The sequence below is a fragment of the Pyrus communis genome, chromosome 16, assembly GCF_041283825.1.
Source record: "Pyrus communis isolate YQ-2024b chromosome 16, ASM4128382v1, whole genome shotgun sequence".
NCBI lineage: Eukaryota > Viridiplantae > Streptophyta > Magnoliopsida > Rosales > Rosaceae > Pyrus > Pyrus communis.
In genome coordinates, this window is record NC_142580.1 from 18,682,244 (window position 1) to 18,754,332 (window position 72,089).

Below are 72,089 nucleotides of genomic sequence, written 5' to 3' on the forward strand. Positions count from 1 at the left end.
AAGGGTGCGGCTAGGGTTAGGTTAGGAGAGGGAAATAGGGTTTAATTGCACAACATTGGACAAAAGTGCCCCCCCTTGCACGGCAAGGGAAGGGAATTAGGGTTAAGGCACGGCAAGGTTGTGTAATTGGGCTAGGGCCTTGGTTTTGTGTCCTAAAATGTTTACAAGGCCTTCAAAGTGGCTAGAAAATACGGACGTTTAAGTTTAGGAAAGGTTACCAAAACGGGAAACCTAGGGTTAACTTTCCTAATTCAAGTAGGAAACCTTGTTTGAGTAGGAATTCATCGTTTCTTCAAGTCTTCAACTCATTCATTCCTCTTTTGCTCCAAAAGGCTCCAATTTGCATCTTCTTGCACACTTTGGCCTTATAATATGAAAATACACAAAAGTGGCCTTAAACACTAAAATAACTAAGTAAACACAACATAAATGCATGAGAACAAGCTAATTAAGTCGCATGAATATGCTTCTATCAAATTCCCCCACACTTAACTTTTGCTAGTCCTCGAGCAAAACAAAACACTAAGTAAACAAGACGAAACAAAACAAACAAAACAAAACCTAAACCTTCCAACGTTTGCCTCAAGGATTTCCAATGAAACATGACATGTCAAAGATCATTACTCACATAGCTTTTAGTCTTCCTTCCCCTCAAGCACATACTTAATCATAGTCACCATTCACTAGTTCGCATTTAATCAATGAAAACACATTTTGAATGTAGTAACATGCCTTAGAGAACTCCCTCAATTCCTCACTAGTTATGCACTCAATTTTCACTCAGATTTTCTGACTACACACCCTACACTAGTTATATGTGAGAAGATTGATGTAAACATGAAAGACTAATACTCACATACGTTATAACAAAGAAAGCAATTTCTGGAGTAATTAAACGTGTTTATATATGATCTCATGAATGGAATGCTACTACTTAGATGCGAGAACCAGTGACACCATATGCTCATACCAAATTCAAACTCCACAATTGAAATGCATAACACTCAAGATAGAAGTCAAGGGTTGTAACGGGGATTGGGGTGTTGGCTAACAAGGAAAGATAGGGATAAACAAAAGTTCTTTAAGCAATAGCAAGCAAAGTAATGAATTTGAGACTTAGAATTCCCTTAGGATGCAGAAATCAATTTTTAGACAAATAGGGGAGATTCAAACAACTCTTAGGGCCTAATTCACTGTTTTGGGCCCTTACTTCAACAACCAATACTTTTCAACTATTTTCAACTTTTTTTTTTTTTTTTTTTTTTCTATCCGTGCCTATGGCACATAACTCATATCAATAATCCTTCCCCCACACTTATTTTCTGCAACACATTAATCAAAATGAATTCATTCATGCTTACTATGCTTCAAGAACAAGGGTATAGATGATCCTAATCTAGGCTAGGTTAGGATGATATGGGTTAACAAAGAACATGGGCTAACATAGCTCAATGGGGTTAAACTTAAACACAAAATGAGTGAAGGGCACATGGCTGTCTGGCTTTGATGGTGGTCACTACACAACTTCATCTTGAATATGTGTTATGCAAATCAATGACATGCTTTGAATGAAATGGGCATGAGTTCTAGCATTTGGAACTAAGTGATGAAACGCCTTCTAAGTAGTAACCAAGCAAAGAATAATGAGATCATGCAACGACTTTAGAAAACAATAATGCACAGAATTTAACTCTCCAAATAACGTTTAGGCTCAAGTCTAACAGGGATGTAGCGTTTGTTAAGTTCCTTCCTTCAAGCATGTTACAAAAACTAATTTTTTCTTTTGTGATTACACGTGAATTCGTAAACTATAACTACAAACAAGCATAAACCAAAGAGTATATCAAACGTCCATCCATGTTTGTAACTTCTTTTAACCATCATGCAATTAAAAACCAAATCCTCATCATTGTGTTGGAAGGTGACCTACGACACAAACAAACACACAAAACAACTCTTTTTGGGTTTTTCAAAACAATTTTTCAAATTTTTATGGTATTTTCGGATTTTTAAGTCAACATACTCTAAAACACTCTAAAATAGCTTAAAAACACTTAAAAACAGTGGGAAACAAGTTTAGACATGTTAGGAGGTAAAACCCTACGAATTTCATGCAAAAATATCTCAAAACAGAATGTTACCCTCCCCACACTTAAATCAAACATTGTCCTCAATGTTTCAAGCTGAAAATCACACCAAACAGAAATAAACACAAAAATAGCAACTAAACACACTAAACATGGCAGAATGTAAATAACAAAGAGAAGAGGTTAGAGACGCAAATCTGGTTATGGAGTGTAGATTCCATCTTCTCCTTGGTGATTGCATGGGTTGCCTCCCACGAAGCGCTTTCTTTTACGTCTTGCAGCCGGACGTCGTTATGCTCATTCCCCATTGGAGTCCACGGCATGCAATGGGATCTCCTCCACAACATGCTCAACAAAGTTCTCGTAGTAGGGTTTCAATCTATGGCCATTCACCTTGAATTCTTGTCCAGTTTTCAAACTTTGTATTTGGACTGCACCATGCACAAAAACATTAGTGATAACAAATGGACCAACCCACTTAGAACGTAACTTACCGGGGAATAATCGAAGACGGGAATTGAATAGCAACACTTTCTGCCCGATTGAGAAGGTTTTGCCTCGAATCATCTTGTCATGGACGGCCTTGGTCTTCTCCTTGTAAATCCGGGCATTCTCATACGCTTCATGCCTAATCTCTTCAAGTTCGCTCAATTGTAGCTTCCTATGGTTTCCAGCCGCGTCCACATCCATATTGAAGGTCTTGACCGCCCAATGTGCCTTATGCTCAAGCTCTACGGATAGATGGCACGGCTTGCCCTAGACTAGCCGAAATGGGGACATACCAATGGGTGTTTTGTAAGCTGTTCGATAGGCCCACAGTGCATCCTCCAAACGCAAGCTCCAATCCTTTCTATTCGGCCCAACAATCTTTTCCAAGATTTGCTTGATTTCTCGATTTGAAACTTCGGCTTGGCCACTGGTTTGGGGGTGATAAGGTGTGGAAACCTTATGCAACACGTTGTACTTCTTGAGCAACGCCGCAATGGTGCGGTTACAAAAATGAGACCCTCCATCGCTTATGAGTACTCGAGGCATCCCAAATCTAGAGAAAATGTTAGATTTTACAAAATCTGCAACAACTCTAGAATCGTTAGTTCGGGTGGCTTTAGCTTCCACCCACTTTGACACATAATCAACGGCAAGTAAAATGTACGTAAAACCAAAAGACATAGGGAACGGACCCATAAAATCAATACCCCAAACATCAAAGATTTCAACAACAAGGATTGGGGTTTGTGGCATTTGGTCTCTTTGGCCTAAACTTCCGGTCTTTTGACATCTAACACATGTTAAGCAAAAAGCCCTAGCATCTCTAAACAATGTAGGCCAATAGAAACCACTTTCAAGAACCTTAAACGCTGTGCGTTGTGTGCCAAAGTGTCCACCACATGCATATGTATGGCAAAAACTCAAAATGGAATTAAATTCAGATTCATGAACACAACGACGCACAATCTGATCCGGGCCTATTTTCCACAAATAAGGGTCGTCCCACACATAAAAACGTGCATCCTTTTTTAATTTATCACGTTGAGCCTTGCTTAAGGTGTTAGGAACTTGCTTAGACACCAAAAAATTAACCAAATCGGCATACCAAGGGGTACTTACCTCAACGGACAGAAGTTGTTCATCCGGAAATGTTTCCGAAATTGGCAATGCTTCCTCATGCACCATTCGACTTAGGTGGTCAGCCACCACGTTCTCCACGCCCTTCTTATCCCGAATCTCAATGTCAAACTCTTGTAGAAGCAACATCCATCGAATTAGTCTCGGCTTGGCCTCCTTTTTCGTGAGCAAATACTTGAGAGCTGCATGATCAGTAAAAATAATAACTTTAGTACCAAGTAAGTATGACCGAAACTTATCTAATGCAAATACTACAACAAGTAATTCTTTTTCAGTAGTGGAATAATTTAATTGAGCATCATTTAGTGTCCTAGATGCATAATAAATAACATGGGGTTGTTTGTTCTTTCGCTGCCCCAAAACAGCACCAATCGCATAGTCCGAAGCATCGCACATCAACTCGAATGGAAGGCTCCAATCTGGAGGTGTGATAATGGGAGCCGAAGTGAGGGTTTCCTTGAGGTGGTTGAATGCTTTCTCACATGCCTCGTTGAACTCGAAAACCACCTCCTTTTGAAGCAATCAGCATAGTGGCTGCGCAATCTTGGAGAAATCCTTTATGAAGCGCCTATAAAAACCTGCATGACCAAGAAACGAACGAACCTCTCTAACCGAAGTTGGAGAGGGTAAGTGACGAACAAGGTCTACCTTAGATTTATCTACTTCAATGCCTTTTTCAGAAATAATATGTCCTAGAACAATACCTTGCTTAACCATGAAGTGACATTTCTCCCAATTTAACACAAGATTTGTTTCAACACAACGGTTCAAAATCACACTAAGATTATTCAAACAACCATCAAATGAATTACCAAAAACACTGAAATCATCCATAAAAACCTCAATAATTTTCTCAACATAATCTGAAAATATGCTCATCATGCATCTTTGAAATGTGGTAGGTGCATTACATAGACCAAATGGCATGCGACGATAAGCAAATGTACCAAAGGGGCATGTAAAAGTAGTCTTTTCTTGATCATCCGGGGCAATAACAATTTGATTATAACCAGAATATCCATCAAGAAAACAATAAAATGAATGACCTGCTAACCTTTCCAACATTTGATCTAGGAACGGCAATGGGAAGTGGTCCTTCCTCGTGGTGGCATTTATCTTCCTATAATCAGTGCATACGTGCCAACCAGTTTGGATTCGAGTGGGTACCAGCTCATTGTCCGCATTTTCTACCACCGTCACTCCAGATTTCTTCGGCACACATTGGATAGGTGACACCCACTTACTATCCGAGATTGGATAGATGACTCCACAATCAAGGAGTTTGATTATCTCCTTCTTCACTACTTCCATCATCAGAGGGTTAAGACGGCGTTGAGCCTCTTAGTTGGTTTAGCCCCCTCCTCAAGAAATATGTGATGCATACATGTGGCGGGACTAATACCTTTGATATCGGCCAACGTCCAACCTAGGGCAGATTTGAACTCCTTCAAAACACGCACTAGTTTCCCTTCTTCTTGTGCCGTGAGTGATGAAGAAATAATGGCCGGTAATGTCTCCTCTTCCCCCAAGAAAATGTACTTCAAATGGCCCGGTAGTGGTTTGAGATCAAGGGTAGGTGCCTGAACTATGGATGGAAGCAACTTATTAGTCGAAATGGGAATTGACTCAAAGTTAAAAAATTTACCCTCGTGCCTAGGCAGTGACTCTAGGGCAGCAACCAACTCCATACATTCCTCACTAGGGTGCACGGCATGCATTGGAATGTGTGTGCCGTGGCCTAGCATCAATCCCCCTTGCTTGGTTTTGAGCTCCATGCTTCTTGTAATGACGTTTTCAAGCGCATCGGCATTCAAATCTTCCATATATCCCTGCGCCAAAGAGTCAATTACATCAATGGAGAAACATGAATGATCCTCACTAGGATACTTAATAGAATCAGAAAGACTAAAATTAACAACTTCCCCATCAAATTCCATGGACAAAGTTCCATTAAACACATCAATCTTTGTCCGAGCCGTCTTCATGAATGGCCGGCCAAGTAGGATTGGCAACGTTGGGGCATGGTCAGATTCATCCATCTCGAGCACATAGAAGTCCGCCGGAAAGATTAAATGATTTACCTGCACTAACACATCTTCCAAAACTCCCTTGGGATAGGCGTTAGATCTATCGGCCAATTGTATGATTACACCATCATTTTTCAATACTCCTAGGTTCATAGATGCATAAATTGAATATGGCATAACATTTATAGAGGCACCTAAGTCTAGCATGGCAGATTCAAATTTAGTATTTCCAATGACACAAGGAATGGTAAAACTACCCGGATCTTTGCATTTGGGGGGTAGTTTGCGTTGCAAGATGGCGGAGACATTTTCACCTACCTTTACCACTTCTTTGGTCGACATCCTCTTCCTTGTGGTGCAAAGCTCCTTGAGAAACTTGGCGTACCTCGGGACTTGCTTGATTGCATCCAAAAGGGGTATGTTTACTTGAACTTTCCGGAATGTCTCAAGGATGTCCTTCTCAGCTTCTTCTTTCTTCGCTTGCATGAACCTACTAGGAAAAGGCACATTCGAAGGAACAACATTAGTAGGAACTAAATTTGACACATTTTTACCTTTATTGGCCGAATTGGACACTTTTGGGTCAACACAAGCTTGCGGCAAAGGTGTTTCCACCTTTGCCGGGGGTTGTCTTGATTCCTCCTCTTCAAGTCTTCGTTTTTCATCCTCTTCGGGGCTTGATGGTGATGGTGTAGGACCTGCCCCGACTTCTTTTCCACTTCTCAAGAGTATGGCCTTTGCACTTTCGAAGCCTCCCTTGGGGTTTGGAATGGTAGAGCTAGGGAGTTGGCCTTGCTCACGAAACTTTCCTACAAAATCTGTAATCTGCCCAATTTGTTTCTCCAATTGCTCCACCCTCTTATCTTGGTTTTGCATGGCTTTGGCTTGATTTTCTTGCCCCTGAGACAAATTCGTTAGTAACTTAAGAAGTGTATCATTATCTAAAGTGTTACCTGAACTTGTTTGGGCAGATTGTGGAGGTGCTTGTGTAGGAACGTATGGCTTGTTGTAGAAGCCCGGGGGTTGTTGCCTAAAGCCTCCTTGTTGTGGTGGTTGTTGGGGCTCCCTCCATTTGAAGTTAGGGTGGTCTCTCCAACCTGGATTATAAGTGTTCGAGTACGGATCGTTCCTTGGTTGGTTTTGGCCCTGAAATCCAATTGCGTTGGCGCTTTCCCATCCACCATTTTCTATGAGTTGTGGGCACTTCTCAGAAGCATGTCCTTGGATAGAACACACTCCGCATACAATCGGTCCTTGCACCCTCATTCCTTCGGCCATCTGAGACACAATGGAAGTAAGATTAGCTAATTGTGAATGAATGTCAGGTGTGGAACTTACCTCATGTACTTGCTGCCTGATGCGAGATTTATACGCACACAAATTAAACCCTCTTTTCGTCAAATTGTAGTATATGTATAAGTAGGGATCGTTCTAGACCGGGGATTAGGAGGGATTGTTAACCACTTGAATTTGACTCAAAAACGTAAAATAACAATATGAAACACTATACTAGACTCAAAGAATGCAAAACTAAACTTTAAAACACTAAAACAAACCAAAAGACTCAAAACAGCACCAAAACACTCAAAACTGCCTAAAAATCACTTTCTGGGCAGTTTTGAGCACCTTGAGTACTTTGGACGAATTTGAGAAACAAAATGAATCAAAACACTTATAAACACACACTAAATGTATTTCTAACTAATCTAACACTTTAAAAGAAATGGGAGATTGATTTTGAATGAAACTTGAAATAAAAACAGAAACTTGGAAACAAACAGATTGTAAATTAAAGCATAAGGAAATGAAGTAAACACAAGATGAATGAATCAACAACTAATAAAATAAGAGAGTACCAATGAAGATGAAGCTAGAGATTCGATTTCACCATTGCTAAGCCAAGTCCATGCTTGTTAAGTCAAATTATACTCATCCCTCTACTTATTTCTTGGGTTTGTTTCACTTAGATATGATCAGCCATATGATGTGTGGATTTGATCAAATGTCTCTAATTATGAGCCTAATTGTGATGTGCAACTTTGGTTCCTAATCAAGACTATGTAGTGCATAAGAAACTTTCACAAAACCAAAGGGAACACTCGGCAGGATGTTTGCAAAACATTCCCTTCATTCATTCACATATCCACCAAGATTATGCATGATGTGTGCTTTAATCTTGGCTAAACAACCTGTGGTTAATTCAAATGATGATCAAGCACTAAAATTAACACACTAAGTCACAATTAAATCGGAGAATGAAGCAAGAAATAGATAGATTAAATGAGAATTCCGAATTAACTACATGACAAACTTTGCAAGGCTACATCGAATCCCTAGAGGAGGATTAGTTACAATTCATGTTTGCAAAGGATTTAACATAAAAATATAAAACATGAATGAACATAGAATTAATAAGAAGAAAGAACCCTTGAAGCAAAACTGATGTAGAATCAAAGAAACACCTAAACATTCCAACAACTCAAACTTGAATTGTATGAACGTTTAGGCCCTCTTATCTTCCTTTTCGTCGTAGCACAAGGTCTAAGGGATGTTGTTGGTGTGTTGAATGGATTAGGGAATTATGGAAATGGAAGGATGATGTTTGGATTGTAAGGGAGAGTCACGGCACAAAGGGGGGTTTTTGGTCTACATTTCTGCAATGGATGAAGTGTATGAATGGAATGGATGGACTTTGTGAAGGGCACGGCCCCAAGGGACCAATTTCTGTTGTGAAATGAATTGTGTATGAATGAGAATGAATGAATGAGTATTTATAGGTGAAATGGGGGGAACATGACAGCTAGGTTGCATGTGCTAATGTTTGTGTGTGCATGTGAAATCTGGAATTGCATGTGTGTTGACAGAAATGAAAGGGAATGCACGGTTTTGAGAGGATTTCTGGATGTGTGTTGAATGTGAAAGCATGTGCAATGAATGTGTGGTGCAATGATGAAGGAATAATCTGAAAATGCAAGGTGAAATGAAGTGGAATGACAATGGCATGTGGAATGGCTGGAAAGTGTATGAAACTCACGGCAATGATGGTGATTTTCTGGTGGTGAATGGTAATGCAATGTGTTTGCATGTGAATTAAAGCTATGTGAATGATTAAGGTGAATGTGCATGAGTGCATGTGAAATCTGCCAAGATGCATGTGTTATGAAGTGGATTTTCTGATTGCATGTGGAATGAATGATTTCTTGGTGAGGGGATGCATGTGTTGATTAAAGGGGAAATGACAATCTGAAATGGGTTAGCATGTGGGTGGAAATGCATGTGGGTGAATGTTTAAAGTGCATGTGCAATGTTTTAAAGGATGGAATGATGGAGGAACAAGTGCATGTGAATGCATGGTGATAGCATGTGCACGGTTTTGGTTGGAATGATGGCAGATTGTGAAAACATGTGAATGCATGTGTTTGATGAATGATAAGTGGTGAATGATAAGTGATGAATGATAAGTGGTGAATGATATGATAAGTGATAAGTGGTGAATGATAAGTGATGAATGATAAGTGGTGAATGATATGATAAGTGATTATGATAAGTAATGGGAGCATGTGTATGGTTTTGGGAGAAAGGTGGAGATCCACGGCATAAGGGAATTGGAAAGGTTTAAACGTCCTAAAACTAAAGGGAACAAAGTTCCAACACTTTGGTCTTCAATTTCGTCCAACATTTTGGCGCCAAGCATAAGCTATCCATCCTTAGCCCAAAAGTGCTCCAAAAGTCTCCAAAATGCATCTTTTTGCTCCTTTAGCCCTTTGGACCTACAAACACACGAAAATAGCTTAAAGGACTAAAATAACTAAAGAAACATAACGTAAATGCACGAGAACAAGCCATTTAAGTCGCATGAATATGCTCCTATCACTGCCGTGGGGGTCCTCTTTGGCCTACTCCTTCGTATTGTTGAGCATTCAACGCTCGGTTAGCAATCAAAACCTTAGCATCCCTGGGTGTCTTGTCCACCAATGCTCCACCCGCTGAGGCATCGAGCATTTGACGTTCGATTGGTAGGAGCCCCTCGTAGAAGTACTGAAGAAATAACTCCTCCTTCATCTGATGCTGTGGACACGAAGCAACAAGAGATTTAAAACGTTCATAATACGTAGGAAAGGACTCACCTTCTTCTTGTTGGATCCCACTTATCCTTTTACGCAAAAGGATGATGCGAGAAGTTGGGAAAAACTTCTCCAGAAAAGCCCTCTTCATGCTCTCCCATGATGTGATGGTTCCGGGAGCTAAGTCGTACAACCAATCCTTGGCTTTGTCCATCAAAGAGAATGAAAAAGCCTTCATCTTCAATTGATGGGAGTCATGCTTGAGCATACCACCTCGAATTCTTTCAGGTGCTTGTTCGGATCCTCCATGGACAACCCATGGTACTTCGGAATATGGTGAAGCAAGCTTGACTTCAACTCAAACTCGTCGGTCTTCCCTTCAGCAGGTGGGGGATATTGGATACACAAGGGTGTGGCATTATCCAATCCTGAGGCCGAAAGCTCCTTGAGTGTCCGGGTGTCCACGGCCATGACTTGTGGTTCTTCAAAGATCCTTGCCGTGGGTTCCTCAAATATACCTGCCGTGGCCTCTTCTTCTTCAAGGTCAGATTCCGGACGTTGTGGACTTGGTTCGTGTGGCTTCCTTTTCTATCTCAAAGTCCTCTCAAAATCGCTGTCAAAGTCCGAGATATACTCACGAATCGGTTGAGAACTCCGAGTCATACACTAGTACCTAAAACAAGGAAAACAAAACAAGGTCAGAACCTTTCACAAAAACTAAATTAAATAGAAAGTAACAATCCAAGGGATTAGCAAAGTTGCTAATCCCCGGCAACGGCGCCAAAAATTTGATGCGAACTAATTAAGCACACAAATTAAAACCCTCTCTTGACAATTGTAGTAAAGATGCAAGTAGGGATCGTTCTAGACCAGGGATTAGGAGGGATTACTAAATCACTTGGAAACTGACTCAAAAACGTAAAACAAACGTTAAAAACACTAAACTAGACTCAAAGAATGCAAAACTAAACAATAAAACACTAAAACAAATCAAAAGACTCAAAGAATACAAAACACTTATAAACACAAACTAAGACACTTTCTAACTAAATTAGACACTAAAGTAAAAGGGGGATTGAGGTTTTGACGAAATTAAACTAAATGCACAGATTGTAATTTAAAGGCAGAATGTAAATATGAATGTGATGAAAATATGGATGAATGCTAGCAAGAAGGTTCTTCTCCACACATGTCACACTTGCATACAATTTGATTTTCAGTTGGTCTTTCGATGAATTATGAAACTCAACACCCCGGGTTAATTAGGTCCGCTTAAATTAACCGTCAAGTTTTCCTTAAGTTAATGAATTGGATGGGTTAGCGCAACGCAATTCAAAACATTCTCCAAAAGTCCTTTACGTGATAAGCACAATAAATATACAATCAAAGATCATTAAGCATCATGAAAACTATAAGTGTCGACGAGGCATTCGTTACTATGATGAGCATGAAACTAGTGCCAAGAATTCATTTAACGCGATTGTTTATAAGCAACCTCCACTACTTGTGAATATAAGTTCATAACTATTAGGTGAAACTCACTTATATTCTAGCGTCATATTCATGCATGAAAATTAAGTGTGCACTCTCAATCAACATACATAAATAAGTTATCGATCAAGTAGTTAAACAAATTGAATTCACCATTCATGAAATTCCAACCAAAAGTAATCAATTCATATTGCAAGCATAAACATGGTTTCGAATCACCCCCTAGCTAAATAGGGGTTTAGCCTCTCATGTTCACAAAAAGAGAAATACAATTGAATTTAAACATAAAGCACAAAGGATTGATTACACCTAGAACGCACAACGAATCCACTTGAATTTCTGCGCATCGAAGCTCCTCCTTCCTCTTCTCCTTGCTGCGGCAGTGAGGTTAAATGGTGTTTTTGGATGATATTTTGGGTTTAGGATGGATTTAGGGAAGAAAGGTGGTGCGGCAAGGTTGGTGGATGGTGTATGGAGGTGTGGAATGGAGTGGGATGGCAGGACAGGTTGGAAAGTGGCTGGAATGGGTGGTTTTTGGGTGATGGTGGCTGCGGCACTAATGGGAATTAATTAGGTTTTTAGGTGGCTGCCTGATATCAAATGGAGAATGGAGCATATAATAATATAGTGGCTGCGGCTTATATTAGGGTGAATGATAGAATAAGAATGAATGGGAAGTCACGGCTTAAATTGATAACTAGGGTGGATGATCCTAAGTAAAAATGGCTGAATGAAAAATAATATATAAATAATAGTGAATAAGGTGTGGCTGATAAGAATAATGGGATTATTAAGGTGAATGGCTGATTAGAATAATGGGCTATGGTGGCTGCTGCAAGATTCAATTTTTTGTCTTTTAAGGTGAATGATTAATGGGAACTTGCGGCTAAGTTGTAAAATGTAGGGTTTTCTGAAATTTAAAACCTAATTTATTTTTATTAACTACAATTCACCTAAAGGCTGCTAGAATTTAGGAAATAAAATCAGAAATTAAAGAAGGAATAATTAAAGGGTGCGGCTAGGGTTAGGTTAGGAGAGGGAAATAGGGTTTAATTGCACAACATTGGACAAAAGTGCCCCCCCCTTGCACAACAAGGGAAGGGAATTAGGGTTAAGGCACGGCAAGGTTGTGTAATTGGGCTAGGGCCTTGGTTTTGTGTCCTAAAATGTTTACAAGGCCTTCAAAGTGGCTAGAAAATACGGACGTTTAAGTTTAGGAAAGGTTACCAAAACGGGAAACCTAGGGTTAACTTTCCTAATTCAAGTAGGAAACCTTGTTTGAGTAGGAATTCATCGTTTCTTCAAGTCTTCAACTCATTCATTCCTCTTTTGCTCCAAAAGGCTCCAATTTGCATCTTCTTGCACACTTTGGCCTTATAATCTGAAAATACACAAAAGTGGCCTTAAACACTAAAATAACTAAGTAAACACAACATAAATGCATGAGAACAAGCTAATTAAGTCGCATGAATATGCTCCTATCAGTTGGGTCCAAAAACACCCCAACCGTAGCTGGGTGCGTGCACCGGGGAAGAAAAACTGGCGCCACCACTTCAGGCGGCTGTGTTTTGGGACAACAATGCTCGAGGCAAGTCCATGGGTCAACAGAGACCTCAAATATAAACGGAGGTTTTGAAAAAAATCCAATTGTTCTAACAAAACCCTAGAAATTTGAATCGGGTTTATAGAAAAATTCCGATGAATCTCGATCCAATTTCGTTGTGAGACAACTGTGGGTCGTCAACGACATTAACGAAACATTCAGGGTGGTGGTTGCAGACCATGCTTGTGGTTGATGTGGACACGAACACCATTAATGGTGTCAGGTTTTTCTAGGTTGTGAAGGTTGGAGCTTCTGGTTCCATGGCTTAATGGTTCTTGGCTAGGCGTGGGGAGCCTAGTGACATGGGGTCAGGGCAGGAGTCAATGGCTCTGGCTTCGGTTTGGGGCAACTCAACCTGCAGGCTGCAGGCCTGGGCAAGGTCGGGGGTTCGAGGAACCTTAACGGCCGATTCTTGCTTCCTTTTTTTTTTTTTTTTTTTTTTTTTTTTTTTGTCAATTCAATTCATATGCAATTCAATTCAATAGTTTAATGCATGTACATATATTTGATGCAATTCGTGGCAAATATCAAATTCACATATTTTAGAATCTAAAATTCGAAAAACGTAAAGTTGGGTCATGCATTATGGTGAATGTTCATGTTATCAGGGCTGCAAAAATATCGAGATAAAAACCGTTGTTTTGAAAAAGCCTGATTGCATGATGATATGGATGAATTGGTTTTATGCATAAAATTTCCTCGTCAAATTCCTAAGTGCAGTGGTAGGAGTGTGTTGATAACATGTTGTAGCCTATTTTATCTGGCAAAGGTAAAAGGACCGGCGACAAGGAGAAGAGAGATTGAGAGAGATGTGTTTGTAGAATTGTAAGGGAATGTGTGTGTTATCCTAGTGCCTTTATTTATAGTAGTCAATGAGAGAAGAAATTCCTTCATCCTCAAGGAATACAAGTTGAAATAAGAAAGGATAACTAGAATCAAATCTAATCTAGGATTTACACAATCACACTTTAACTAGGAAAGTTTACAACAGTTTTCAAATTTTAGTTTTAAGTTTTCAATTTTTTGCAAATTATAGGGTCGTTTGATAAGTTTTTACTTTTTATTTTTTGCAAACTAAAAATAAAATAATTATGAACTGAATCTAAATTAAACTGAAAATGAAATAGATATCAAACTGATTTTTCACTATTCACTAGCCACATTAACAAAAGGGTAAACTGCAGGTTGACCCCCTAAACTATTACCTTAGTTGAAAGTGACCCCCTAAACTATTTTTTTGGTAAATTAACCCCTTGAACTGTTTAAAATAAGCCAATTAACCCCTTGTTGTTAGATTTTATCCACTATTCCATCAAATTCAAGGGCAAAATAATCTTTTTATCATCAATTTTTACTTGTTAGTTATAACCATTAATAAAATAATGACATGTGGACAAGGAATAATTCAAAAACTTATAGCATAATAAAAAAAACATAAAGAAACCAAACGTTTGCATAACATACAATTTAACATTGTTATTACACATTATTATGTGCCCACATGTCAAAATTTATTGGTGGTTATAAGTGACATGTAAGAATTGATGATGAAAAGACTACTTTACCCTTGAATTTGACATAATTGTAGACGGAATCTAACGACAAGGGGTTCATTGACTTATTTCAAATAGTTCAGGAGATTAATTTATCAAAAAAATAGTTCAGGAAGGCAATTTTAATTGAACTAATAATTCAGAGGTCAAATGACAATTTACCTTAACAAAAACTGTTTAAAATGCTTTTACATGATGTCACCTTCTTCCCACCACGTACCGCGCCAATCCACACACTTTCCAACCCGCGAGCAAACACCATCCCCTAAGAGCAACTCTAGTGTTGGAGCCCTCCGCCCAAGCTATTCACTATTCAATCCACCTGATGAACAGTAACTGCCCTTAATGAACAGTGATCGCCTTTTGCATCTCCACCGTTACACTTCAATAGCTTTGGCAATAGACAATAAAATATTAGTATTTTTTTTATTTATAAAATAATACAAAATAATTTTAATTGTAATTTCAAATAAGATTTTTAATTGTTCTCGTTGCGCCACGTGTCATTATCCGAAGTATTATTAAATAATACAAAATAATTTTATTTGTAATTTCGGATAAGATTTTTAATCGTACTCGTTACGCCGCGTGTCATTATCCGAAAATACAATTATTGGTGATGGATCTCTGATAAGATTATTAACCAATCACGTCGCGCCACGTGTCATAATCTGTTTACAATCTTTGAGGATAGATTTCCATCAGATTTTTAACGGATGATGGCATGCCACTTGGCATTATCTACAACCTAATCATTTCTGAATCCTCCATATAATCCACCTTCCATCCTCACAAATCTCACACCAATTTTCTCAAGATCTTTATCATTATTCATAGTTTCTACTTCCTTCTTCACAAAAATCTGTATCATTATTCATAGTTTCTGCTTCTTTCTTACAATGTCTTCTTCTTCCTCAAGGATGATGTGGGAACTCGATCAGGAAGAGGAAGAATTGTTTAACCAATCAGAAGGAATGTTCAATCACCAGGTGGCAAAAAATGAGAGGGAAGAGGATGAGGAGCGTAGAAGGAGAGATGACGAACTAAGAATGGGCAGAGCCTCACATTCCCGTTGAGTCATCCAAGTTGTGGCTCAAATCTGTAGGCCCAGTCATTCTGGAAACCTTGATAGAAACAGGCAACGACGAGGTATAAAACTCTTAGAAGGTTATTTTGTCCCTAATAGTGCATTCCCTAATACGTACTTTAGACGTCGTTTTAGAATGGAACGACATTTGTTCAACAAAATCATGATTGCTGTTTGCAACCATGATTCTTACTTTGTGCAAAAGAAAGATGCTTTTGGTGCTATGGGTCTCCTTCCTCAGCAAAAAATTACTACTGCCTTGTGGATGCTTGCATATGGAGCATCTGCAGACCAAGTGGATGAGATAACGAGGATGGGGAAATCAACCATTCTTGAGTCCCTGATGAGGTTTTGCAGAGCAATCAAATCTATCTACACCGCAGAGTACCTCCGGAAACCTATAAACATGGACTTGGAACGGCTTCTGAAGAAGGCCAAGATGCGTGGTTTTCCTGGGATGATTGGAAGCATTGATTGTATGCACTGGACGTGGAAAAACTGTCCAAGTGCATGGCAAGGCGCTTATGGGGACAGAAAAGGAGCAAAAAGTATCATTTTGGAGGCGGTAACATCTTTTGATACATGGATTTGGCACAACTTTTTAGGGGTTCCGGGAGCTCAAAATGACATCAACATCCTTGCCCAATCCTCAATGTTCAACGATGTCTTGCAAGGAAAGGCACCAAAAGTCACGTATGAGGTCAACGGACGTATATACGACGGGCTATACTACCTAGCTAACGGCATTTACCTGCGGTGGTCAACATTTGTCAAAATAGTGCCACATCCGCGAAGTGCAAAGGAAAAACACTTTGCAAGCTGTCAAGAGGGGTGCAGGAAGGATGTGGAGCGTTGTTTCGGTATCCTCCAAGCTCGCTGGGCGATCGTCAAGGGTATTGCCAAATTGTTTGATGTAGAGTCGCTTCAATCCATCATGATGACGTGCATCATTCTTCACAACATGATTGTGGAAGATGAGTAAGATTATGAAGCTGTTGATGAATATGAGCCAGACACGATGAACAATTCAAGAACACGTATATATTGTGCTCATGACGCCACCGATGAGCCCGTGCAACATGAGCCGTTACAAAGGGATGAACGTTACAATGAAAGGCTCATTCAACGATATACTGCATTTCAAATGCCAGACATGCACAATGCCCGACAAATTGACTTGATAAAGCACCAGTGGGCATTAAAACAAGCTGAAGATAATTAAGTTCATTTAGTGTGTTTTTTTGAATTTGGTATGTTTATGTTATTTTATTTGGTGTGTTTTATTTTTTGGTATGTTTATGTAATTTTATTTGGTGTGTTTCATTATTTGGCATGTTTATGTAATTTTTTTTGTGAGTTTTTTATTATTCGGTATGCTTATGTAATTTTATTTGGTGTGTTTTTGTCATTTCAATAAATATTCTCTTAGTATAAATAACTTACCAAATTCATTTGAATAAATATTCAATAAATTGGAAACAACATAAAGTACTATATGCCATAAATAATAAATTACAACCCAAAGTGATTGGAAAATTATAGGCTCCGATTACAAAAACTACTCTATTCATCATCACTTAACCAATTTGTGGTGCTAGGATGATCTTCTCTTGTGGTGCTAGGACCATCTTGGCTTGCTCTTGCTTCTCTTGCACGCCTCCTTCGCACCATGTCCGCTTTCTCTGACTTCCAAAAAAATTTAGAATTTGGAGACTTCCCTTCTAAAGGCATGTTCATAATCTCACGATCTCGTTGAGCCCGTCTTTCTTCTCTAACATGTTCCCTTTCTTGCCTAAGTAGCTTTCTTTCTCTCTCATTAGCCTGAAATTCTCTCTCAATAGCTGCAGCTTTTGCGTCCTCTCTAGCCTTATCAGCCTCATATTTCGCCATTTCCCTCACCAAAATCAATTCACCTTGGCGAGTAAGTTCTTCCATGAACTTTGCATAATCATTCTTGGAAGCTCCTTGAGGCCTAATTGGATAACGGGTCGAACCCGACGCTTGTTCAGGGAGGGGTATTTCGGGCACTTCTTCTGCATCATCTTCATGAACATGAAAGACATGATCGGGTGTAGAGTGTAGAGGGGTGCTGTTCATGAAAACTTCTGGACCGACAGGCACAACTCTAAATTTAGGACAATCTTTGACAATATTCCAACATTCCCAATTGTTGAATGATTTATTTTTGCTTTTGGTTTTGGCAGCGTATCAAGCTTGTGCTTAAAGTTCCTACACAATGCGGGAGAAGAAATAATTATAATGAAAATAGGTAACAAATAAATAATACAAACAAATAATTATAATGTAAGTAGGTAACAAATAAATAATACAAACAAATAATTATAATGTAAATTTGGGTATAGTACAAACAAACAAATAATATATTGTTACCTGATCCGATTAATTTTCCCCACTTCGAATATTGCTACTAGTTTGTGCCAAGGCGTCTCTCCACATACTAAACGATTGGCTAAGTAATTTCCAACGACTGAACATTGATTCTTTGGTTCTTTTCCCACCAATTTTCTCAAGATAATTGGTATGAATAAGACTCCACATTTCTCGCAACTGCATCTCATTACCCCATAAGCGAACTATGAGTAACTTCAACCCAGCTAGTACACAACGCAACATCTTCAAGAAGCGACCAATTCGTACCTACATCAGTAGTCATTTTGTTGAAAAAAAATGGATTGAAACTTTAAGAGAAAGAAAGGAATGTGATTGAAAGTAGTTGAGAAAATATGAAATTGTGGTGTAAGGTAGATGATAATGAGAAGGTATTTATAGAAAAGTAAAAACAATTTTTTTAAAAAAAAATTCAAATTTTTTTTCGAAGTTTTTATGTAACAGCCCGTCCCGAGAATTTTTAAAACGTACGCGTGAAAAGACAGTTTTGCCCCTAGTGCGTTTCCTTTACGTTTTGTGGTTGTTTTTGGGTTCCTTGTTGGCATGTTTTGGGCCACACACCCTAACCTGCACCCACATCCTTTCCCTTGCCCTGTACCCCCTATCTCGTGCCCAGTTCCCTTCCCAGTTCTCCCTCCATTGTACGGACACACACACAAACACACCAAACCTCCACGGATCGAAGAGACCAAGCACATATTCATGCTCGTGAGGCTCGTAGGAGTCCAACCATAACCATTTCAGGTAAGAATACCTTCGTTTTCACGTCGAACTCACGATGCCGGATTTTGGTACTGTTCATGCACACGTAATTTCTCATGTTTTTGGGAATTTCAAGCTTGTAGGAAGCTTGGTGAGGTCCCTAGGAGGCTCGGGGTGGTTCGTTTGAAGGTTTTGGACGTCGGGATAGTGAGTTTCGAGTTTGGCCAGAGTTGGGGTGATTTTCCAGGTGAGATTTCGTGGATTTTAGCACTTGAAAGTAGTATGATTGTGTTCCTCTCATTGTAAGCTTCATTTTGGTACCAATTTTGTGAAATTTGGTTGAAAAACGAAAAAGATAGGACGATTTGAAAATTTCCCGGTTTTCCGGCACCGGCGACGGCGCCGGAGCCTCGCCGGAGAAGACGACGGAATATTCCGTCAAATCTGACGGAATATTCCTGACGCCGTTGACGGAATCTGTTAGGGATAACGGAATATTCCTGACGGCGTCAACTGATGTCGTCAGCGTGCCAGGCTCGTGCCTGCGCGTGGCCGGCGCGTGGGGGCGCGTGCGGTGGTGAGAAATTATTTTAAAAATATGGGGATGTTCCTAAGGTTGAGTAGATCACGTTGGTGTATTCATACACCCCATTTGAGCATTGTATGAGAAGTTATTTCTAAAGGTTGGTTATGTGCTTTAAAATTAACGTTTTTGTAGTTGTTTCGCATATAGGTGATACCTATCCCGAGGACGAGCGTGGTCACTCGAGGCAGGGGGGTTACGACCCTTCCACATACCAGTGAGTGGGCTTTTGGTTTTCCGTATATACCTATATACTTATATTTTCCCAGAAAATGATTTGAATTGTTTATTCGTCATATGCCATATATTATATTGCCGTTGGTTATGCATGGTTACTGCATTTATATATGTGTGTGTGTATTGGTGCTGCGGGCGCACAGGTAAATGCCAGGTGAGTGGTGATTTATATTTACGTTCAGTAGTGATTTTAGATGCATAGAGAGCTCATAACCTGCACCCCCGGTGTTAGTGCTCCCGCCTAGAGTAAGGCACAGTCCTTCACGTGATGTTCACCTCCTGCACCACACGCTCAGCTTGGATCCAAGTTAGGTGCACAGTCCTGTCGTACAGACCACTTTAGGTGGTTCCGACTCGTAGATGACCCGCGACTATTCGCCCAGCCTTCACATGATCGTAGCACTTTAGCGTATATATATGTTACACCCAGGCCTGTCGTACAGACCACTTTAGGTGGTTCCGACTCATGTGCTGGTTTAGTTACTGAGATTGAGATTTAAGCTCTAGATTCAGCTGTACAAGTCACATTAGGTGACTCCGGCTGCCAAATTATATGACAGTGATATAATTATACCTGAGCACTTACATTTCATTTTGAGGTTTTGGCATAGCATATTCTTAAGCATGATTGGCATATATATATATATCTATTTTCTGGGAAGTATACAGGTTTTACGGCGAGGGGTTAGAACTTATTTATTAAATGGTTTTCAAAAAGCTTTGTTTTTGCCCACTCACGCTTTTGTTTTGCGCCCCTCCAGGTTCTAGTTGACAAGCAGGTTTGGTGGTTTCCCAGAGGATTTTCCCGGCATTTCTGACAGACGATCACCAGCGTAGGGCCACCTTCGGGTGTACTATTGTTGCGTCTTTTTCTTTTGGACTGCTTTAGGTTTTATGCTCTGAACTTAGCGTCACACTTACGCTTGCATTTGTTATTACTTTATGTAAAACCAGTTTTTATTTATTTGTATTACTATTTCTATTATTATTTTATTAGCTTCCGCACTGTGCACATGGTTACGTCATTTCCAAGTGACGGCCAGAATGCCCTGATCTAGGTCAGGGTGTGTCATTTTACAAATTTTTACAATTTTTTTTAAATTTTTATTCAACTAATTAATCTCTGCCGTTGGATATAAAAAAAATTTGAATTCGAACACTCCAGATTGTGCCACGTGTCACAACAATAACTTTTCTTTATTTTAAAACTATTTTTTCTTTTATTTATTTATTTATAAAGCGTATTAATATCCACCGTTGATCTCAGATCGAACGGTGGATATTAAATAGGACTTTTTTTTATTTTTTTTACCGTTGAGATCGAACGGTCCAAGTTAAAGAGCCGTTGAGATTGAACGGACCATGGTAAGCCGCGTGGCTCCCAACGGTAACTGAAAAAGTTACTGATTTTTCTGATTTTGTGTCAGCGACGCGCCCCCACGTGCGAGTGGGGTGCACGCGCTTGACAGAAAAAAATATAAAAAGGCCTGACGCTAGACTGATATCAGCACTGGCGTCACATTCACTCGGGCTCTCAAGCTAGCAATTTTTCCCGGGCCCAAAACTCGAGCCTCCACCTCCACTCGGGCTCCTTCACGCTGGAGCCGGTCCAGAGGGCCTCGGGCCCCTTTACTCTGGCCTGTCCCCCGAGCACCCACCTACGGTGGAGTTGCTCTAAGTAGTCCTCCACCTTCCAAAAACACAGTCTCTCTCTCTCTCTCTCTCTCCCCCTAATTACACAGTTCCAAGTTCCAACAGTCCGCCAAATGGCCCGACTCCTCACTCAAACTCTCCATCTCCGTCAATCGCTCCTTCGCCGCCCGCTCCTCCCACCCTCCCTCACCCAAGCCCACCGCGCCCGCTCCTCCCGATCCGGCAAGGCCGAGTTAATCGAGATCGAGCTCGACCCCTCCACCTCGTCGTCGCCAAGTGATTCAGAGAAATTAATGCTCAAGAAACTGGACGACATCGTTCAGACCATCGTCGTCCAGAGGGCCACGCCCGATTGGCTCCCCTTTGTCCCCGGCTCCTCGTTCTGGGTCCCACCTCGACGCGCCCCGTTGAAAGTGACCGACTTGGTTGGCAAATTGGCTGACCAGCTCACGGATGAAGAAACCCTCTCTGTGGCCACTGATCGTGGATGGCCTTGCTCCCAATTTTTCATCAATGGCGGTATGGGCAATTTCTTTTTCTTTGTTTTATGCATGTAGGAAGTGTGTTTAGTTTTTGGTGGAATTGCTGGTTATTATAAGGAATTGAACTGGGTTTTCAGTTCTAAGTATGTGTGTGATTTTTTTTATTTTTGTAGTTGCAAATTGTTATTAATTAGTTTTTGTTTGATGGGGTGGTGGAATTGCTTTTTTTACAAGGAATCGAAGTGGGTTTTTAGCTTTTGTGTATTAAAAAATGTTTTTAGCTTGTTTTTCTTTTTATCAATTGAAATGGCCTTTTAGTTTTGTTTTGTGGCAATTAGTGGGACCTTTTGTGTTTGGATACCTTCAAGGGCTTCAATTGTAGCTTCATTGGTGAACATATTTGGGACATGATGGAGATGCTAAATGTTTCCGATATCCGTCATGAAATGTCTAATTGATTATGGAAAGTTGACCTGGAAGAAAATGAAATGACATCTATGCTTTTGAATGGATGAGATGAGTGCTGTTTGCTTATTTTATCATCTTCCATGCTAGTTTTAAATGCAACGGACCAATATATAAACAAATGATTATTTGAGTTTCATGTTTTAGCTCTTAATAAATATTTTGGGTATGATCAGGTACTGGATCTGCAGAAACAAGGGAAGTGGATAGGGAGGCAGAAGGATCAACAGAAATAGAGGTGGAGGTGGAGGTGGAGGTAAAGGTTTTGACTGATTCACAGAAGCCCTCTCGCTGTGAGGATGATTAAGGTTTTCTCATCTCTCTATCAGCCTGTTTGCTTGGGTGAGTTCCCTTACTTATGACAACCACTGATGCTCCTTTGCACGCATATCATGACCAAAATAGTGTTGTCATTGCCCCTTAGGATATGGATTTAACTTATCTCTGTTTAGGTTTAGGCTGTTAGTTTCGACCTTGGTGGTAAACCCGCTTGTTTGTATTGATATTTTGTAATTAATATCTTCAGCAATTCTGTTTGTGTTCTGTTGCTGTATAGTTTGAAATAATAACACCCAACAACAGAAGGGAATGAAATATTAAATGTTGAGCATGTTGTATATGCATCCACGCAGTCACAACTTTATCCCCCAGATAAATGATCTTTATTTATAGAGTCTTATCGTGTATTCAGGTGTATGAACTTGTGGCTTCTCTCTATCTTCTTTTCTAGTTTTGAATTTCTGTTTCTACGTGCTTTGCTACAACGTTCTGAGTTTGGATGATGGTGTGTGCGTCTGTGAACGGCTCTTTTAAACCTTGCCAAGGTTGAGACTAGACCAAGCTCGCTTGGCTTTGCTAAGTATCTCAAAGCTTCGAGAGAAGAAAATTTTGGGCTGTAAAGAACCTAGCAAGCTAAGGGAAAACTACACCTATGCCCATCACACTTTGTCTGGTGTCACTTTGCCACCTGAGAAAAACTTCTTTTGTGCCCCCTTGAAATTGAAAAAGTTGCAATTTGAGGCTTACAGTCAGTTTTGCCCTATTTCATATTAGATTTTGTCATATGCCAAGCGCATCACCCTTTTGTGAGGGTACTTCTATGACTCATTATCTTCTCTTTCACCCATCTTGTTTCTTTTCTCTCTGCGCTTTCCTTTCTCTCTTCTTTGTCTCTCGTCTCTGAACAAACACTTGGATTAGATCCAAATCTTTGTTGTGGGTATGAAAGTTGGTTTGCAGAACCTTCCCCCCCTCTCTCTCTCTCTCTCTCTCTCTCTCTCTCTTTTCGCACCTCTGAAACTTTCTTCCCAATAAAATTTAACCCCAAACCGCAAGTTTCCTTTCAAGATCTGCATATGTTTTCTCCATTCTCTCATATCTCTTTTTGATTTAAGGGCTTGCATGTTTCTGCTTTGTTCAGGGATGATGCGCATCAACTCAAAAATTCTTCGTTTATCACTTGCTAGATGAAATTTCCATACATGCGTTTGTCATCATCTTTACAGTTTCAGGTCTTTATTAGAAATGGATTACACTCATGTGTATCAACTGAATAATGGCCCCTGAGTTGGAAATCAGTCATCCTGGTTTATGTATTGTGGACAGAGGATCAATCTTCTACCTTGTGCTTGTGATTCAGAGTATGCAAAAGTGAAGAAGCCATCTTTTAGCACCATATTGGACACGCGTGGCCAGACGGGACACAATGGTGTGTTCGGGTTTGGGTTCTGGAGATGATGGAAGTGTCATATGAAATTAGCGTAGTAAAATGGAGTGGACGGGATGTTGAAGATTCTTGTTCTCTTGTATAAATAGCATTTATTTTGTGTCGTAGCCAGATTTCATAAAACCAAAATTTTGAACTCTCTGATTAAGTTAGTCTCAGTTCAACTAAAGTCAAACTTATCAATGGTTAAAATTGTTGGTAAGTTTGAGAACTCTACTAATTATTCAGGACCGCTTAATAGCCATTTCGTTTTTAATTTTTAGTTTTTTCCTTTTTATTAGAAATAAAGAGGAAATACAAAGAAGAAAGAGGAGGGAGGTGGGAAGGATGCGAGAACACAATTTTAAGTAGGTTTTATTTTCTATTTTTTTATTTTCAATTTTTGAACACATAATAAGAGCCTAAATGGCAAGCGGAGTACCAAGGTGCTCAAGCTCAAACAACAATAAAGTCATATCTCACTAAGCATTCTAAAAATCTCATTTGGCACTCCAAACTTTCTATAATTAGAAAGAAAAATACACTTACAAGGAGTGTATAATGAGATTTTAGAGTGTTAATAATAGTTTCATTCTCTAAGAGATGCTATTGTTTCTCAATTTGAATTTAGACCGCACAAGAGAGAGAGAGAGAGAGTGATTAAATTTGAAAAGTAATTAAAATTCAGTAATTGGAAGAGCTACATCATAGTTTGGTGTTTATCGAGCTTTTCCCTAACATCACGTTCCTCCATAAACACCAAAATCATCGGAGTTCAACGAGGGTCAGATTACGTAATAGGAACTATACTTTGAGCTTCTCTTCTTATCAATCTATACTTCTCACAATTGTATTTTTCTTTCTGATTATAGAAAGTTTGGAGTGCGGGATGAGATTTTTGGAGTGTCAATAACAATTCATTTTTTTTTTTTTTTTTGTCAATATAATCGATAAGTATGTGGCAAGACATGATTTGTTGGTTTTTAATTCTTTAAATGTAACTTTACACTAGGAATAAGTCTTTCAATTATAATTTGTCAACCATGCGACTTTACAAAAATCTCTTGAAAAACCTAGCAAAGCTTACACCCAAACCAACCTCTACTCATTCCGGCTGACTTGTCACCTCCTTATTGGCGGAACTACAAAAACTCCACGTCATAAACTCATATTCAATTAACAATAAAGAGAAAATTTCATCCACATCGTCGCCTCGACAGGATCTAATTGTTAGACAGCAAATCGCGAGGGAGTGCGAAGCAGATCAGACTTTCCTTGGAAATGGCGGAAGAACCCAAAACGTTGTCGTCCAGCTTGCAACCTTCTTCTACACCGAATTCCCCCGAAGAAACTCTGAAGAAATCGCAGGTTCATAAATCTCAATCCGAATTTCCCAATTTCTGCAAACAATTTTCAATCCTAGGGTTCTTTCCTTCAATTGAAAATGAAAAGCATGCAAATTGGTGTTTAAAAGCTTCAATCCAATAAGGGTTTTTGATTTCTTATCCTATTTCGAATTAATGCCGCCTATCAATTTTGGCTTTCCAGCTTTCGTTTTTCCTCTTACTTGATTTCTTCTTTAAGCTATTTATTCAGTGTGTGTGTGTATGTGTGTATCATTAACAAATTGTTTGGATTGCAATTATTTTCTTTGGTAGCTAGGACATTATAAAAATATGTTTCTCGGGGAGGGATGGGGGTTTAGTAAATAGATTGAAGTTAAAAAACTCTGGGTTTTCAACCGAATTATGAAGAAAATTTAAAATGCTGTGGATGGGGGATTTTCTGCTTTTAATGACAATATTCACGGATCACCGTGAACGATTATCATTGTTAGCTTTTTGTTTTTGTTTATTCCTTATGTGCTTAATAGTAAGATTTTTTGGGTTATTGTCCGTATAGGAAATTGGAGTTCTTCTGAATTTTTTTGTTTTTTTTTTTTTTTTGTTTTGTTTTGGTATAAATTTATTGAGATTATGCATTTTTGTCACCGTCATGTTAATTAGTAGAAATAATTTCTTGGTCTTTTCTTGATTGGCCTGTATCGACTTTCATTCTAACCTTATTTTGTGCTTGCAAGAAAACGGAGCTCTGGGTGTTTTAAACGTGCCTTTCCTTTTGTCGTTGAGTGGTTATGCATAGGCGAGTGAGGAAAATGCACGGACTTCGTAATTCTTATTGATGTTTTATTTTTCTGAACATTAAACAATTGAGTAAACCTTCTTTATTTCAAAAATTCTCTATATCCAAGCTAATTTAGTATTTTAAAGAATGGATGGATGGTGGAAAGATGAAAACACACATTTCCGGAGAGCATCTTATGTTTGTAGTTGAAGGACTGGTATTATGGAGCATAATTCATAGTTGTGGAGGCAGAAACAAGTGTATAATTATATAGCAAGGCAACTATAATTTGTATTGCTATCTAAAAATACATTATCGTGAAAATATGATAACCCTTTGATAATTTGATATCAGTAGTGTGGTTGATGGATAGGGTTTTTTTAAGCTTTCTTCTCATCCTTTCGTGACCTGTTTGTTTTTCCTTTTGAAGATAATCCTTTGGTTACTCATTGAAGCAAATATATCTTTCTTTAATATGTGTTCGATAATTGTACAATAGCCATATCAATGTGGAAGCTTCTTTTTTCTGCATTTTCCATTGAAAAGGAAAAGTAATGCAGACTAATGCTTCTAAAGTTTTTAGTAGTTTAAAGAAATAGTATGTGCATGCTCTTTGTGATGGCATTAATGCGGTGGCTTTGGCTATGTTCCAATTCACTTTTTGACTTCTTTTTCAGGTTCCAGCACTCTCTGGGCTTCCATCTTTCCCAAATGGTGATTTTCTGATGTTACCAGTCATGTATCCTCTTCTTGTTCCTGGGTTAAATCCTTCGCAAGATCAGGAGCAAATGAACCGTGGAGCAGGCATTTATGCTGTTCCTGTTCACCCATTTATGGGGCCAGTTACAGGAGCTCCATTAAACACTCTTATTCCTCTTACCTACAACATACCCACGTAAGTATGTCAATGGTACTCAAGTTAATTTCACCGTGACACAATCTTCTAATTCTAAACCATCATAATGATGTTTAACCATGATTTTAACATAGTAAAAATTCACTTTCCTACCTAGCATGATAGGTTATAGTAAGGAGCCTTATGCTGATTATCCTTATTTTCTTACCATGAATGTATGGGTCCCTCAGAGCTAGAGCAAGTCCAGAGGTTGGCACTGTAGGGGAGCAGCAAGGCCAAGAGGGACAACAACAACAACAACAACAACGTCAACAGCCTGGACCTCAGAGACAAGTTGTTGTTAGGAGATTTCAGATTGCATTTCAGCTTGATGTGTTGCTTATTATAAAGCTTGCAGCTGTAATATTCCTGTTCAACCAAGATGGATCTAGACAAAGGCTGGTTCTCCTTGTGATTTTCGCTTCAATTGTCTATTTGTAAGTAACTGAACTTATAAACATTTTTAATATGAGGAGATTTATGTTATCTCGCTACTAATATAATATGTGACTTTTGTGATTTTTTTAATTAAGAAAAAAGCTAAAGTTGGGTTCTTCTGTAATTGACTTTCTTTTGACCAAAAATACTATTGGAAATTTCATGGATGGAAGCTGGATTTCGATGATTTGATGATGTTGGATGTTGCAGATATCAAACTGGCTCGCTCACACCATTAGTACGATGGCTTTCTCAAGGCATGCATAGGGCAGCTGTGCCTCCCCATCCGCCCAGGGCAGCCAGGGCCGGGAATGTTCCTCCTAATGCAAGGCAGGGGGTTGACAATGCTGCTTTGGCAGGTAATTTTGTTTGTTGTATGCTGAGTGTGACATGTGCTTTGGATGACACTTTCACATATTGCAGTTCACAATGAAGATGCATATTACTCTCTGGATAACAATTTTGTTTGTCGTATGCTGGTGTTTTCGTATGGAAAGGTGTTTTAAATTAGGTTTAGTTTAGCCTCAACCCTTTCTGAGGGTTGGTGGAGGTGGATATTGGTGGGGCTTTAGACCAAACTTAACAGTAAAAGAAAGCATGAGGGCCTGTTTGATTACCATTTGGTTTTTGCTTTTAATTTTTGTCTTAGTGATAGAGGGGAAATACATAAGGGAAAGGCACACAAAAATGAAAACTAAAAGCCAAAAACCAAAATCTTTTTAAGTTGTTTTCACTTTCAAGATTTTGTTCTCGCTTGTTCCTTATTCTTCTACATCTCTCCCACCAACCTTCTTCGCCTCCCACTTCCCCTATGTATTTCTTATCTCAATCACAAAAAGTGAAAACCAAAAACCAAAAGCAAAAAGCAAAATGATTACCAAACGAATCCTAAGATTTTCTTTTTGGTTACAAGATGGGTTGAACCTAGGATCTATCCTCAATCCCACCTGATGCCACTTGATTTTCGAGGTTCTTGGGTTGGTCATTGAATACATGGTTGTAATCCTATTTGTTTGACAAGATTGTAGTGCATTCCCTCAAATAATAAAAAAATTAAACAAATAAAATATAAATGAAAAATTATATTGTGGACTTTTGTGCATGATGCATCCCTGTAACATCATTGGTAGGCGTACGCATATCTAGTTTGAACTTTGAAGGACTCTACTATTCTTCCTGAATACCGATGAACCATATCACTCTTTGCTGTTTATTTAGGTCATATTTTGCTTATCTTTACTAACAGTACAAAATGTGTCATACAATTTATGGCAGATGGACAGCCTGGGGCTGGGAACGATATTCGGCCTGCAGATGAAGGAAATCCAGCAGCAGAGAATGAGAATGCCCCGGCAGCTGATGAAGCCAATGGTGGTCACCAGTGGTGGGGAATTGTTAAAGAGATTCAGATGATCGTTTTCGGTTTCATCACTTCACTTCTTCCAGGTTTTCATAATATGGATTAGATATTTACGTTATAAGACGCTGGCGAGAATGCCTTTTAAGAGAAGCACAAATGAGATGTGAGTATAACTTATAATTCTCTCTGTATTTGGTGGTGCTGCATCCCCAATTGGGTGAGGGGTGGGGGTGCTTTTGAGTTTCCCTTCCAACACTTACGGTTTACCTCTCTAGTTGCTTAATCTTTCGTCTGACTAGTAGTCCTCTTGTATTTTGATACATTGATTTTTACTAATTACATAGTTTCTGTTTCGTGCTCATTGAATTTACTAACGAAATACGCCAATCTGAAACGCAACTACAGGAATGCTGAAGCGAAATATTCTCCCAGCGCTTTCCAACGAATTTTGAAACTAACAAATGCCAAAACAAGAGGAAATTGTAGCAATGACCCTTCAACTTTAACTCAATTGGAGTAATGGTCGCTTAACTAAAAATTCATGATAATTGGTCCCTTCACTCATCAAAACGTGTAACTATGTTCTTTTTCGTCACTTCTAAAAAGGAGCAAGGCAGCGTTATATGCCACTACTAGGCTGTAGGGCTTGGCACATAATTCCCTTAAACTTGTTGAACTATCAAATCACTAAAGCATCATCCCAATATGCTGAGTAACCGGATTGTGTAGCAAAATTCATTGACATTGCACTCCTTATAATACATTTGGATTCAAAGGTTATTACAGAAATTCATATGTACACGTCTGTCATAGCGACGGCCAAAACTGGATAGCGTAAGAGAAGAGAAGTGAACGAACTGAATTTATTTTGCACTAAATGAATAGATAAATACAAAACCTATATACAGGTTACAGTAAATAACACACACCTCACATCTCTGACAAAAGGTTGCTGATCTTCCGAAGCTCTGTTAGAGCTGCCATGGCCGTAACTTGTCCTTTGCCGACTAAAGTGTTTTTTGACAAGTTCTCCAACGACCCAACCTGAACACCCTGATCTTGCTGCAAAACAGACTCAATAACCTGCCAGATATGGTTAGTTAAGAGTCAATGATGCAGATATAAAAGATGATATGGTTAGAAGTGTCGTTCGGAGCAACTCTTTTTTTAAACCCTAAAAGTACACTTGGAAGTTGGAACCAACTTAGAAGAAAAACTATGGTCGCATGGAATGTTGTATAACCATTAGTGTCAACAATCAATCCTATAGATTATGTTTAGTTCATGGTTATTGCCCCAATCTAACCCCCTATTACCATTTTTCATTGGCCTCCTCCCTCTTTAACAATCATTTTGTTCATTCCTATATTAGCTAGAACAGAGAATATTATAGCACTTTACTGCCTACAAGAAGCATTAAGTTCGAGGATGAAGAAAAAAACAATTTGTAGTTTACGTCCTAGATAAAGCACAACAAGAAATGTACCTGAATATTTTCAATCATAGACTGCCCAAGATTCCTTAAAGTACCCGTCACATGCTGGTCAACAGCTTCTCCATTGTGGCTAACTAAAGAACTGCAGGACCCCTCAGCTACAGAAGAGCTTGTTGCGTTCTGATTACCTTCACAATGGGAAGACTTCATAGCCTCAATGGCATTGTGTCCTTTCTCGGATGTCTCTTCACCAGCTGCATTCCATCCAAACTTCCAAAGTTTCTGGAATTTACCAGAAAGAAGTTTCCGTTCCTTTCCTGGCACTGAATTTCCGGGAGAATGATTGCTGCATTCAGACGTTTGGGAGACACCCTTTGGATGATCAGAAACCAGAAGAGGTGGCTCCTTCGACGCACCCTGCGAGTTATCATCATTTTCGTCAAAAGACAAATTTGATGCAACACTACTTTTTTCTGATTCAAGTTCATGACCATTAGCCCCAGTACGAAGACTAGTAGGATCTGACAAAACAGATGAATTTTCTTCGCTGGCTGGATCTCCATTCAAACATCTTTTCTCAGTGGCAGAATTAAGGTCCTTATTGAAACCATCTTCTCTGTTGACCTCTTCTTCTGAAGAGAGTTTGTTTTCATGAGAACCCAATGTCTCAATATCTTCTTCTGAGCTGAGTTCTCGAGAAAGGTCTTGCAGCAACCTTCGTCTAACAGAAAACCTGGGGTTCTTTTTGCCATTCTCTGATTTTGATGGAGATGGATCAGATTCTGTTCTGGATAGGCTCAACTTTACTTTTTCTGTCCATCGCTTTTTCTGGCTTGGAACCTGTTTTTTCAAATCATCTTGCCTTATTTCTTCTTCCCTGTGCAGAACTCTCCACTTCTCTTCCCAGTAGCTTTCAGGCACTAGATTTATTGGTGCTTTTGGAGATACGGAATCAACTGAAAGGCTATGACCTCTTACAGTCATTGATTTACTATGTTCATAGGGCCCAAAATATGGAAGTAATGAGGGTGAGCTATTGTTCTTCAAAGCAAGATCCTGCAAAGACTTTGCCTTTTGTATCAGTTTCTTCAAATCTATATTCTCGGGAAAATTTAACAATCTCTGAAGACATGCAGTAGCATTCTCAGTGGCAAGTAGGGAAGATCTCAAATAAAGTAACATTGAAACTGCCATGGCTGACATATATGCTCCTCGAGGTGAAGTAAGGATGGCAAAGCTGGATGCTGCATCATCTTCAGAACATTTGTATAATTTACCATTATCAGATGCAAATATTTCATCCCAAATTATCAATAGATTTGCAAGTGAAAATTCACGTCCAAATAAAACCCTTAACCAGCGGAGTGCAAAATACTGGGGTTCAACACCAAGCTCAACAAGGTGGCTGTGTAGAGACGAATCAACAAGGGACAGCAAATGATACAACGCAGCAGATGCTTCAATAACAGGAGGTAAATTAGTATGAGAACCAACAGCAGGGGAGGGATAGAAGAATTCTGCCATAGAAACTGATCCATGGGCCCCCCTCATTAGAGCATCAAACATATAGTACGCATCATGTTCCATAAATCTCTCAGAGAAAACAATACCCAGTTCACCTTCAGCACCATAAGCATCACTAAGCATCACAATGGTCTGTATCTCGGGATCAAGCTCATCAAGACTCTTAACATTCAATGCAGTTCCATCTAAGCCATTCTCATCTTCCATAGAGTCAGGAAACTTTTTGAACTCAAAGTTGTATGTAAGATCACTTTCATGAAATGATAGACCATCAAATTTATCAGTGAAGTGATCTTCATGTAGCTTTCGCACTTGAGATAGCCGCTCCACATCAAAATGAAGAACATACAATAAAGGAGCCAAGAGTTCATGCATTCCTATAGTGAAAACAGAAAAAGGAAAGAAAAACAGTTAAAATCCCAGCATCTTAGGTCACTGAAATTGTAAAATAATATTAAGAAAGCTCTACTTGCTGCCGCAGAAGTCAAAACTCAGAAAAGAACAGACTGGCTAACTATCTGATTATCAAGAATCTCTCCCTACAAATCTTTCTGAGAGTATAAATTAAAATAAATAAACCTCAGTATTAGTCATTTTGTGGAGACCATTAGTATTTGATTTATTTTCTATCAGGATAAGGTGTATAATAACTAAAACATACATTATGCATTATAATATGAGATTGCAGGACCCATGCCATTCAAGCCTTTATACCAACCTAGCAGGTTCTAAGCGATGCAGTGTGGGAAGTTGTGTAGTGCTACAAGAAACTTCGTAATAAGGAGAAATGCCGCAAGCCTGCAACATTGGTCCACCTATTCCTAATTGCATAACACGGCGAGACAAAGTGCTCTAAATGCCAAGCTCATAAGAATTAATCACTTTGAATATAAAGTAAAGTTAAATCACGAAACCACATTCAAGAGTCCCGCAGATAACCAAATATATATGTAAAAAGAAAATTAATGCGGCATTGTAGTATACCTTGTCTATAACCACATTCTGGATATCTAAGACACCACAATAACAAGATTCTTCTCAACATGCCTTGGCATCCTGGTGTTTGAAAATAGCTTCCATGTTCTGGGTATAAACGTGATAAATCCTGATCAACCATTTTCTCCAGCTCGGCACTCCGGAAAAAGCGACCCCATGTGCTATCTACAGGTGAGATCACAATGGTGCAAATAGTTGATCATTAGTTGTTTACTTATTTTAGACTGTAATATCTCCAGGGGAAAGTTGTTTCCCTTTACAAAAGACAGTTCACTTTCAATTTCAAATAAGTGATAGTTTTGGTCATTTCAACACAATAGGTACATATAGAAAGCTAAAAGTGATAAGTGAAACAAGCATTGCAGAGAAACTAATATAAATCAAGCTCAAGAAAATTGTAGTACAGGGTGCACATTGGCAAAATAACTGGTTAACATGCCCGCGCACATGTTTATCTGCAGTGTTTCTAAAGAGCTCCTACAGTTCACGTATGCGGATCCATAGACTTTACCTGGGTTTTGTGACAGCGGATTGTCTAAGGCCAGATCAGGGAAATTACTCCCATCCTTTTGGGGATGTGGATCAACCAGAAGGCGCCTTCTCAATCCAGCATATCTAAAAATGTACACAAGGTAAACTTAGCACAAGAAAACACAAACAAAAAATTACCATCAAATTCTTGACTTTCAAATTCAGTGATCTTAGTACACAATTCACTTCAAAGCTCAGACCAATCAGTTAAAGTAATGCACTGCATGTACCCAATACAAGCAAAAAAATTCAAGAGGCCACCTTTTGAATCATAAAGATATACTACGTACGTAACAAGGTTTTCCTGTTTCCAAGCTCTTAAGCAACACATTACAAAAATCCACGGACCATTAACGCAACCGGGAACCTTATCTTATAAACCCTTTAGAAGTTTTTAATTTTCCAAGATTACCATTAACACCAACTTATCATATGCCTATGTGTTGATGAGAAAAAAAAAAAAAAAAGAATCAATAGGACAATCGTCAGCCAAATACGATTATCCTAGCAAAATCCATGCATAAAATCATTAACTCACAGAAACTTAAAACAACATTGAAGCAAATATATGCAGAAAACCATAAAGAGAAGCCAAAATCACCCTCTTCTACAATCAGCTGTGACCCGACGAAGATCATCAATGGAGGACGAAGAAGACGAAGAAGAAGAAGAGGGCAAAATCCCAAGATTAATACGCCATTGGACGCCTCTAAGCTCCTTGAATCGAGGATTATCAGCCTCAGATATCTCAGGTACATCAGGGGAGCTCGAAGACGACGATTCGGGCAATGCCTGCTCAATTGGAGCTGGCGACATGGCTGTCTCGCAATTCTCCAAAAACCCAATTGCCAATTGGGCTGAAAACGATCGAAGTGTAAGCTAAGAAAAATAAAGGAACGATTTTTGGCACAGTTTCTGGAGATTTGTGGGCAGAAAAAGATGAACAGGGCATGAATGGAATTGGGTTTTCTAATGGGCCAATAGATAACTATCAGAGTATGAAATTTGGAATAGAAAGATGAAGAAATTGCCAGAGAGAAGAAGAGAGAGAAGGCGTGATGGGAGAAAAAGGGCAGAAGCTATAGAGGACAGGACTTGCTTGTGAGTTGGGAGATGAGAATCAGACTCTTGTATTCAAGAGAAAAAGAAACAATTTTTTAGCATTATTTTTTGCACATTTATTCCTTCAATTCACCAACCCAATCCGGAGAGAGAATAACAAGTTTGTTTCTTGAGAGAGAGAGAGAAAAAAGAAAAAGAAAAAGAGAAGTGCTTTATTATTATTTTTTTTTTCAAAGGTTTACTTTATTTATGAAATAACAGATTACAACAGAAAAGGCCCAAAAACGAAATACACATAAACAAAAACATAGACCTCCCTAGTAACCCAACAGCCCAAAACATAGTTTTGAGACCGAAACAGAAAGAAAACCAAAGCAAACCCTAACAGCTTCCAACCGCCAACCCGCTTGCTGGACGAAGATCCCCTGCACACATCTGAAATCAAACTAACCAGGGCCTCAAAGTGGGATGAAAACTGAGCCACAATAGGACCCCAAAATCCTCCACTGAAGAGAAGTGCTTGTTTGACCTCCAACCCTTTCGATTTAATGTTAGGAAGCTGCGGTGGGTTGTCGTCTACTCACTCCTCTTCTATTATTGGATTACAACGAAAAAGAAAAAAAGAATTTACTTCTCAAATACCTTTTTAATATCAGACCGTCAAATTGAATGAATTGAAAAATATTAAATAACAAAAAAATAATAAAAAGTATGTGAAAAGTAAAAAGAGATGTGCGAATATCATACATTTAAAATCAATTGTTAAACGTTGGAAGAAAAACTTTATTAGACAATAGCGAATTGATTTTAACAGGTTTTGCTTACACATTACTTATCATCATTTTGATGGTGAGGTGGCAGCAAGCCTGTATAAACTGGAAAATGATTCTCTCCGGATTCCTTTCTCATAATCCACCAAATCAGTGAATCCGTACCATTGAAATTTGATCCAACAACTATAAATAAGGGCCCACTTTAAAAGTTATAATAATTTCAGTCGTTGGATCAAATTTCAATAGCATGGATCCACTGATTTGGTGGATTAGGAGGAAGAGATCCGGAGAGAATCTCTTTCTGTATAAACTCTCTTGTGAGCACACCTCATTCACATTCATCACAAAAAGGGTGACAAGACAAAAAGACAATACAAATACAAGAGACAATATATAACAACATTTAGACAATAAAGTATTCCTCTACTGGAGAATGTTAAAGTTTCACCATTAAAGCAATTAGCAATATCAAGAATATATTAATTTCTTAAAAGTACATGCAAGGTGCCTTATTTCTCTGATGTGAGATTCATACTCTCAACACGCTCCTCATATGTTGGGACACACAAATTTGGTGACATAAAGCACGTGTGGCTATTGGGCTTCACACAAAAGACGAACCTGCTCTAGTACTAATGGGCTTCACATAAGAAACTACTTAAACATCTGCAGAAAATTAGGGTTTCCTTCAACCTAATAGAAGGACATGAATACCCATGAAAAGAATAACAAAGGTATGGGGATATGTAGATGTCACTTTGGAGAACCGTATGAAATATATTGCAAATTTTATGTAAATGTCACTTTCAAGGACCATAATAGTTGTATGAAATATATTACGAACATTGGCAATAAAATGTTTAAAGTAATAAAAAATCTCAGATTTGCGTTTCATAGGATAAATCCATAAATAACGGGAAAATCATCCATAAAAACCACATAACAATGAAAACCATTGATATAAGTAATCGGAGATATCCACACATCAGAATGAATAATGTAAAATAAAGAACCACAAATATTATTATGAGAATAAAAGGGTAATTGAGTGGACTTCCTAATGGCACTTACAAAAAGCTTTGTCAACTTTGACATTGGAACCTAAACTAGAACAAATACGAGACATGACGGGTGACGATGGATGACCAAGATGTTGGTGCCATATTGCGGAAGAGATGGCATAAGCTTGAGGAACAATAGAGATGGAGGAAGACAAAGTTAAAGGATAAAGGCCATCTTTACAGGGTCCTGAAAAAGTAATACCCTGGTAAGTAAGTCATAAATTTGATAAAAGTGAGGCGCAAAAACAAAGAAGACTAAATTATCTTGGGTTAAACGAGCAATAGATAGAAGATTTTTACACAGATCAAGAGGAAAAAAGGCATTGGGAAGGTGGAGATTAGAAGAACGAAGACAAATAGGGATGTTACCGGTATGGGTAATGTTTATATTATTGCCATTAGCCAAACATACATTAGAAGGACCTGCATAGGGCTGCATATAAGGAACCAAAGACGACTGACTCGTCATGTGATGGGTGACACCAGTGTCGGGATACCAAATTAGTTCAGGTTGCTGTGCAAACTTGGCTCCAGCGAAGGGTAGGGCCTGATTCAGGTCCACTGTAGCGATGCGGGCAAGTCTGCTGGGTGTGATAGGAGGTGTTGCAATTATAATGCCATTGTGAACCGAGAAGACCTGCAGGAACTTTGTGTTTATTTTAAAAACCTAGTTATCGTTTTAATCAGAAACGTATCTCTCCTATTTTTATGGATGACCACTTCTTTTCTACCAAACAGATTTTGTTTTGAAGACAAAAGAAAAGACCTAATCTTTCTCAACTAGGTGATCACTTCCAGATTTTTTGGCATGATTCTAAGGCCACAGTTTCCTCAACTTCTTCAACGTTAAACTTTGGTTCTTCTATTATAAATATGAGGGTCATTCATTAGTCGAATAAGAAGCAAAAAAAAAAAAAAAAAAAAAAAAAAAAAAAAAAAAAACAAAACAAAACAAAAAAAAGATGAAGGTGTAAAGAAGCTATAAACACTAAGCATTCTGAGTATCTATAGGGTGTTAGTATTCGGATCTTCCGCGGTGCAAGAGAGGGTCTAGACAGAAGGATTCTAGGCTATTTTATCCTGGGGACGACGTGATATTTGTGAATTGCTTGCACACGTTGGGCAAAGATGTGAAACGTCTTAAAGAAAGCGACCGTGTCCGCGACTCAACCGTTCTCCATTCTTTTGTTCTTTGTTCTTTGGTAATATTAATGTTCTTATTTTATAGTGCAGCAACAAGACCAGGGGTAGCTTGAGGCCTGGGAGCACGTCAAGTGGGCTGAGGCTGCTGTGGCAAGAAGGTTGGCCAAACAGCAGCAACGGGCTGTGGACTAAGCTAAAGTGGCTGATAGACTAAGATTGGGCAAGCAACAAGATAAGGTTGGAACTGATGAGGTTGTTGCTGGGCAGATTGCAGCCAATGTCTTTGACCACCACCACAAGAATTTGGGCCACGCCAGCCACCACGACGACTTCCTCCATCATGGTTGCTGCCGCCACCGCAACCACTAGCAGACCGAGAATGGGAAAAAGACGATGGATTGACCATGATGAGGGCTTAACATTGTGAATTTCGGAAGTTCTTTTGGGATTTTGTTGCTTAAAGATGAGAATTTTGGAACATAACTCGATGGAGGAGGGAAGAGCACCATTGATTAGTGTTTTGGTAAGCATCTTATAATCAGGTCCAAGGCCATGAATAGTCCACATAACAAGATCTTTATAAAAAAAAATAGGTGCACCGATTTCAGCAAGTTGATCAACAATTTGACTTCTTGGATATAGACAGTGGTCTTCAAGCGTTTGGATAAATCCATGAGTAGCTTCATTACAATAAAGGTCTGAGAAAAGAGAGTATGAAGACAATCCTATAAAGCCTTGGATGTATCAGAACCAACTGTGAGATGAAGTAAGGATTCAGAGATCGTACGAGATGAAGTAAGGATTCAGAGATCGTACTCATGAGATAGATAATCACCAGTTGATCATGTCGGTACCAACGAAGGTACTCGAGATTAGGGACTTGAGTAGGAGGGAAAGGATCAACTTCTATCCAGCATAATAACTACCAAAGCTTTGTGTTCCACAAAATGTAGCAAATTAGGATAGCATATTTGTTATGATTGAAAAACCCATGCTCGTTCTCTCTCCATGCTTTCTACTCTGTGTTCAATACTAATGATTAGGACCAATACTGAAAACTTAGACCAACCGGTTGGTTTAGTGAATTTTCAACTTTTATTGGAATCTAAATATTTTTGAGTTAAAATATTCATAAAAATAAATTATGATAATCTACATAAATTTTATTTTAAAAAAAAGTTACCGAAATAAAATTTAGCCTAAATTCATTTTTTAATAATCTTGGGCTAGAATTTTAACCCAAAACTATTGGAGTAGAAAAATTATTTATAGGTAAAAACCTAATTTTTTGGATTAAAAATTTTAGGTTTTAACCCAAATGATTAGAGATGATTAAGAGAGATAAGAGAGAAAATAAGAGAAGAAAAGAAAAGAAATTGGGCCAAAGTAAGTAACATGGCCCAAATAAAATATTAATCAATAAGTAAAGAAAATGACCATCTTAAAAAAAACTCCACTTATAGTATAATTAATCAACTAAAAATAGCTATAAAGCTCAAACAAATTAATCATAATATTTAACAAATAGTTATTAAATAAATATTTTTAAGAATCAAGTCTTCACACATATTCTTAAGTCTCAACACATAGTCACAAAGGGCTAATGATTTATTTGATGTGATATAAAATAGCACTCAAATTAAACTCTCTTATTGACAATTGTAGTAAAGATGTAAGTACAGATCGTTTTAGGCCGGGGATTAGGAGGGATTGCTAATCTACTTAAAACTGACTCAAAAACACAAAACTAGGCTTAAAACACTTAACTAGACTCAAAGAACTCAAAACAAACTAAGAGACTCAAAACAACACAAAATAATCAAATAGACTCAAACTAGACACTAAAGGTTGATTTGGACGAAAATTGATTTTAACTTGACTCAAAACACTTAAAAACACAAGTTTGGACAGATTCTAACTAATTTGACACAACAAAGCAAAGGGGATTGAGTTTTTGACAAATTTAAAACTTAAACAAACAAATTGTAGAAACTAAGTAAAGGGATACGAATTTGGGTGAATTGATGGGTGATTGGCTAACTAGAGGGTTCTTCTCCACACATGACACACTTGCATACAAATTGATTTCCAGTTGCTTTTCCAATAAACCATGAACCTCAACGCCCCAGATTAACCGTGAACAGCACTAATTAATCCTCAGATTTTCCTTAAGTCATTGAATTGGATGGACAACGCATTGGCAACCAAATTATTCTTCAATAATTCCCTACATGAACAGCATAATAGAGATACAATCAAAGATCATTAAGCTTTGTGAAAATCATAAGCATTGACAAGGCATTCGTAACTATGAACAGCATGATACTCCTGCCAGAAATTTACTTAACACGATTGTGACTAGTAACCTCGACTACTTATGAATATAAGTTCATAACAATTAGGTGAAACTCCCTTATATTCTAACATCAAATTCATGCATGCAAACTAAGTAGGCCTCCTTAATCAACATACAAGAATAAGTTCTAAATCAAACAGTTAAGCAAATTGCATTCACGATTTATGAAATCACAACTAGAAGTAATCAATTCATATTGCAAATATGTTCATGGCTTTGAATTCTCCTCTAACTAAAACGAGTTTAGCTCCTCATTTTCACAATTAAACAAAGAAAACTTAAATTAAACATTGAAAACAAAAGTTTGAATACACCTAGAAACGCTCCAACAATCCAATAAGTCTTGAATGGCAGGTACGACTCCAAGCTATCCTCTCATTCCTTGCAAAGATGCGGCACAAGGGTGGTTGTGGTTGAAATTGGGTTATTGTGTATTATGGATGGGTTGTGTCAAAATTGTGGTGAATGATGGCTGAATGGTTGTATGGTCGGTTAGGGATTTGCGGCAGAAACATATCTATATAAAGGGAGAAAAGGCAAGGCATTAATTAAATGTTTTGGGAAAGATTTGGACTCCAAATCCTCAAGGAAGAAGGCTAATTAAATCAGAATCCAAGAGGAAAAGGGAAAGAAAGGGTGCGGCAGATCCTAGAGAGAAAGGGAAAGGGATTTGCTGTAAGGAAATGAGTATTTTAGAAGGGAAAAAGTGCGGCATTCCTCTTGGAATAGGATTAGGCCTTCTAGAACATATATTTAAGTGTCATAAATTAATTAGGGATCCTCTTGGCAGCTGGAACATAAGTATGAAAAGATTAGGATTGACTAAGTCAAAATAAGGTAGTTTGACTCATGTTTCCTTCTTTGTAGCTGTTGTCTTCCAAGTCTTAAATTAATTTCTTCAACTCTTTAGCATATTCCTAGCCCTTCTTGAACTTCAATTTCGTCAATCCATCTTGCTCTATGCATGTGTTATCCATTCCAAGCCCAAAACTGCTCTAAAATGCTCCAAAATGCTCTTTCTTGCCTCTTTAGCCCTTTGGTCCTACAAACACACGAAATGGCCTACAAACACACGAAAATAGCTTAAATTAGTATAATAAATAGAAACTAACTCACTAAATGTATGGAAATAGGCTAACAAAGTCACATAAATATGCTCCTATCATTATGCAACAAAAAGCGATGGACTTGGATAAACTGGATCCATGATATAAAATAAAATAAAAAAATTAAAGTCTCACAAGGGATACAAATTAAGAAATGACGACTGAAGGAAATGTATCCGACACCTTGGTAATGAAACACTCTATCACTTCTACCACTGCTGCAGCTGCCACCGCAACACCACTACACCACTACACACATGTTAAGGTGATTTTACCTAACCTAGCCATTAGTTTGCTAATTGTACTCCCCAATTCGAAGTGGGAAATGCATCAATCAAGCAATATGATCAGACTTTGAGATAAATAGAAACCTTATAGAGAAGAGCTCACCAATACCAAAACCGATGGCAGGGGTTGGACTTGAAACGGCCCTAAAATGTTGGATCTTATCTAATGTTAAATATAATTAAACCCAAAATCTTATTGTGTTTTATTTTACTGAAAATTTGATATTACCCCTTAAAACTATATTTTCCTCTACTAAAACCCATCTCCTTTTGTTTTCTTGAATAAAGCTCATTGACTAACCTTCAATTAAACAAATTCTTTAATTAAGTTTGACTTTTCAAATTGTGTATTTTTCGAATGCCTAAACTACCCCTATTAATACTTGGATGGGGTTTTTGGATCAGTTACTTGTTATATCCATTTAATTAATTTTATATATTTTACAAAATAATTCATGTCATTCATTGTATATTCAATGTATTAACTTTCAAATTGTTATAACGTGCTAATTGAAAAATAATAATACTAATTTCATAATTTTGTGCATTACATATATAAGTTAATTTACCTACCAACACAACAATAAACCTAAAACAGCTACGACTAATATTCCAATCCCTAATACACAAAACAAAAGCTATATGTTCCGCACAATTCTTACCTACAAAATAGTCTAATTTACCTATTACATCAAACCAAAATTTAAAGGGTCTAGTTTACTTTCAAAATGGTCTAATTTACCTACATGATTTATGTGCATTAGATTAAAAGTTTATTTAATTGCCTACAAGCACAAACCCACAACATTCGAACATCATCTAATATCACTAATTTTTTTTTTTTTTTGGAATAGGTAAATTAATTTAAATGTAGGTAAATTAGTATAATATTAATAAGTAGGTAAATTAATTTAAATGTAGGTAAATTAGTATAATATTTTATAAGTAGGTAAATTAATTTAAATGTTGGTAAATTAGTATAATATTTATATGTAGGTAATTACATGATTCAAAATGCAGGTTTATTAGTATAATATTTTATAAGTAGGTAAATTAATTTGTATGTAAGTAATTACATAATTCAAACAATATTATTTTTTCCGTACAAGATTGTCTTTCTCTTTTAAATTTGGTAAATTAATTTATATATGTTGCTAATATTTATGATACAAGAAAGGTAAAATATCTATATGGATTTAATTGCTCATCATAATTAGGATGAGTAATAACATTTATTGACCAAATTAGGATTCTATGGCATAAGTTGTAATTGTATTGTAATAGTTGGTCATATATTTGTCTACATGGTAGGGTATTTGAAATTTGGGTTTTATTTGAATGTTTAAATTTAGATGGTTTTTATTTGAAAAATAGGAGTTTCAAGCGTCTATATCTAAAGAACCCAAAATACTTACAAGCCATCCAATTGTCGTGGGCAAGATGACGATGGCCACAAAGGGTAATTAGGATCTGCAGATATCAGCCATGTTACCATTGTAACGTTTGCATCTCACCCTACGTTAGGGATGATTGGATCGACCTTTCTCCTTCCCTTACAGATTGTCTCATTCGATATCCCTCATTTAATATAACTAGAGCAATGCAACTATTATATTGAAGGAATGTCGTAACAGCATCTTGCTGCATTGGTGATGGAAATAAATTTGTTGCAATGAATTACAATTCATAAACAAACGTTTCCTGATGTGGTAAAATGGTTTTACCAAGTTTTCTTCCTTATAGGTAATAGATCATCTATTATATATAATATGGACTGAATTTGTTTCCTTCATAAACAATTTCTGAAATTCTTTTTCTATTTCTCTCATAATTTCAGTCAACGATGCTAAGCAAAATGAAAACAAGCCCATCAGATTAAGGAAGTCCAATCCTACTCATTGTTCCTTATTGTAGATAGTGTTGTAAGTACATTTTCCACATGTATGTAAATAGTATGGCATATCATATATACATTTAAAACTTTCTACATGTTTTGTACAGTTTGAAAACCCGCAGCACCACGCAGACACTCTTGTTAGTTACATCCTATAGCCATATATATCAAATTTCAGAAAGCATACCACCACAAAATCACTACTTTTACCTTTCCAGATGCAACCCTAGTAATCATAATTTACAACTTCATGTTTTTCTCTAAGGACATATGGGCCTCCCTTGCATTTTGAGGTTCATCACTACGAAATTTGCTCTGAAAATATCCAATGCCAGGGGTCTTGGGCATCTTTTAAATCCTGGTTGTTGATATATTTCTTATGGTATTATATTAAACAATTAATTGTCAAAGACTCAAAATACAAGATAAAATTATTACAACAAAATAAAAATCAACATACCTGGAAATCTTGATCACTATTTATAGGGGATTCCTTATTGTGAGATTCACACCTCAAACTTCTAGTCGTGTGTGACTTTGATGCATTGTTAATCTGATTAGCCAAACTGATACTCATCATCAAAACAAAATATCAGAATCACCAATATGTAAAAATATTGTTGAATTCAATTTAAAGTACCTATAAACTCGCAATTTCGATATGCGACGTAGCCTCATGCAGTACTTGCAGGTCCCACTTCACAAATTTGAGTGCTAAATATGTCTCCCTCTTACAAGTTTAATCAACGAAATTTTCTCTCACAACCAAAACTATTGACACAAAATATTTTGTAAGTGAACTAAAAAGCATATAGAATGATTTGTAAACCCAACACACAACATAGGATACATACCGGCAACAGAACAACACATCTGGATACATGTGATGGTTTCCCGCAATTCTTGACTAGTGTTTTTTCAAACAATTCGATGTTGCTTTTGCCCAATTGTAGTCTTCCATTGTTCGAACATCTTGACACTGCGAAGTTATGTTCCAAGAGATGATACTACAACTATTACAAAATAATAAAGAAGCAAACGCATTAGGCATACAAATCCTCGCGATTGTTGTGTTTTTCCTTTTTACTACATTAATCATGGCATATTCAATATTTTGCCTAGTACCTTTTTCAACTACTTTAAAATTTCTTTTAGTGAAACCTTCCTCACTTTTTGAACACTGTTCATTAAGATTGATATCCCCACCAAGGGCAATCTAAGCAACTCCTCAAAATCGGACCCTGTGAAAATTTCACACCTATCACCAAATTTGAATTCGGTTGTCTCAGCATTGAAATAATTAATTATTCTAATTATATCTACATAAGTCTTACTACACATAACTTAGCGCATCATAAGCTTTGAAAAGACCCCAAAATGGTGTTCCCTTTATAATTTTTCGATGTTCATCCTGAATTTTCAATTTCAAACCATTAAAAACATTCAAAAAGGAACAAATGCAGCTAGGTAATGCATTTTTCCAAACGGTTTCCTGTTGACTTCCATTTATAAATCTGCAATGAAAATAACAAAACAACCATTTACAAATCTGCAATGAAAATAACAAAACAAGCGACAACATATCAAGCAGTGTGTGAAACCTCGTTCCTAAATTTCACTATTTTAAACTACGTATTTGTATTAACGAGATTTTATATTATTTTTGGGAATTTATATTAATTTTATTAAATTTAGAGTTTAATTAAACTAATTACGAAGTTTGAATTTTATTCAATAATCGTTAAAAATCCGTAGAGCTTACAAGGTCACACTAAGTATAAATGGATAGAGCTCTATCCTAGGAGCGCGTAGGCGAAAACTATTCGCGAATCGGAGTTGAAACCAAGAAATTAGAGACATTTTAGTTGTTTAAAAAAATAAATAAAAATTAGAAGATGCCAGATGGCAGCGGGAGAGAGGGAGAAAATGAGAGATGCGGGAGAGAAAAGGAGGGAGAGTGACCAATCAGGGGGAAGGAAAAGGAGAGAAGGCAGAGAGGATCCCCTTGACCAGCACGACCTGTTTTCCCAACCCGTTTTCGCGACTGTTCTGACATGATTTCCATCGGTTTTTCCATCGAAACGTCACCATCCACCACCTGCAACTTACTTAGCGACCTCCCATCTTCCATCTCCACCCAAACCTAAGGGTTTTTTGCCTCAGCTTCACAAAGAATAGCACCGGAGTGCTTGGGAGGTTCTCGACGAAGATTCGCCGATCCTGCAGGCAGCACCACTAACCACCACCCATAATCGACTCTCCTTGAACCCAGGAACAAGGCCCAGACAAGTTTGGGAGCGGCGGAGCATCGGGGAAGACGAATTAAGAACACCCATTTCTAGGGATTTTGGTGGTTCATTGCGTTTTCAAGCCACTCCCCGTCGAATTGGACCTCGGCCCAGGTATAAAAATTACTTATTTCTTAATGATCTTCATTTTGGTGTAATTTGAGAATTTTGGACTTAGGAATCATTTTGGTGGCGCGTGGCCCGAGGAATCATTTGATCATTTTAGGCTACATTTGATACCGCTGTTCCATATTTGACACTCGATTAGTGAAATTATGTAATTTGAACCTAGTTTCATTAAGGAATACCACTTGACCATTGTAGTGAATGATGATCCGACCATTGGATTGTCACCAAACTTTAGTATGTTCTTATACGTAGTATTTAAGAACTTTAGGAACTTATAGATCGGAAATCCGATGGACGGATCTTCTTGATTGGATCACTAGGATTGACTTTGGTCAAGATCTTCTGAAGCGTTCTTCAGTACTAAAAGTAGCAATACTAGAGACCTAGTAAAGCCTAATGGGCCTATCGTAGTTAGCGAGTTATCCCAGGTGATGTGCACCTTGATTTACATGCAAGTGGCACCTTATTGTGTTATACATGTTTATTAAACTTCTAGATGATACGAATAAATTGTACGATTGCTAATATAGATATGCAAGTGTAGACATGTAAACTTCGTTGCATACAAATGATGCATCACAAAGCTCCACTTGGCATATGACTCATCACAAATAGACAAGTCATCAAAGACATGTGGCACCAATCAAGCAAAGGAAGTACAAAACCTTCCCAAAAGTTGGCAAAATGGAAAAAATCTCCTTAAAATCGGCAAAGGGCCCAAATTGCTCCCAAAACCAGAAAGAAAGCTAAAACATCATCACAATACAAGCAAGAATTAAAGATTGCTCACAAAATAGGCAACAAGCATTATAGATTTTGGCCAAGCAAGGGAAAGTGGCTGAAATTAAGATAGAAAACATGCCTAAATTCTCCCATGGACGAATCAAGACACAAATCAAAGCCAAATCCATATAAGGGCAAGCTTTGAGAAGTCTATAAATACAAGGTCCTCAGACAAGCATAAAGGTCGTCAATTTTTTACATTCAAAGGCTGAAATTCTCACATTGAGAAGAACTTCTGCCAAATCTTCGATTCAAGATCCAGTCACCAAAACCCTTGAATCAACAAAATCCCACATGAACATCACCTTTGTCACAAATCATACGCAAACCTAGAAGTGAAGACTATCCACGCATTGTTTCAAGCTCAAAACTTGAAACAATCGTTCAATTGTCCGTCCAAGATCAAGTCATCGCAATCCTTGGATCAACAACTTACGCATCTACTTCAAATTTAAAGACTAAATCAGAGGAAAATTGTAAACATAGATTGTAATGATAAAAGCATATTTATGCAACTTTGTTATCTTATTTCTTTGCATTTATTTCGTTAATTTCCATTTATTTTGGTAATATATGTTATTTTCATATTATTGTAGGTCTGGTTGGTAAAGATGACAATATATAGTTAAATGGAGCAATTTGGAGCAGTTTTGGACTTGGTTGGATAGCATGCGTGGATAGCATTTGGGTTGGACGTTTTTGGTGTTTAAATGGTGTTAGACATGTGCTAAACTCTGGAGAAATTAAAGTTGAGGCTTGGAAGACAAAGAATTACACAAGAAAAAGGAATCCTAGTGGGAGGAGCATTATTTTATCCTATCTTATCCAAACCTTATCCTATTTTATCTTATGTCCAGCAACAAGAAGCAATCCTAATCATATTCCAACACTTTCTACCTGATTTTTAGAGTCCTAAAATAATTCAAAAACGCCAAAACCCTTTCCTCCTTGGATTCAACCATTTTCCCATATATATATGAACTTCCTGCAACGATTTAGAGGGTGCCATGCCTACCATTCATCCATTGAAGTTGCTGGAATGTTCAGTGTTCTTTCTATCTTTGTTTTAAGTTTCAATGTTTATTTTAGATTGCTTTCCAGTTATGATGAACATGTGTAACGGATAGGAGCATATTCATGCGACTTAAATGGCTTGTTCTCGTGCATTTACGTTATGTTTCTTTAGTTATTTTAGTACTTTAAGCTATTTTCGTGTGTTTGTAGGTCCAAAGGGCTAAAGGAGCAAAAAGATGCATTTTGGAGACTTTTGGAGCACTTTTGGGCTAAGGATGGATAGCTTATGCTTGGAGCCAAAGTGTTGGACGAAATTGAAGACCTAATTGAAGACCAAAGTGTTGGAACCTTGTTCCCTTTAGTTTTAGGACATTTAAACCTTTCCTTTATCCTTAGCCGTGCATAACATTCCAACATTTCAATCACTTATCACACACCACATATCACTTATCACATATCATTCACTACTTATCATTCACCACTTATCACTAAACCAACTTTGCACATACATTCATCATAACCATGCCGTGCATCCCCTTTACATTTCAGCATATTCACATGCATTTCATCCTTTAAAACAACCCACATGCACTTTAATCATTCAATCACACATCACCCATTCCCCTTTGCCGTGCAAAACATGCACATCCAACACACCATTCACCCTAGTTCTAATCAGCCAACACATGCATTTACTCATTCAATCAAGAACTCCACATGCACAAACCTCTCATTGTCGTGGCTACCCATCCCAATTCCCCTTCTTTCCAACATAATTCACATGCATTTCAGATTGCATTCCCATTCTTTAATTCAACACAACCATGCACTCCACATGCATTTCCAACCTAATCACTCACCCACACAATCTGCCATCACTCACCACAAACAAGTCACATGCATTCATCAATATATCCTAGCTGTCAAAGCACATGCACACTCAACCTAATCATTCACATAGCTTTAATTCACATGCAAACACATTGCATTACCATTCACCACAGAAAAACACCATCATTGCCGAGCCTAATTCCCTTTGCATCCATTCCACATGCATTCACTTCATCATTGCAGCCACATTTCCACCCACATCTATTTAATTCACATGCTTTCACATGCATTTTCAGCCATGCACATTCACCTTGCATTTTCAGAAAATCCACTTCCTTTGCACATGCATTCATCATCATCACTCTAGTTTTAATTCACATGCATTTCAGATTGCATTCCATTCATTCCACCCTTTAATCACATGCATTCCATCTTTGTTCCAGCAACCCACATGCACAATCCACTCCACAAACATCCCATGCCGTGCACATTCATTTTCACATGCATCTTGGCAGATTTCACATGCACACACATGCATTTTCAGCACCAACAACACTCATTGCCATGCACATTCACTCACCATACCATTCCAGCATTAGCACATGCAACCTAGCTGTCATGTTCCCCCCATTTCACCTATAAATACTCATTCATTCACACTCATTCATACACATTCATTTCACAACAGAAATTGGTCCCTTGGGGCCGTGCCTTTCACAAAGTCCATCCATTCCATTCATAAACACTCATCCATTGCAGAAATGTAAACCATCAAACTCCCTTGTGCCGTGCTCTCCCTTAGAATCCAAACACCATTCTTCCATTTCCACCACTCCTCTTCCATATCTCCACCACTCCCCAAACCATTCACACCATCAAACTCACCTTAGACCTTGTGCCACAACGAAGAGGAAGAGAAGAGTGCCTAAACGTTCATACAATTCAAGTTTGAGTTGTTGGAATGTTTAGGTGTTTCTTTGATTTCAATGTTTAATTTCAATGCTCTTTGTTTTGTACGAATGAGGAATGGATGATAAGAGGGCCTAAACGTTCATACAATTCAAGTTTGAGTTGTTGGAATGTTTAGGTGTTTCTTTGATTCTCTTTGTTTTGTACCATGAGGAACTAAACCCCCCTTGGTTAGGGGGTGATTCGAATATATGTTTATGCTTGCATTTTGATTTGAATACTTCTAATTGCGTTTCATAAGTTGTGGATTCAATTCGTTTAACTGTTTGATTGATAACTTATTTATGTATTTTCATTGAGAGTGCACACTTAATTTTCATGCATGAATATGACGCTAGAATATAAGTGAGTTTCACCTAATCGTTATGAACTTATATTCACAAGTAGTGGAGGTTGCTTATAAACAATCGCGTTAAATGAATTCTTGGCATAAGTTTCATGCAATCCATAGTAACGAATGCCTCGTCAACACTTATAATTTTCATAGAGCGTAATGATTCTTGCTTGTACCTCTTCTATGCATTCATGTTGAGGACTTGTGGGGAATGTTTTGAATTGTCGCATGCATCATCCAATTCAATAACGTTAGGAAGATTTGAAGGTTAATTAGTGCATCACGGTTAACTTGGGGTGTTGAGTATCATAGTTTATTGAAATGCAATTGGAAATCATTTTATTATGCAAGTATAACATGTATGGAGATGAACCCCTTAGCCATTCTATCATCCATTCATTCCATTCCATCAAATTCGTTTTACAATCTGTTTAGTTTATTAACTTGTTTTGTTATTTCAATTTTCGTATAAATCTAAATCCCCCTTTACTTTAATGTTCAATTTAGTTAGAAATCAATTTAGTTTGTGCTTTTAAGTGTTTTGATTCATTTTATTTCCCAATTTCGTCCAGATTCACCAAAGTGCTCAAAACTGCCCAGAAAGTGATTTTAAGGCAGTTTTGAGTGTTTTGGGTGATGTTTGAGTCTTTTGGTTTGTTTTAATGTTTTAAGTGTTTAGCTTTGCATTCTTTGAGTCTAGTATAGTGTTTCATATTGTTATTTTACGTTTTTGAGTCAAATCCAAGTGGTTAACAATCCCTCCTAATCCCCGGTCCAGAACGATCCCTACTTATACATATACTACAATTTGACGAAAAGAGGGTTTAATTTGTGTGCGTATAATTCACGCATCAAATTTTGGCGCCGTTGCCGGGGATTAGAAAATTTGCTAATCCCTTGGATTGTTTTATTTTTGTTTGTTTTTATTTTTCCAGATTCTTAATTTTGTTTTGTTTCTTGTTTTAGGTACTAGTTCATGACTCGGAGTTCTCATCCGATTTGTGAACATATCCTGGAGTGATTGGGTTCTTCGTCCGGCTGCAAGACGTAAAAGAAAGCGCTACTTGGGAGGCAACCCAATGCGCTGAATAAAACAAAGCATGTTCATAAAAAAAAAATAAAATAAAATAAAAAAAAAAAAAAAAGATACTAAACATGGAGAAAGGTGGAGCTTCACAAAGGTTGTTTACGTGAAGCCCCACTACGAGGTGTCGAAGCGGAAGGCATCGAAGCGGAAGGCATCGGAGCTAGAGCATTCCAGGCCTCAATACTTGGCCAAGCGCTGGATGAGCCAGGAAAAAGGTGCCTCTGGAGGAAAGACGAAAACCTTTGACGGTCACTGTGAATCCGACCTTCAGACTCTTGCAGCTCATCAAGCTTCCTCTTCATGCCCGTCGAATAGTTGTTTGCAAGCACATGCAAACTTCTATTCTCGTACTTAAGCTGCTGGATCTCTTGCTTAAGACTTTCCACTTCTGCCATCAATGATTCCACCTGACGGGAGCGGGCAAGCAGGCGTTGGCCCATGTTGGACACAGAACTTGCACACTGACCACTAAGTGCGAGGGACTCTTGAACGGCCAACTCATCGGACCGTCCTGACAGCAGCCTACTATCTTTTGGAGTGAGGAGGTTCCTAGCTACTATTGTAGCTGTTGTGGCGTCCTGCATCACGGAGTCTTCACCTGTAAGAAGACCGTTAGAAGATAAGAAAGAAGGGTGCCATACGTTACCTTGACGCGGCGCGCCCGTATCACTGCTAAGGCTCAATTCCAAGCTAAGGTTCGATGAGTTTGCCATTTTTCAAAAGTGTTCAAAGAGAAGGGATGAAGTTAAATTTCAAAGGGCCGGAGTCGATTTTCAAGAATGGGAAGTCTTCAGAGTGTGTTTGTTGGCGGTGATCGATACCTCTATAAGAAGCCAAGGCGACGCGTCCTCCGATTCAAAAAGCCGGAATTTCCGGCGAAATTTAGGTGACGCTTTCTCGGCTTTTCAGAAAACGCGTTCAACTTTGTCAAAAGATTTCTGACAAAGCTGAAAACACGTGGAGGCCATCATCGCAACTACACGTCTTTAGCCGACAAGCGCAAAGTTCGGCGACGCTTTCTCTGCTTTTCAGAAAACGCGTGCAGCTTTGTCAAAAGGAGCCGCATCCGCACTACCACGTGTCGTTCAGAAAGCAAAGGGGCGTCGTTCAGAAATCGAAGGGGCGCCTGCTCAGAAATCGAAGAGGCGTCGTTCTGATATCGAAGAGACATTTGTCGACAAGGGTAAAAGAATAGTACCACCATTTGATATTATCTCTATATATGTCGACCTTCGTCTTTTATGGCAAGGCAAACCTGAAGAACCATGCCCAACTCTCTCTCACCTCTGAGGGCGCACTCCCAGCAAAGCCTTTCGAAATACTCAATTCTTTCTTCTTCCCCAAAGATGATACCAGATGCCTGGAGTACAGATGACCCAGGAGGAAACGGCGGATTGAAGTATGCTGATTCATTCATCGCTTCTTCAAAAGCAAAGGTATCTCATATCATCAAGGTCAAAAGCAAAAGTATCTCATATCATGCTCTTTCCCTGTCTTTTTCTTTGTCCTTGTTCTTACTCGCATGGCAAAGTAAAAGAAGCAATCAGCCGGCACTTGGAGTCAGTCTTCCGATCTGGAGCCAACTGCCTAGAATCTATTCCTGATTGCTTACCTAGCGTTGCTCTCGAGTAATCATCTTCAACGGTTGATACACTTCCAGAGAAGGGACCACTTCTGCAAAGGGGAGCGAGTAAGGCAAGTGAAAATGATACATTGAAGCATGTGGAGACAAACTTAGGCTAAGTTATCCTCCAACCCTTTTCAATACGAATTGGAAAGATTGAACAAAGAAACAGACCAAAGGGGTAAGCTCAGACCTTCGGGGAAGACCAAAAGAATCCTCTAGCCCAGTAGCACAAAGGAAAATCAACAAGTGGAGGAGACCAAAAGAATCCTGCTGCCCAGTTCAACAGTAGCACAAAGGAAAATCAATGATGGGCGGAAACCAGTTCAAGAGTAAGCCTGTGGAGTCACTATGATCAAAGCCTCAATGCAATTACCAAGGAGAAGAGGGAATTTACACTCCATAACCAGATTTGCGTCCCTAAACTCTTCTCTTTGTTAATTACATTCTGCCATGTTTAGTATGTTTAAATGCTTTTTGTGTGTTTACTTATGCTTTGTTTAAATCTATGCTTAAAACATTGAGGACAATGTTTGATTTAAGTGTGGGGGGGTAACTAATGTTGTTAATGCAAATTCGTGGGATTTTATCACCCATTACTTCAAATGTTGTTCCTTGTTGTTTTAAGATGTTTTTAAGTTGTTTTAGAGTGTTTTTAGTGTGTTTTGTTTTATAACTCCGAAAATCACATAAAAATTTGAAAAACATGTTTTGAAAAGCCTAAAAAGAGTGTTTTGAGTCGTTTTTGTGTGTTTGTGTCTTAGGGTACCTTCCAACACAATGATAAGGATTTGGTTTGTAATTGCATGACTGTTAAAAAGAGTTATAAACATGGAGAAAAGTTTGATTTACTCTTGGTATATGCTTGGTTATGGTTATAATATATGACTTCACATGCAATCATAAAAGAAAAATTCGTTTTTGTAACATGCTTGAAGGAAGAAACTCATAATAACGCTACATCCCTGTGAGACTCGAGCCATTACTTTCTTTGGAGAGTTATTTTCTGTGATTCTTTGTTTTCTAAAGTTGTTGCATGATCTCATTATTCCTTGCTTGGTTACTACTTAGAATGCAATTGTATCATGATAGAACTAAATGCTAGAACTTATATCCGTTTCATTCAAAGCATGACATTGAATTGCATAATATATATCAAGATGAAGTTGTTGCCACCATAGCCAAATAGCCTTACTTCCCATATTTCGTATATATTAGTTTTAACCCCGTTGAGCCTCGTTTAGCCTATTTTCTTTGCTAACCACATCACCCCTTACCTAACCTAGAGTAGGACTTTCCTATACCCTTGTTCTTGAAGTATAGTGAGCATGACTTAAATGAATTCCTTTTGATTAATATGTTGCAGAAAATAAGTGTGGGGGAAGGGATTTTTGTGTGTATGTATGTGCCTAAGTCTTAAAGGAGGCACGGGAAAAAGAAAAAAAAAAATGTGAGAAAAAGAAGAAGAAAAGAAAGAAAAAGAGTGAAAATAAGTGAGAATGGACTCACAAGTGTGATTGTTGAAGAAAGGGCCCAAAAAGTTTGAATATGGCCCTAAGTTTTGTGTGACTTCCCCTTGGGTGTTCAAAGTTGACTTCTGTGTTCTAAAGGGAATTCTAAGTGCCTAATTCAATACTTTGCTCACTATTGCTTAAAGAACGTTTGTTTTCCCTATCCTTTCATTGTTAGCCAATTCCCCAAGCCCCGTTACAACCTTTGACTTCTATCTTGATCGTTATGTGTTCAATAATGTGGAGTTTGGAATTGATATGAGCTTATGGAATCACTGGTTCTCATTCTAAGTAGTAGCATTCCATTCATGAGATCATATATATACATGTTAATTATTCCAGAAAATGCTTTCCTTGTTATAACATATGTGAGTGTTCGTCTACATGTTTACATCAATCTTCTCACATATAGCTAGTGTAGGGAGTGTAGTCAGAAAATCTGTGTGAAAAACGAGTGCATATCTTGTAAGGATTTGAGCAAATTCTCTAAGGCATGTTACTACATTCAAAACACGGTTTTAAATGCTTAATTGTGAAATAATATGTGGTGACTATGAGTAAGAATGTACTTAAGTGTGAAGATGACAAAAATCTATGGGACTAATGATTTTTAACCTGTCATGTGCATTGGAAATCCCTGAAACGATTGTTGGAAGGTTTAGGTTGAATTTTTCTTGTTTAAGTGTCGTTTTGTTTTTGGTTTCTTTTGTTTTGTTTTGCTCGAGGACTAGCAAAAGATAAGTGTGGGGGTATTTGATAGGAGCATATTCATGCGACTTAAATGGCTTGTTCTCGTGCATTTACGTTATGTTTCTTTAGTTATTTTAGTACTTTAAGCTATTTTCGTGTGTTTGTAGGTCCAAAGGGCTAAAGGAGCAAAAAGATGCATTTTGGAGACTTTTGGAGCACTTTTGGGCTAAGGATGGATAGCTTATGCTTGGAGCCAAAGTGTTGGACGAAATTGAAGACCTAATTGAAGACCAAAGTGTTGGAACCTTGTTCCCTTTAGTTTTAGGACATTTAAACATTTCCTTTATCCTTAGCCGTGCATAACATTCCAACATTTCAATCACTTATCACACACCACATATCACTTATCACATATCATTCACTACTTATCATTCACCACTTATCACTAAACCAACTTTGCACATACATTCATCATAACCATGCCGTGCATCCCCTTTACATTTCAGCATATTCACATGCATTACATCCTTTAAAACAACCCACATGCACTTTAATCATTCAATCACACATCACCCATTCCCCTTTGTCGTGCAAAACATGCACATCCAACACACCATTCACCCTAGTTCTAATCAGCCAACACATGCATTTACTCATTCAATCAAGAACTCCACATGCACAAACCTCTCATTGCCGTGGCTACCCATCCCAATTCCCCTTCTTTCCAACATAATTCACATGCATTTCAGATTGCATTCCCATTCTTTAATTCAACACAACCATGCACTCCACATGCATTTCCAACCTAATCACTCACCCACACAATCTGCCATCACTCACCACAAACAAGTCACATGCATTCATCAATATATCCTAGCTGTCAAAGCACATGCACACTCAACCTAATCATTCACATAGCTTTAATTCACATGCAAACACATTGCATTACCATTCACCACAGAAAAACACCATCATTGCCGAGCCTAATTCCCTTTGCATCCATTCCACATGCATTCACTTCATCATTGCAGCCACATTTCCACCCACATCTATTTAATTCACATGCTTTCACATGCATTTTCAGACATGCACATTCACCTTGCATTTTCAGAAAATCCACTTCCTTTGCACATGCATTCATCATCATCACTCTAGTTTTAATTCACATGCATTTCAGATTGCATTCCATTCATTCCACCCTTTAATCACATGCATTCCATCTTTGTTCCAGCAACCCACATGCACAATCCACTCCACAAACATCCCATGCCGTGCACATTCATTTTCACATGCATCTTGGCAGATTTCACATGCACACACATGCATTTTCAGCACCAACAACACTCATTGCCATACACATTCACTCACCATACCATTCCAGCATTAGCACATGCAACCTAGCTGTCATGTTCCCCCCATTTCACCTATAAATACTCATTCATTCACACTCATTCATACACATTCATTTCACAACAGAAATTGGTCCCTTGGGGCCGTGCCTTTCACAAAGTCCATCCATTCCATTCATAAACAATCATCCATTGCAGAAATGTAAACCATCAAACTCCCTTGTGCCGTGCTCTCCCTTAGAATCCAAACACCATTCTTCCATTTCCACCACTCCTCTTCCATATCTCCACCACTCCCCAAACCATTCACACCATCAAACTCACCTTAGACCTTGTGCCACAACGAAGAGGAAGAGAAGAGTGCCTAAACGTTCATACAATTCAAGTTTGAGTTGTTGGAATGTTTAGGTGTTTCTTTGATTTCAATGTTTAATTTCAATGCTCTTTGTTTTGTACGAATGAGGAATGGATGATAAGAGGGCCTAAACGTTCATACAATTCAAGTTTGAGTTGTTGGAATGTTTAGGTGTTTCTTTGATTCTCTTTGTTTTGTACCATGAGGAACTAAACCCCCCTTGGTTAGGGGGTGATTCGAATATATGTTTATGCTTGCATTTTGATTTGAATACTTCTAATTGCGTTTCATAAGTTGTGGATTCAATTCGTTTAACTGTTTGATTGATAACTTATTTATGTATGTTCATTGAGAGTGCACACTTAATTTTCATGCATGAATATGACGCTAGAATATAAGTGAGTTTCACCTAATCGTTATGAACTTATATTCACAAGTAGTGGAGGTTGCTTATAAACAATCGCGTTAAATGAATTCTTGGCATAAGTTTCATGCAATCCATAGTAACGAATGCCTCGTCAACACTTATAATTTTCATAGAGCGTAATGATTCTTGCTTGTACCTCTTCTATGCATTCATGTTGAGGACTCGTGGGGAATGTTTTGAATTGTCGCATGCATCATCCAATTCAATAACGTTAGGAAGATTTGAAGGTTAATTAGTGCATCACGGTTAACTTGGGGTGTTGAGTATCATAGTTTATTGAAATGCAATTGGAAATCATTTTATTATGCAAGTATAACATGTATGGAGATGAACCCCTTAGCCATTCTATCATCCATTCATTCCATTCCATCAAATTCGTTTTACAATCTGTTTAGTTTATTAACTTGTTTCGTTATTTCAATTTTCGTATAAATCTAAATCCCCCTTTACTTTAATGTCCAATTTAGTTAGAAATCAATTTAGTTTGTGCTTTTAAGTGTTTTGATTCATTTTATTTCCCAATTTCGTCCAGATTCACCAAAGTGCTCAAAACTGCCCAGAAAGTGATTTTAAGGCAGTTTTGAGTGTTTTGGGTGATGTTTGAGTCTTTTGGTTTGTTTTAATGTTTTAAGTGTTTAGCTTTGCATTCTTTGAGTCTAGTATAGTGTTTCATATTGTTATTTTACGTTTTTGAGTCAAATCCAAGTGGTTAACAATCCCTCCTAATCCCCGGTCCAGAACGATCCCTACTTATACATATACTACAATTTGACGAAAAGAGGGTTTAATTTGTGTGCGTATAATTCACGCATCAGTAACTAAGTTTCTTTTTAGCTAGAGGAGAATTCGAAGCCATGATCATATATTTTTTATAAATTGATTACATCCAGTTATTGTTTCGTAAAACATGAATGCGATTTACTTATCTGCTTTTTAGAAAACTTATTCTTGCATGTTTATTAAGGATGCATACTTAGTTTGCATGTAGGGATTTGAAGCTAGAATATAAGGGAATTTCACCTAATCGTTATGAACTTATATTTGCAAGTAGTAAAAGTCACTAGTCATGATTGAGTTAAGTAAATTCTTGGTAGGAGTATCATGCTTTTGATAGTTACGAATGCCTTGTCAATGCTTATGATTTTCACAGAACTTAATGATCTTCGAGATGTATCTCTATCATGCTTTTCATAGTTAGGGAACTTGAGAAGAATAATTTGGTTGCGTCACTGAGTCCAATTGAATGAACTTAGGAAAATCTGAGAGTTAATTAGTGATGTTCACAATTAATTTGGGGCATTGTCATTCATGGTTTATAGGAAGAATAACTGGAAATCAATTTGTATGCGTATGTTTCATGTGTGGAGAAGAATCCTCTAACTAGCCCTTCAACTATATCTCGTACAAGACCAAATTTGTTTGCTGCAATTCACTTTATTTTTTTTTAAATTCGTCCAAAATCTCCCCCCCCCCTCATTGTTTTGTTTTTAGTTTAACTTAGTCTTCAGTTTTATAAGTTTAATTTGTGTTGATTAGCATCCCTTCTAATCCCCAGAATAAAATGATCCTTATTTGCTCATACTACAATTGTCTAAATTATAGGGTTTAATTTGTGTGCTAGTTTTTAACACATCATGTAACCCTACAAATTCATCAATACAAATCTACTTTGTAAACGTATTCTTGTTTCATTTGTTTCAGAATTTTCGTGTTTACAGCCGAGCCTAGAATCTTATTAGAAGTATTATGTAGAACTTATATGTTGGTATGACAAGATAGTTAGTGGTCGTGAGAAGACAATATCGTAGGTGCTTACGTTGTACATCATAGGGGTTGAGGTAAAGGTAGGTTATATGTTGATCTAACTGCACCATATAGCAGTGGTACATGGATGGTCTTGCTTAGCATATCCGCGATAGGGGACCATACATATTTCAGGGGTGATCATGCTGATATATCTGTAATACCCTGAAAATTTAAATAAATAAATTAGATATTCATAATTATGAATATGTGGAGAAAATCGAAAATCAATCGATTTATGGTTATGAAAATTTAATCAAGAAATTTTAAAATTTTGTTACGGGAAATTATTATAATTTACGTCGTAAAATTTATCGATAAATGAAAAAGACAAAAATGGCCTTATTGTATTAAACGGGATTCTTCATGGACATATTTGTTCCTTTAATGATTTTTCAGATTTCTTTATATGTTTGGGTAGTACTTATCGATACGAACGCGTGGGCACAAACAGAATGTAATTTGGAGCTATAATGAATAAATTAGAGACGTTTTAGTTGGAAAAAAAAAAGAAAAAGAAAAAGAAAAAGAAAGAAGAAGTTGCCAAATCGCAGTAGGAGAGAGGGGAAAAGAGAGAGTTGCGGGAGAGAAAAGGAGAGGGCATGGCAATCAGGAAGAGAGGAAAGGAAGGGAATGGAGGGAGAAGAGGAATAGGGAACTGGATTCTCCTTTGACCCGCCGACCTGTCCCAGCCGTATCTCCCTCATCTGACTTCGATTTTGGGTGATCTTGGTGTCCATGGAAAGCTCTCAGCGAGCCCAACGTCCCTGTGGTGTTAGATTTCTAAATTTCTAAGCCAGTTTTACAAATCAAAGCCACAAAGTTCCAGTTTGTTAAGCTGGTTTCACCTTTTTTCGGTGATTCTGACAATGATTACCGTCAATTCCCATCACTAATAGACTCCCTCAATCCCAAGAAAAAGGCCTAAGCATTGGTTATAGCGTCGGAGTTCGTTTTGGTGTTGAATCAAGAACACCTATTTCTAGGGTTTCCGATGGTGCGAGGCCAATTTCGGGTGCTTCCTGACCGAATTGAACTTCGGTCCAAGTATGAAAGTTGTTCCCTTTGTTGTGTTCTACAAGACTGTAAAATTTGGTAAGTTTTAGAATTCGTCGGAAAATTGGGTTTCCGTTTGCCAGAAACTGCAACCTGCGGCGGCGTGTGACCAGTGGGCCGATGCTGCCTTTTTACGCAGATTTCGATATTCTGAATTTGTTTTGGGTATCCATTTGATGTGTTTAAATTGCTAAATATGATATTGAATATTTGCTCCACTTGAATATTTTAGGAAATGGATTAAAAATGAAAGGTGAACTATGAATGGCTTGATCCCTATTGAGGGTACGTAGGTAGTCTAACAAGAAGTTAGATGTAGCCATAAAATAACTGAGATAAATCTTTTATTGAAAATTTGTCTAAGAAAAGGAATTGGGTGATTAGTTTAAAAATAAATCTTAGGGTTTAATTTCTTTGGGCCTACCATAGTAATTATCTTTCGAATTAAGAAATTAGTTTGTTACAAATGGTATCAGAGCAAATGATCCTACTTTACAATGTGAGATAATATTGATAGTTGTGGATGTGAATTGTGAATCGTATTGATATTGCACTATTTCCTAAGTTCTTGACTAATGATGAATTTATGTGAAATGCCTATATTGTGAATCACTATGAAGTGAATTGAATTGAGTAGGAGTAAAAAAATTTAAAATGTCATATTTTATGTATAGCTTTAAGAATGAGCATTTGGTTTAAAGTTCCGGATTAATCTTGAATGGAGTTGATATTATGTTATGTGTTATGAAAAATTTGAATGTTAAGATGATTGTGAAATTGAGACAAGTAGATGGAAAAGTCATATTATACTTGTGGAATTGAGAAATATTGATTTGGGCGGAAATGACCCGAGAATGATGAATTGGGCGGAAAAGGCCAGTGAATATTGACTTGGGTGAAAAGGCTCGTGGATGTCGATTTGGACGTAATAGACTGTGGAATGGGAGGAATGTCTGATTGGGAAAATGGCTTGTGGATGTGTGATGTGAAAATTAACTTGACACACAAATTAAACCCTAATGTTGACAATTGTAGTAAATATGTAAGTAAGGATTGTTCTAGATCGGGGATTAACTAGGGATGCTAATCAACACAAATAAGACTTAAAAACACTAAATTAGACTCTATATACTCAAAACACTCAAAATAGCAGTAAACAATAAAAAAGACTCAATTCTAGACCTAACAAGTGATTTTGACGAAAATAAGACTTAACTTGACTCAAAAGACTAAAAGAAAACAGATTTTGATTCAATTAACAAGACTCAATGGAAAGGGGATTGTTTTTGACAAATTTAAAACTTAAAACTTAAAACAGAAACTTTGCATAAAACATTTTATAAAAATGAATTTGGTGAATTAAAAAGGGTGAAAGGCTGGTCCATCTCCACACATGACATATGCATACAAACCAATTTCCAGTTATTATTCCTTTAGACTATGAATGACAATGCCCCAAATTAACCGTGAAAAGCACAAATTAACTTTCAAATTTTCCTTAACTCATTGAATTGGATGGAATACGCATCACAACCAAATTATCCTTATCAAGTTCCCTAACTATGAAAAGCATGATAGAAAGACATATCAAAGGTCATTAAGTTCTTTGAAAACCATAAGCATTAACGAGGCACTTATAACTATGAAAAACATGATACTCATACCAAAGGTCATCATAATTGAAAACCAAATTAAAATAAACATTGAACTAAAACTAAGGATAGAAAGAACCCATAAGCACTCCATACTCCAATGGCAGGCACGACACTTCCTTGGATGGTGGCAAGCACAACACAAGTCATTTTCTCCTTCTTTCCTTGCTACGGCACTAGGGTGATTTAGGTGTATATGGTGTGAATTATGGTGTTTGTTGGTTGAGTGAACGAATGAATGAGTGAATGAATGGATGGATGGGTGCGGCACAACCTTAAAATATATATATATGATGCACGGCAAACCATAGGGAAATCAAATTAGGGTTTGGTAGAAATCAGGTGGGAAAAGGACTAGGGTGCACCAAAATCTGAAGGGAAAAGGATTGCTCAATTCTCTAAGGAAAATGATTACAGGTTCTAGAGCTTCTAGAAGAAGGAGAGACGCCACCTTTCTAGGGATTCTAGAAACGATGTGTTTTGTGGCAGAAATTGGGACTTCTAGAAGGGATAAAGGGGAAGGGTGTGACACCCTTTTAGAAGCAGATAAGACTTCTAGAAATTAGGTATTTAGGTCCCCTTGCAGCTAGAAATAAGGTAGAACAAGATTATTTTAGGATAAGGTTTGGATAAGATAAGATTGTTTGGATAATGTTTCATGTTTCTTGCTCTTTCCTTATCTTCTTTGTCTTGAACTTGTTTCTCCAGATTTGTAGCATGTTCCTAACCTTTTTTGACTTCAAATTCGTCCATCCACCTTGCTCCATATGCAAACTATCCATTCCATGCCCAAAACTGCTCCAAATAGCTCCAAAATGCACTTTCTTGCTTCCTTTGCCATTAAGTCCTACAAACACACGAAAATAGCTTAAATCACTATAATAAATTGAAACTAACTATGTAAATGCAAGAAAACAAGCTAACTAAGTCGCATAAATATGCTCCTATCAAATTCCCCCACACTTAGCTTTTGCTAGTCCTTGAGCAAAACAAAGAAAACAAAACATAACCTAGACCTTCCAACAATCACCTCAGGTATTTCAAATGCAACATGACATGTTAAAAATCACTACTCCCACAAATTTTAGTTATCCCTACCCTCGAGCATATACTTAACCGTAGTAACCACTCACTAGCTCGCATTTAATCAATTAAAACAATATTTTTAATGCAGTAACATGCCTTAGAGAATCCCTCAATTCCTCACTAGATATACTCTCTATTTTCACATAGATTTTCTGACTACACTCCCTACACTAGGTATATGTGAGAAGATTGATGTAAACATGTAGACTAATACTCACATATGTATAATCAAAGAAGGCACTTTCTGGAATTATTAACATGTATATGATCTTATGAATGGAATGCCACTACTTAGACGCAAAAACCAGGGATACCATATGCTTATACCAATTTTAAACTTCGCATATTGAAACACATAACAATCAAGATAGAAGTCAAAGGGTTGTAATGAGGCTAAGGTATTGGCTAACAAAGAAAGGTAAGGATAAACAAAAGTTCTTAAAGCAATAGTAAGCAAAGTAATGAAATAAACACTTAGAATTCACTTTTGAATGCAAAAATCAACTTTGAACACAAAGGGAAACTTCACACAACACTTAGGGCCAGATTCAAACTTTTGGACCCTTTCTTCAACAACCAATACTTGTGAGTTCATTCTCACTTATTTCTCAACTCTTTTTCTTTCCTTTCTCAACTTCTTCTTCTTTTTTTTCGTTTTTTTTTCTGTGCCCTTTTCTTTTTCTTTGGCACATAAATCATACATCCTCCTAGATTTCCACAAAAAACACCTTCCCCAACACTTATTTTTCTGCCAATTGTAGATCAAAAGGAATTCCCTTTAAGTCATGCTCCACTATTCTTTAAGAACAAGGGTATGGATATTCCTATTCTAGGTTAGGTAAGGATAATGTGGTTAATAAAGAAAATTAGGCTAAGTAAGGCTCAAAGGGGTTAAACCTACAATACATATGCAAAGGGTAAGGCTTTTTGGCTCTGGTTTAACTAAACAACTTCATCTTGTTTTATGTTATGCACTCAATTTTATGCTTTGAATGAAATGGGCATGAGTTCTAGTATTTGGAACTATAGTGATGAAAGGCATTCTAAGTAGCAACCAAGCAAAGAAATAATGAGATCATGCAACGACTTTAGAAAACAAAAACATCACAGATTAATAACTCTCCAAACAAAGTATAGGCTCAAGTCTCTCAGGGTTGTAGCTTTAGATTGAGTTTCTTCCTTCAAGCATGTTACAAAAACTGATTTTTTTTCTTTTTGTGATTACATGTGAATTCGTAAATGTCAACTACAACTAAGCATAAACCAAAGAGAATATCAAACTTCCACCCATGTTTGTAACTTTCTTTAATAGTCATGCAATTAAAAACCAATTCCTCATCATTGTGTTGGAAGGTATCCTAAGACACAAATAAACACACAAAAATGACTCTTTTTGGGTTTTTTAAACATTCTTTTTTTATTTTATTTTTTTCAAATTTTCAGATTTTATGTTTAAGACACATTAAAACACCTCAAAACACACTAAAAACACTTAAAAACAGTGAGTAACAACATTAGAAGTGATAGGTGATAAAATCCCCCGAAAATCATGCAAAAACATTTGTTTACCCCCTCACACTTCAACCAAACGTTGTCCTCAATGTTTTAAGCATAGAATCACAAAGAAACAAACAAACAAATAACACAACTAATAAACATGACAATCATGGCAAAGTAAAAACAATAAAGAGTAGGGTTTAGGAACGCAAATCTGGTTGTGGAGTGTTGGAGATTCCTAGGTTTTCTTTATTGGCATGGGTTGCCTCCTAAGAAGCGCTTGCTTTAATGTCTTCCAGCAGGACGATACCTCCTTTTAAGCTTCATTCGAGTCCACGGCTTGGAGTGGTATATCCTCCACAACATGCTCCTCAAAGTGCTCATAGTATGGCTTCAAACGATGTCCATTCACTTTGAAATCGTTTCCGGTCTTTAAACTTTGAATTTGGACTGCACTATAAGGAAGGACATTAGTAATAACAAAAGGACTAATCCATTTAGAACGTAACTTACCTGGAAACAATCGAAGACAAGAATTGAAAAGTAACACTTTTTGCCCTATAGAGAACGTCTTGCTACGAATCATCTTGTCATGGAAAACCTTTGTTTTCTCTTTGTAAATGCGAGCGTTCTCATAAGCCTCATTCCTTATCTCCTCAAGCTCATTCAATTGAAGCTTCCTATGAATTCCAGCAACATCTATGTCCATATTGAATATTTTTACTGCCCAATGTGCTTTGTGCTCCAATTCAACGGGAAGATGACATGGTTTCCCATAGATGAGCCGAAATGGGGACATTCCAATTGGTGTTTTGTAGGTTATACGATACGCCCACAATGCATCATTCAAACGCAAGCTCCAATCTTTTCGGTTTGGCCCAACGGTCTTCTCCAAAATCTGTTTGATTTCCTGATTAGAAACTTCGACTTGCCCACTTGTTTGAGGATGATAAGGTGTTGCCACCTTATACGTGACATTATACTTTTTGAGCAGCGCCTCAATGGTTCGATTGCAAAAATGGGAACCCCCATCACTTATAAGAACCTTTGGCATTCCAAATCTTGCAAATATATTAGTTTTCACAAAATCTGCAACCACTTTGAAATCATTGGTACGGGTGGCTTTTGCTTCCACCCATTTCGAAACATAATCAACCACAAGTAAAATATAAACAAACCCATGAGACGAAGGAAAAGGACCCATAAAATCATACCCCAAACATCAAAAATTTTGACAACAAAGATGGGATTTTGCGGCATTTGGTCATTTGCACCTATATTGCCCGTTCTTTGACAACGATCACAAGTCACACAAAAAGTTCTAGCATCCTTAAATATAGTAGGCCAATAAAATCTACATTCTAAAACTTTATGTGCTATTCTTTGAGTGCCAAAATGACCCCCATATGCATAGGTGTGACAGAAAGTTAAAATTGAATTAAACTTCGATTCATGCACACACCTACATAGAATTTGATCAGGGCAATATTTTCATAAATATAGGTCATCCTAAAACTTTAAGTTTATCACGTTGGTGCTTATTTAGAGTGCTTGGAACTTGTTTAAACACCAAATAATTCACTAAATCGGCATACCATGGCACACTTACCTCGATGGATAGCAGCTGATCATCTGGGAATGTCTCTGGGATAGGCACAACATCCTCTTCATGCACCATACGGCTCAAGTGGTCAGCCACCACGTTTTCACTTCCTTTCTTGTCTCGGATTTTGATATCAAACTCTTGGAGAATAAGCATCCAACGAATAAGCCTTGGTTTGGCTTCCTTCTTCGTAAGTAAGTACTTCAACTCTGCATGATCAGAGTAGATTATAACTTGAGTGCCAAGTAAATAAGAACAAAACTTATCTAAAGCAAAAACAATAGCAAGAAGTTCTTTTTCCATTGTGGAGTAGTTCAATTGAGCATCATTTAAGTTCCGAGATGCATAATAGATGACATGTGGCTGCTTGTTCTTCCTTTGGCCTAAAACAACTCCTAATGCATAATTTGAGGCATCACACATAAGATCAAAAGGAAGACTCCAATCTGGTGGAACTATGATGGGGGCCGAAGTGAGCATCTCCTTGAGGTGTTTGAAGGCCTTCTCACATGCTTCATCGAACACAAATGGCACATCCTTTTGGAGAAGTCGGCATAGGGGTTGGGAAATCTTAGAAAAATCTTTGATGAATTGTCTATAAAATCCTGCATGTCCAAAAAAAAAAGGAACCTCTATCACCGAAGTAGAAGAGGGTAAGTAGCGTACAAGATCTATTTTTGATTTATCAACCTCAATACCCTTGGGCGAAACAATGTGCCCTAAAACTATGCCTTGTTTTACCATGAAATGACGTTTTTCCCAATTTAAAACAAGGTTAGTTTCAATGCATCGTTTCAAGATTAAAGTGACATTATGTAAACAATCATCAAACGAATCACCAAAAATACTAAAATCATCCATGAAAACTTCAATAATCTTCTCCACAAAATCTGAAAAGATACTTACCATGCATCTTTGAAAGGTGGCTGGTGCATTACATAAACCAAATGACATTCGATGATAAGCAAAAGTACCAAATGGACAAGTAAAAGTAGTATTTTCTTGATCATCTGGAGCTATAACAATTTGATTATATCCTGAATAACCATCAAGAAAACAATAAAAAGAATGATCGGCTAACCTTTCAAGCATTTGATCAATGAAAGACAAAGGGAAGTGATCTTTCCTTGTGGTGGCGTGAGCTTCCTATAATCAATGCAAACTCTTCAACCTGTTTGGATACAGGTTGGTACAAGCTCATTCTCGGCATTCTTCACCACTGTAACTCCCGATTTCTTTGGAACAACTTGAACCGGCGAAACCCAATGGCTATCCGAGATAGGATAAATCACTCCACAATCGAGAAGCTTGATAATTTCCTACTTCACAACTTCGATCATTGGAGGGTTAAGTCGGCGTTGAGCCTCTCGAGTTGGTTTAGCCCCCTCCTCTAGAAGTATGCGACGCATGCAAGTTGTAGGGCTAATACCCCTAATGTTGGCCAAGGTTCATCCTATGGCTGTTTTGTGCTCAATCAACACCTGAATCAGTTTTTCTTCCTCTAATGTCATGAGTGTTGAAGAGACTATGACCGGCAACATTTCTTTGTCTCCCAAATAGACGTACTTCAAATGACTTGGCAATGGTTTAAGTTCAAGAATCGGGGCCTGAATCACTAAAGGTAACAACTTATTAGTAGAAACGGGAATTGAAATTGGGATTGGAGACTTACTAGGATGTTGTGGCAATGCCCCTAGGGCAGCCACCATCTCGCCAATTTCATCACTAGGCACGGCCAGATTGGGTTCTAGGCCCAATCTCTTGGCAATTGTTGTTTCAAGGGGATCTTTCTCTAACGAATCTAGATAATCCTGCACCAACAAATCAAACACATCAATAGAAAAACAAGAATGATCATCTTTAGGATATTTAATAGCTTCAGAAATATTAAAATCAATAATCTCGCCATCAAATTCCATCGTTAAAGTCCCTTTGAACATATAGATCTCAGTGCGAGCTGTTTTCAAGAAATGTCTCCTAAGGAGGATCGGCAATGGGGTAGAATGGGCTGAATCTTCTATATCAAGCACGTAAAAGTCCGCTGGAAATATCAAATTGTTAACCTGCACTAAAACATCTTCCAAAACTCCTTTCGTATATGCATAAGAACGATCGGCCAATTGAATAATCACACCATCTTTTTTAAGCTCTCCTAAGTTCATAGATGCATAAATTGAGTAAGGCATGACATTAATTAAAGCTCCTAAGTCTAACATAGCATGTTCAAACTTAGTATTGCCAATAACATAAGGAATTGTAAAACTACCCGGATCTTTGCATTTAGGTGGTAATCCATTTGTAGCATTGCAGAAACATTCTCACTTACCTGGACCACTTTCTTGTTTGAAATCCTCTTCCTTGTTGTGCAAAGCTCTTTCAAGAATTTGGCATACTTAGGAACTTGCTCAATTGTATCAAGGAGCGGGATATTGACTTGAACTTTCCTAATGGTTTCCAGAATGTCTTTCTCATTCGCTTCTTTCTTTGATTGCCTAAACCTGCTAGGAAAGGGCACATTTAGTGGAATAGAACTAGAAAAATTCGAATTTGGAATTACCTTGGTGGTTTGGGACAGTTTTGGGGCCTTAGGGAGCTACGACAAGGATTGGTCTTCCCTTGCCGTGGCCCTTGCTTCCTGTTCTTCTTCTTGCAGCAACTTTTCCTCCTCGTTAAGGCCTTGTTTGGATGGTTTTAGGTGATTTCCAAGCTCCTTGCCACTTCTCAACGTAATGGCCTTGGCAGTTTCAAAGCCTCATTTTGGATTCACAACGATTAAACTAGGAAGTTTGCCTTGTTCTCGAAACTGCCCAACGAACTCTGAAATCTGCCCCATTTGCTTCTCCAATTCATCCACCTTTTTGGCTTGATTTTGCATTGCTTGGGTTTGATTTTGGACTCCCTGCGCCAAAGTGGTTAATAATTGAACAATTTGATCATTATCCATGGACGAACCTATTTTTGGTTGGGCAGATTATGGTTGGTTTTGAATTGGTGCGTATGGCCTTGGAAACATCCCAGGGGGTGGTGGACGAAATCCTCCTTGTTGTTGAGTTTTTTTTTTAGGCTCCCTCCACTTCATATTTGGATGATCTCACCACCTCGGATTGTAAGTGTTGGCGTATGGATCATGCCTAGGTTGATTTTGGCCTTGATAACCCATGACATTGGCAGATTCCCATCCTTCATTCTCAATCAATTGAGGGCATTGCTCAGAGGGATGTCCTTGCATAGTGCACACGCCACATACACTAGCTTTTTGTACTTTGAATCCATCAATAACTTGTGACACAAGAGTAGTGAGATTAGCTAATTGAGATTGAATTTCAGAAATTGCACTTACCTTATTAACTTCTTGTTGCCGTGGGGGGTCTCTTTGTCCAACTCCCTCGTATTGTTGTGCATTCAAGGCTTGATTTGCAATTAAGATCTTGGTAGCCACTGGTGTTTTGTCAACCAAAGCACCCCCTGCTAAGGCATCTAGCATTTGTCTCTCAATTGGAAGGAGTCCCTCGTAGAAATATTGAATTAAAAGCTCTTCCTTCATTTGATGTTGAGGGCACGATGTAACTAAAGTCTTGAAATGCTCATAATACGATGGAAATGATTCTTCTTGGCTTTGTTGAATGCCACTAATTCTCTTCCTCAAGAGAATGACTCTCGAAGTTGGGAAACACTTCTCTAAGAATGCTTTCTTCATGCTTTCCCAAGAAGTGATAGTTCCAGTTGCCAATTCATAGAGCCAATTCTTAGCCTTTTCCAAAAGAGAGAATGGAAAGGTTTTCATCTTCAAAATGTTCCCATCGACATTAATGGGTGTCATGCTTGAACATACCACTTTAAACTCCTTAAGATGCTTGTTTGGACAACCCATGGTATTTGGGAATATGATGCAGCAAGCTTGACTTCGATTCGAACTCATCGGTCTTGCCTTGAGCCGCTCTAGGATATTGAAAGCATAAAAGCACAACATTGTCCAACCCCAAGGCTGAAAGTTCCTTGATTGTTTAATTATCTGCAGCCATGGCTTGTTCTTTCTCTTCCACTTCTTCTTCTTCAGATTCGGCTTTAGAACTAGGTGGACTAGGTTCTGGATGCCTCATCTTTCTTCTCAATGTTCATTCAAAATCGTCGTCAAACTCCAATATATGCTCATGAATAGGTTGAGAAGTACGAGTCATAAACTAGTACCTAAAACAAAGCAAACAAAATAAAATAAAATCAGAATACAAAACAAAACATAAACAGACACAAAAGAAAAAAGAAAAAAAAAACACACAGCACTAACTAGGGGAAGATTAGCAATTTTGCTAATCCCCGGCAACGGCGCCAAAACTTGATGTGAAAATTAACTTAACACACAAATTAAACCCTAATGTTGACAATTGTAGTCAATATGTAAGTAGGGATCATTCTAGATCAAGGATTAACTAGGGATGCTAATCAACACAAATGAGACTTAAAAACACTAAATTAGACTCTATAGACTCAAAACAGACTCAAAACACTCAAAATAGTAGTAAACAATAAAAAAGACTCAATTCTAGACCTAACAAGTGATGTTGATGAAAATAAGACTTAACTTGACTCAAAAGACTAAAAGAAAACAAATTTTGACTCAACTAACAAGACTCAATAGAAAAGGGATTGTTTTTGACGAATTTAAAACTTAAAACAGAAACCTTGCATAAAACACTTTATAAAAACAAATTTAGTGAATTAAAAAGAGTGAAGGCTAGTTAGAGGGTCCTTCTCCACACATGACATATGCATACAAACCAATTTCCAGTTATTATTCCTTTAGACAATGAACGACAATGCTCCAAATTAACCGTGAAAAGCACAAATTAACTTTCAGATTTTCCTTAACTCATTGAATTGGATGGAATATGCATCACAACCAAATTATCCTTATCAAGTTCCCTAACTGTGAAAAGCATGATAGAAAGACATATCAAAGGTCATTAAGTTCTTTGAAAACCATAAGCATTGACGAGGCACTCATAACTATGAAAAGCATGATACTCATACCAAGGATTTACTTAACACAATCATGACTAGTGACTTCCACTACTTATGAATATAAGTTCATAACGATTAGGTGAAACTCCCTTATACTCTAGCATCAAATTCATGCATGCAAATTAAGTGTCGACCCTCAATCAACATACATAAACAAGTTTTGATAACTCAGATAAGCAAATCACATTCAAGACTCAAGAAACAATAACTGGATGTAATCAATTCATATAAAACATATAATCATGGCTTCGAATTCACCTCCAACTATAAAGAAATTAGTTCCTCATGTTCATCATAATTGAAAACCAAATTAAAATAAACATTGAACTAAAACTAAGGATAGAAAGAACCCAGAATCACTCCACACTCCAATGGCAGGCATGGTACTCCCTTGGATGGTGGCAAGCACAGCACAAGCCCTCTTCTCCTTCCTTCCTTGCTGTGGCACTAGGGTGATTTAGATGTATATGGTGTGAATTATGGTGTTTGATGGCTGAATGAACGAATGGATGAGTGAATGAATGGATGGATGGGTGCGGCACAAGCTTAAAAATATATATATATATATATATATATATATATATATGATGCACGACAAACCCTAGGGAAATCAGATTAGGGTTTGGTAGAAATCAGGTGGGAAAAGGGCTAGGGTGCACCAAAATCTGAAGGGAAAATGATTGCTCAATTCTCTAAGGAAAAGGATTACAGGTTCTAGAGCTTCTAAAAGAGGGAGAGGCACCACCTTTCTAGGGATTCTAGAAACAATGTGTTTTGTGGCAGAAATTAGGGGATAAAGGGGAAGGGTGCGGCACCCTTTTAGGAGCAGATAAGACTTCTAGAAATCAGGTATTATGTCCCTTGTAGCTAGAAATAAGGTAGAACAAGATTAGGTTAGGATAAGGTTTGGATAAGATAAGGTTGTTTGGATAATGTTCCATGTTTCTTGCTTTTTCCTTATCTTGTTTATTTTGAACTTGTTTCTCCAGATTTGTAGCATGTTCCTAGCCTCTTTTGACTTCAAATTCGTCCATCCACCTTGCTCCATATGCAAACTATCCATTTCATGCCCAAAACTGCTCCAAATAACTCCAAAATGCACTTTCTTGCTTCATTTGCCATTAAGACCTACAAACACACGAAAATAGCTTAAATCACTGTAATAAATTGAAACTAACTATGTAAATGCAAGAAAACAAGCTAACTAAGTCACATAAATATGTTTCTATCAATGTGGATTTGGGCAGAATGACCCATAGAATGTGGTAAAGTGGTTGAACGGGCATAAAGACCCAATGTTTATGGGAGAAAAGCTCCATGTGTGGGCTGTGAGAATGAGTTATCAATGGGATCTGTGGGAAGGTATAATTGTCGGGTATATTACAATTATTTCCGGACTACTAATCACTTGTTGGAACATAAAGAAAATCATGGTAAAATCTTTGTTTGACCTATGATGATTATGCTTAGGAATTCTTTATATTTGTATGGCCAATGATAATGATGGACGGAAATTTTAATATTTATGAAAGTCATGGTGGTTGATCGAATGGGAATGAAATTATAAATTGTGGTTATGGTTTGAGCATTATAATTGGAATGGTGAAAAGACCATGAAGATTTTTATTCATTTATTATTGGTGGACATGAATGAAAATATGGAATGAGATTTTGAGTTTGTTTAAGTTTGTTTAATATAAATGTTTTCCTAGTTGAGTTTTTTCATTTGATGAAAAGAATTGATGAGGAAAGTGTATAATTACAAAGTCGATTGGTTTGGTTGCCATAGTTATGAGTTGTCATTGTTGGATTTGGTATTGCGAACAAAACTGATGACGAGAACATATTCTCATGGCTTTGTGATTAATAAGGTTTAGTTTTGTTGGCCAATAGAGTTCTAATATATTTAAATTTCTCTTCCTTGGTTGATGAAATGTGAATAGTACTTTGGAAGTGCGAGTCACTCATTTATTCGATCTTTGGTTGCACTTTGAAGCAATTTAAAAGAGAATCAATTGAAAGAAAGATTTGACAAAAAAAAAAAAAAAAAAACAAACAAAAAAACAAATTCTGATGTTTGGTATTGCCCGTGAGTGCGTTTAGAAATTTTGAGGTAGAATTGTTGTAACGGCGATGTATAGCCAATAATGGTACGTGGTTTACCAATGATTGTGGTTATTATGCTAGTATTTATCTAGCCAATGGTAGATATGGTTTGATATT

The 72,089-nt window shown here is 37.7% G+C and overlaps 3 protein-coding genes across 9 annotated transcripts; 2 read left to right on the forward strand and 1 right to left on the reverse strand.

Annotated features, from left to right (window-relative positions):
* Positions 1-21,091: 21,091 nt before the first annotated feature.
* On the forward strand, positions 21,092-24,051 carry LOC137731889 (uncharacterized). Of its 6 annotated transcripts, none has more exons than XM_088687084.1 (3): positions 21,113-21,641; positions 22,246-22,411; positions 22,761-24,051. In XM_088687084.1, exons 1-2 carry the CDS (start codon positions 21,236-21,238, stop codon positions 22,374-22,376), a joined length of 537 nt encoding a protein of 178 aa, XP_088543210.1. In that variant the 5' UTR covers positions 21,113-21,235; the 3' UTR covers positions 22,377-22,411; positions 22,761-24,051. The 6 variants fall into 6 exon arrangements, with proteins under 6 accessions (XP_088543211.1, XP_088543210.1, XP_068327239.2 ...); XM_068471138.2 differs by having other exon boundaries at positions 23,675-23,739; XM_088687083.1 differs by having other exon boundaries at positions 23,575-23,695.
* Positions 24,052-24,957: 906 nt separating this feature from the next.
* Positions 24,958-28,952, forward strand: LOC137730871 (uncharacterized). Its single transcript, XM_068469863.2, has 5 exons — positions 24,958-25,142; positions 26,576-26,793; positions 26,985-27,230; positions 27,442-27,590; positions 28,507-28,952. Exons 1-5 carry the CDS (start codon positions 25,056-25,058, stop codon positions 28,695-28,697), a joined length of 891 nt encoding a protein of 296 aa, XP_068325964.2. The 5' UTR covers positions 24,958-25,055; the 3' UTR covers positions 28,698-28,952.
* A 360-nt stretch (positions 28,953-29,312) lies between these two features.
* Positions 29,313-34,359, reverse strand: LOC137730870 (uncharacterized). 2 transcript variants are annotated; one of them, XM_068469862.2, is made up of 5 exons: positions 33,679-34,359; positions 33,058-33,161; positions 32,535-32,711; positions 30,078-31,927; positions 29,313-29,674 (listed from the first exon to the last, which is right to left on the reverse strand). In XM_068469862.2, exons 1-5 carry the CDS (start codon positions 33,891-33,893, stop codon positions 29,522-29,524), a joined length of 2,499 nt encoding a protein of 832 aa, XP_068325963.2. In that variant the 5' UTR covers positions 33,894-34,359; the 3' UTR covers positions 29,313-29,521. The 2 variants fall into 2 exon arrangements, with proteins under 2 accessions (XP_068325963.2, XP_088543652.1); XM_088687526.1 differs by lacking the exon at positions 33,679-34,359 and adding an exon at positions 32,269-32,402.
* Between the last annotated feature and the right edge of the window lie 37,730 nt (positions 34,360-72,089).

What these genes read in the sequence shown, in the direction of transcription:
- LOC137731889 (XM_088687084.1), top strand. Translation starts at nt 21,236, where the DNA reads ATGGCCCGACTCCTCACTCAAACTCTCCATCTCCGTCAATCGCTCCTT. An exon ending in CCAATTTTTCATCAATGGCG is followed by an intron (nt 21,642 to 22,245) that starts GTATGGGCAATT and finishes GGGTATGATCAG; the next exon opens with GTACTGGATCTGCAGAAACA.
- LOC137730871 (XM_068469863.2), top strand. Translation starts at nt 25,056, where the DNA reads ATGGCGGAAGAACCCAAAACGTTGTCGTCCAGCTTGCAACCTTCTTCT. An exon ending in AAACTCTGAAGAAATCGCAG is followed by an intron (nt 25,143 to 26,575) that starts GTTCATAAATCT and finishes CTTCTTTTTCAG; the next exon opens with GTTCCAGCACTCTCTGGGCT. An exon ending in CTTACCTACAACATACCCAC is followed by an intron (nt 26,794 to 26,984) that starts GTAAGTATGTCA and finishes TGGGTCCCTCAG; the next exon opens with AGCTAGAGCAAGTCCAGAGG.
- LOC137730870 (XM_068469862.2), bottom strand. Translation starts at nt 33,893, where the DNA reads ATGTCGCCAGCTCCAATTGAGCAGGCATTGCCCGAATCGTCGTCTTCG. An exon ending in ACAGCTGATTGTAGAAGAGG is followed by an intron (nt 33,162 to 33,678) that starts GTGATTTTGGCT and finishes GTACATTTTTAG; the next exon opens with ATATGCTGGATTGAGAAGGC. An exon ending in TCCGCTGTCACAAAACCCAG is followed by an intron (nt 32,712 to 33,057) that starts GTAAAGTCTATG and finishes TCTCACCTGTAG; the next exon opens with ATAGCACATGGGGTCGCTTT.